Below are 72089 nucleotides of genomic sequence, written 5' to 3' on the forward strand. Positions count from 1 at the left end.
AATCATACGGCACATCTTGTAAAAGCAGGAGCTACTACAAATTACTGAGTGTGAAACGACTCATATCTCGGTCAATATAGAGGGACAGGGTGATACCTTTGGTTTGTTTGGCGTCCAAGAAGGGTGCGCACTCTCTTCATTCCCAATCACTTTTGTGACCGACAAGGTAGGGAGACGAAAGAGGAAGGTCTTTCAAGCACTGGTGTTCAAATGACTGCTGATGGAAATCCTGTCGACCTGGAATATGCATACTTGAGTAAACCAACGTCCTTGTGTCTGAGCTATACACCCATAGAACGTAGGGTCATACTCCTAGACGTGCAGTCACTTACAGTCTAAGGAGGATCACTCGGGTTTGTGAAGCGTACTGCGCATCTTGAAAGCTGTATAACTTCCGACTGTAGAGCAATAGATGAAGTCAATGCAAGAAAACCAAGGGTCGGTCACATTTGCTTATTTGAGACACCTACTGTGGCAAAGTAGTATAGATCTACAAGCATAGATCTATCAAGAGATGTGTATCAGCCCAAATTATGGGCTGATGATGGGGATGATAGTAATGGTGATGAATGGCGTTTTCGACCAAGACCAACTTGGCAGAAGGGGACACAGGACAGACTCCTATGTGTTGTTTAAGCACGAAAAAGAAACACGTATATTACCGAGAGAACCGGCACCGTAATGTAACTGGCACTATGTATAAACTCAGAAATCCCAGAAAAAATGGAGGGCAATCAGAGAGTGCGTGTGTGTGTGTGTGTATACGAGTTAAGGACAGACAGGGATACTTACATCTAGCCTGCAATCTGTTCAATGAAAAGTGCAATCTACTATCTGAGTAGTGTTGGACTATCCAGGATGTGAGTGTTGGCTAGTCAGATCCACACAAAGGTTTATTTTCCAGCGACTGGTAGATGAGTGATAACGTGAAAGCGCAGTGAAACTCACTACTGTTTAGCTGATGACAGCTAAAAACTGATAGAACTGCATTTTACAGCAGACGGGTTTGATAAGTAGTTAAGTCATAAAGAATGAGATACCTTAAGAAAGCACATTCAAGGCGACCTTGGAGCTCAAATAATGGACAAGGATTCAAGCGCGCAACATCCGACGGTTTCCACCAGCACTTAGCCGGTCTACTAAACATTGCACAGGTCTTATCCCAGTAAGCGAATCGCACAAGCCATCATGCCACCAACTCGCTTCTATGCTCTATGTGACACGACCAGCCACTGATCGACAGGCTCATTAATTTATGAACACGTATTGGTCGGGCCCGCTAGGTTAAGAGTGGTTTATTGCAGAGTTCCCAGTGACTTTAAAAGTGGTTCTGATCCTCTCGTTCAGATGATGGCTTCTACCAGCAACAGTGTTGGTGTAACAAAACATGTAGTGCTGTACGATCCCCGTTGATCGCGTAATCATAGAATAGGTTATAGATACGTGTGACGCTTGAACACGCACTATAGTACAAGCTATATTGAATTTGGCTCCAACTTGAAAGCGCAGATAACGGAGATCATTTTGCTCCAGATTTGTCATGTAAAAGAAACTATAGAAATGACTGACAGTGACCCAAGTGTTACTCAGCATCTGAACAATACTCTGACTTAAGTTTTGCTCCTGATACAGGTTCCCAGTGGTGTTTGTTCGTCGCCTTAACAGGATATGAATCCCAATTATCCTAAATGAGGGCTGGCTGTGTTACGAGAACTTCAGAGTTCAATCTGAACCCAGCAGAACAGTCAGATGTGATGAAGGTGTCTGACTCACACAAAGCCTATTACGTAGACCCAGCAAGTGTCCTGCTTTTGTTGAAAGAATTGCATTTACCATGCAGACAGCGACACTGGCTTTTTATAGCGACCGGAAATTTTGAAAGGAGAAACTTCCACTACAAATATCTTTCGTAGTGCAAAGAAACACTGATATCATTGAAAGAGGGTCACTGGTTTTGTATCTTTTTTGAACTAGCTTGTACGATGCAATCCTGTGCCCGCCCAATGAAATCACGTGGGTATGGAGGACAGTGAAGACAAACAAGCAGATCTAAAACTTTGGCAATAAAGATTGGTATTAAGTTTAATGATAATAATAAAACAGTGTCAATGAAAGTGAACGAATAGATGAAGTAGGTAAACAGGAAGCTTTCCAGATCATGTTAGGTCACATATACGGTCTCCACAGAGGAGAATGCGTCTGGGTTATACAAGGGTGGTGGTGCCCATTTTCGTCGGTGCGATAACCAGTGCCCGGTACTGTGGCCCAGCAGGAAGGATAGGTAAGAGTGGGTACGTTTGAGGATGGAATGGGTTGTTCCATTGTGAAGTGAAATCGGGCGAACTGTTCGTAGGCAACGTTCGGATTTGGCAAGGGATGTATGATCGGCCCGTTAAACTGATCTGGAACACGGTTTACCCTCTCACTGTTATCTAGTTTGCCGAGAGGCCTCCTTGTTGTGCAGGCTGTTCCTGCTGGTCGATTGAATGCAGACTCATGAAAGGACTTCCCTGGAAGTAAATTGAACGTGGAATGCGAAGTCTGATGAGGGTCCTGGTAGTGCAAAGAAGGTAAGTTGTACGTGTGGTAATGATGCTGTCCAATGGGTAGATCCTGAGGTTTGATAGAAGCGCAACTTGGTTTCTGAAAGTCTGAGCAATTCACTTCGGCTTGCTGATTGAATTCCATTTGAGATGTAGGCCCAACTGGATTGTATCCTTGCGTAGATTCGGTGGTACGTCTGGTTTTGTTCAGTTCCCGCTTCAGATACGAAACAACCAACTCCAGAATATCGGCTTTCTCAAGCTTACGATGATGTTTAGGCTGTATTCAATTGAGAACGCAACAGATGGGCGGAATTAAATCAACCTGCAGTCAGAATTGATTTGGCTAAAACAGCTTACTACTCTTACTCTGTATGCTCAAACAAAGCTAAAGTAGGATGCCACAAGAGAGGCTACCTCTTTCGAGAGTCAAGAACTGAATTCCTCCTAGTTTAGGAACTATTGCGTTTGCAATCTTGTACTTATTATAGGATAAACCATAGGACAGAACAAAAACGCAATTCTTTGGCGGTCTCTCTGAAGAAGAGTCCTGCTGTGCCTATCTGACGAGCACCATGCGAATTAGTTGACCTGTCCTGTCTAATAACTGATCCTCGATGTTGTCCTACAGCATCAGCAAATAAAGTGTGGTTGACTTCACGACAGTATTAGAGGTGCTAGTTTTTCACAGCTCTTTTCGATGTAGTAGGCTGTTCGAAAGATATAAACTGGCTTTTTGAACCTCGCGCTTATCTGTACCGTCTCAGGAGAGGTCAACTTTACGGATGGATCGATTTTGGCTAATTCCATGAAGGAGACCACCACACAACTAGGGACATGAATAATTTTTGGCGCATCTTTCGGTCACAGCATCTTTCGTCCAACTGTCCAATGTGCAACTGGGTAGTACTGTGTATGCACTGGACGTCCCACACAGGTGAACACATAGTTGTTAAGTTCTACCTTGGGAATAAGTCCTAAACGAAATCCAGTCAGTAGCGGGCACAGAAAAAAATGAAATTTTGTCAAAGAACACGAAGAAAACAGCTTTGATTAACTGTTGAATAAACCATCTGACCAACGCTGAATGGTCCGACTACTTACCGGACCAGTCACCCACCCTCGCTGTAGCTCCGTTTGGTTACGAAGGGCTCAACGGGATAAGGCCTTACGTCTGAGACTAATCCCGTCGACCTACGGAGGCCAAGGCCAGTAAGGAAGGCTTTGTGTGGTATCCGACCCTGTCTTCACTTTTTACAGCACTAGGTAGGTAATTACGGATGTTTGTCTCACTGAACCAATTTATTCAGTCCAGGAGAAGTCAGTGGCCCAACAACCGCTGGAGTGTTTGAAGCAACCTGCAAATTTTTACACGAAAAGTAAGCTTGGCGATTGTAGGTCCTTTTGGAAATAAGATCAACGTCTGCAAAATCGGTTCTTTCTACAAAAACAACTTTCGCTTCCCCAAGGTTCCCCCTCAGAAGGGAGCACTTCCCACAAGCTATCGCTTATACTGAGCCTTCTTAAGCCGTTTCCTCTGGTGTCGAAAACTGCGATGTGAGTGTGAGACTGTCTGTTGTCGGGCTGCAGGGCAAAAACAGGTGAGAAACATGGATGCTTCAGAGAAGCGGACGGTTTTGTATGATCCTGGGAGAATTCGCTGTCGGGAAGGACTACCGTTAGTCTCGCTCTGCTCAATCTGAAGAGTTCCACTTAGAAAGAACGAGAACCACCGAATCGACGACAGAGCTCGCCAGTTGTACGTTTGAACTGGTACAGGTGTGCGGTTTAGCGAAGTGTACTTTACGTGACAAAACAGGGAAATAGTCCCAAAGCGGTCAATAAATATGGCTTCAAGAATGAGTCTCAAGAGCAAAGCGACATTCGAACGGTTCGTATCGATTCTGCGTGCATGCATGGTCTAACCTTCAAGCGGCTCGCCATTCGTAGTTTTCTTACTTCGTGAGACTAATGAAACTCACCAACTTACTGATTAGGCTACTGGAATTCGTTAAATAGGAGGGCTTCTCCAGGTTCATTAAATATTTTACATTTTGTAAACATTGTGTTGCATATTTATTATAGGTGCAATTGGTGCGCTCGCAGCTTGATTTCTGCATGGAATTTAACAAACTTCAACCAAACCTATCGTTTGTGACCAACTAAAGTGACTCAGGATCCAGCTGACCGACATAAAAAGAAAATACCCAGAAAATGCCGCTCATAAGTTTGACGAAAACTCTCCGACAGTTCTCGACTGTTTGTCGTTCAATCAAGAGACTATAGTTCAGTCATACATATACCACGTGTTAAAATATATTTGAGTGGTATGTAACATGTCCAAAAGGGCAGAGCAGGGAAGCCAGTCAACAAACGACCTCGTGATGAAGATGCTAGGACTGAAGGAGCAGTTGCGTAATATTCTTAGCGTGAGTTAACCACTTTGTTGCTTAGCCGCTAGCTGCCGGACGTCAAGTGTCCATCCAGAGTACTAGCTGGAAGGTGCGGGTTTAAAATTCGCGGGAGTTTCACGATATACACACAGCCGATGATTCACAAAGAGGATAAAACAACTTCACAGTGCTACTCGGCTTTTCAGCATAGATTGTTTGAAAACGCATTTAAATAACGTTCAAAAAATAGTTAGTAGTGTTAGTTAATGTTCAAGGCAATGAATAGGACTTTGATGAGATTTTTACCGATGGATGAGCCCCAATTGTAACCTGTGCTACTGAGACATACAAGTGTTCAGCGCGTGAAAAGCTGGAATCTCAAGGGTGAAAACGCTGGTGGCAAAATTTAAAGAAAACAGTGTCGCTTTTGGATAACGTCAGTTAATCAGGAAAATCCTGTTTTGCCGAACCAATAAAAGTGGCTGAGGGACCTAGGGTATGTCTGGAAAGTCCGTGGGTTCCGTTTGCACATTTACGCTGATCCACACTATTAGTTAACTGAAGGTGAAATCTGAAATTTATATCTGCCGCCTGCCTCTAATTAATGCAGTACGGCCTATTATAACAACTAACGAATCCGTCAATCAGATTTCCTTAATAAATGACTTAACACCGTTAGAATACTGGTATAATTTAACAGATAACTTACATTTTTATGTAGCAGCCTCAATATTAATGTCCGTACAGTGCTTAACAGGGCATTAATACGGTCTCGACGTTTTCGCTCAGTCATCTGCTTGGCCGTTTTACGATCACTTTTACCTTCCCGTTTCTCAGGAGCCCCGGTAGTTCCTCGTTCGGTTTTACAGCGTCTGGGCGTTGCCTGTCCGTCACTTGCAGTTGCTGATGAGAACATCCCCGTCTGCCGTTCCTCCGCGCCAACCAAATTTGATACCTCTTGTCTGCTGTCATCATCGTCACCATCAGAATCCAGTAATGAAAACGACTCCCTGTCAGAGAGTGAATCTAAATAGCTCTGGGTTTCTGCGGCTTCACTCATTGCTACGTGTGGTGAAGATCATCCACTAGGGAATTTTATACGCTCATGACGCACGCGTTTCCCCTGATTGTCCATGTACGTCGCAGGTGTACAGACGCGTACGTGCGTCACTCCTGATTGGTTGTTGTCCTCGCCTTAGCCGCGTGACTGCAAACTGCGTGGGCTGACTGCGCATTCCCTGTCAAATGGCGTGAGACAATGGCACTTCCCCAAAGCGGGTGGTGGAGAGAGTCTGTATTCGCATCCAATAGCGGAGCACACTGATGACGTGCCTACCCTGACTTACCTTTAGAAATCACCCATTGACGTTTGTTGTTTTGGCCGAATCAGGAGAAAGCGCTTACGACCAAAAGTGCCAGGTCTGTTTCTGGCCTGCCTTACAGGCAGTGGGATGAGCTCTAGACTGGGGTTTCAAAGCCGACGATATTAGTATCTGAGATGCTAATAAGAAGGAGTTTATTCAGGCCCTCTGATTAAGGTTTTCTAATACCGACAATCGTGTTGAACACCCTCGTTTATTGACTACCGGCTAAACTATAGGCCTCTAAATATTTCCAGCCGAGGCTTGGTCCATGACTTGATGTACCGGTTGAAATGTGAAGCAAACTCTATGGTGAAATCCCTCCACAGTGGCTATCGCTCCACAGTGCTCGTTTTTCGCCGTCCTTCAAAAGTACTCACCATGAGCTCTCATCTTTTTGATAGTAACATTTCACGCAAATCGGTCTCCACTCGACCACACATAGTGATCTATGGAAGATAGGCGACAGTTTACACCGAAGCGCTCAGTTTTATCTATAACCGATTGATCCGAACCCTCTCTCCAGATTGGCCCTTTTCGACTGGTCCTTCAATGGTCACTCCATCAAAATAATAGGTTTAGTATTCAAAATTTGAGTATCGGAGGGCACACACGCACATCGCTCACCCCCCTCGATGCTCGAAAAATGCGCATCATTTTCAAATTGGAGTTTGCAAAATCTTGATAGGCCTTTGCCAGTATGAAAGCAGAGAAAAGAAAACACTCGCTCTCTTCATGAAAAAAATGAAAACTGACGGTAGGACAATTCAGCAGATATGGGAACATCGCGGAAGATATCTGTAAGTAGTTATAACGATGTACTACCTAAAGCTGGACTTCACAAATAAAAGTTATTTTGCGTGCGTCTTCACAACCGCCAATCGTAACTGACTTAGTTAATCGGGTTTAGGTCTGTATTCCGGCAAGTTCTCACGTACTTCTTTGAAAACGGCTTTTCTTATTTTAGTTCCACTCAAACTTCGAACAAACGCCAGACCTTTCATAGCCATCCTGAATTCCAAAATAACCTTGACGATGAACAAATGCAGTTGGGCAAGTAACATCCATAATCCGTCCGTCAAGCGAGAGAACGACTGCCGTTACAAGGCTTGAAACATACCCAATATTTGTGACACTGTTTTCGCTAGTACCTGTTGTTTTCCGCACAGTGATACTTGTAGAAAAGTTCATATTTTTGGGGGGAAATCAGCTGGATCAGCTCCTGCAGTGCATTGCTCAATGAAACTGCTTACAGTAACAGAATATCTGCGTTCGACCACTGCCAAACTATTTTACAAAGTAGCCGAGTATTTTTCGGTTTTCGTTTTGCTTATTTGCTTTCAAGCTTAAGAAAGACATCCCCGATATCTCCGGCACCGGAGCCAGAGTTCTTCGTCAATGAGGTGCGGCAAAGTAAATGTTCCACTTGACTCTGTGGCCATAACTAATAAAAGTAACCTTGGAAGAAGATAAAATAAACACGATTTGATACAAAAAAAACTAACTGAGGTATCCGCTGCAAGTGTCCAACATAGTATCCAGAAACCCAAACCTCGTTTTTGTTTATTTGGTCTTTTAGCCCATGCGTACTTCTACCGTTTAAACATGTATACATAAACAAGCATATTAATACTGGTTGGAATAAAATGGGAAGTTCTGCCAACATCAGCATGATCCATTTCGCTCAAAGTCAACACTTCATCCTTCTTTGGGTAAGTTCGTTTAAAGTCGTTTGAAAATTACCGACGTTTTGACTGTACCACAAAAAACATTAGTACAGTTAAAATTGCCCATGTAAGCGGTGGAGGTAGAATTTTTCTGTTCTTCATTTGGCTTGGTAAACTTTTAAGTGACTCCAAAGCATAGAACATGGATAATGTGTTAAATTTGAACATCGTGTACTGCATTCCAGTGCGATATTTTCTTTGTGCCAAATACGGTTGCTGAGGTGACACACTCTGCAAATAACACGAGATCCAAAAGCCGGAAATCCATTGGAGGCGAGTGAAATGCTCTCCGCACATGGCATATCGGGTGCATTTGGTAGTTGCTGCCGAAATTTGGCTCAGAAATGTTTTGTTTCCGGATGAACATCGTGTCACTTCCCTGTCGGTTTGATTGCCACCGTGAAGTTGTTTGCGCCGGGGCAGCTGGAGAGATGCGCTACCCGCATACTCTTCCTTGTGTGCTAAACTGTTTGGACGCGTTGCTAAGCTTTCGCATTCTATCTTCCACAACCGCGGCAAAACGGCAACGCTACTTGGATTCTGATTAGTTGCCTGAACTTAGGTATCACCATTCAAAACTGGAGCAAACGTCACGCTCCCCGAGTTATCTAGCAATTTATGCGGGGTCTGAAATACCAGTTGTGTTTTTCCTCTCCATAGGAAATAATATTCATAAAAGATAAAAACTAGTGAGTTGTGTACGTCCAAATCAAGGCGTTTTACTTCAGTACACAGGATTTTATGATCATGGGAGAACTGCTATGGGGAAAATTGTATCCACAAGACAAACAGCTACCAAGAACCAGTACCGTCGGTCAATCTCCCACTGTAGTTTTAAACTACTGGATCTGTGCAGTGGAACCGCAAACCGTTCTTCCTAAAACGGAATACGTTTGGCAGATATACAGCTCTTTTTCATTTTAACATGACACATGAATCCCAGTTCAAACGACCTTCAAACCCCTATCCGCCCAAATGGGTCTACTTAACCGTGGGCGCGACAGTGATAAGTACCATTCATTTGACGGATTGTGTCCCACCAGAATCGTACCATAAAGTGGATAAAAGGAGCTTGTTTGTGTATTTGTTTAGCTTTATAAGGAGAAGTTGTGTAAAAGTGCAGCAGCTCTCTGAAAGAGGACAGCCGTTCCAAGTACTCAGCTTGGCGGCATTCATAGGTAGCGGAAGCTGTCTTGTTCCAGTCAATATTTCTCCCATACAATCGGCTGAATCAGTTTTCCCTCATGACACACCATTTCTCTCTAGATTTGATTCTCTGGAAACTTCTAATCCATCCTTCTCACGTACAAGACATTATACACAAGATTCGAATGTCAGAACCTGGTGATGAAGGGTTACAGAGGACTGTACTGCTGAATATCATTCACCATCTAGGGCAACAGGGATATAGTGATATTGTGTTTGGAAGAGTGCCAATCTTATTTTCAAACCAAGCTGATTCTCTCTCAGTAATTCTACGACGATGAAATGGGCTACTGCGGGGGAGGGGTGGGCCACTAACACAAAGAAGGCCTGGATCAGTCGAACCTCAAACCAGGTTTGACTGAGCATGCACACAAAGTGAGCTGGAGTACTGCCTAGAAGTAACGCGTTTCATAAAATGTTGCCGAGAACTCTCCAACAAGAACGCCATAAAATAGAGACTCAGCCGGTTTCAGGTGAGTCTAGCGTGAAAACAAAATTGTATGCGTACACCTCACATTGCAAGATTGAAAATGGGCTATCGATCGTTTTCCGATGCAAGTGAGGAGATGGTGAGGTTTCAGATTTGTGGATATTGAGTCAAAAGACCTGGAAAACATGTATAGGTGGAATAAGCTGAATTTCGAAAAAATAGTAATTTCAACCAAGGGCACCTTGGTAGAACCGATTCAGTGCCTGATGAGCGCATCGATTCATCACTGAGTCTTGAATGCTCCTAGTGAACTTTAAGACGTCCCGTGGTATCTGTGCATCATATTTGCCACCAGTCCGATTATTTCTCCGACCCATTGTGTAGTTCACAGAGAGAATTGCTCCCGCAAAGAACAGAAGGAAACTTGCAGCCCGGTCTATGAATTTCCGGCAGCCCACAGACGTGAAGAATCGTCTTATCGGAGTAGTCGGTGTGGTCTGACGATAACCACCAGACAGATCAAAGTCAGCAGAACTGATTGTAGTCGAGTTTTGAAGAACCTTGATTTCTTAGCATAAAAGGCATATAGCCAACCGACTCCCCCTTATTGAAGTGGAGTCTGATGACTGCGCTCAGTGCGATCAATTTAAGTCTGAACAAGTAAAACCCCATTACTCAGACTCCAGCATTGAAACCTGTTTGCCAATATACTTGCCCAATGCGACCATGTAGAAAGCACTGATCCAGCCCAATGTATTATGAAGTTTGGTGTAGCTGGAGGCATTGTGCAGTCAATGAAAACAATAGAGATTATCGTGAGAAATACCCATTTGCACACAAATCTCGTTTTCTTGGAAGACTCAGCTGAATCCCAACCTAATCTCTCGTTTATGATATTGCTCAACTGATTGCGCAGTGTAGAAGCAGCGTCATTTTGCTACGATATTCTCCAGGTGAACTACTCATAAGGGATCTGTAAACTCCTCGACAGCCCGCGATTGGTTTTGTTTTTCTTCGGACTCATCAGATAGGCGCATCCCCGAATTTCCGTCAGACCTACATTCTGCTTCACCTGAATGTGCTGCACACATGTTGTTTCATGTTTCAGATACCTGTTCACAGCCGTGTGCGTAGCGTTCATTCAGGAAAACTAAAATGATCGTTTTCTCCAAATCCCTCGACTGGACTTTGAAACCAAATACCAGTCACTATGCGAAACTTTGAAATGTGATGACCAACGAAGAAATGCTGCACTGCAGCGGAAGTTTTTCGTATTGTTATGGCCACTGTTTGAGAGTAAACAGTATGGTATAATTGTGTTGGTTGCTAAAACATATTCCTGCTTCGTGTCACTAACAACGACCCAGAGGATTTTGTATGTATCATCCGGAATGCTGACGCATTTTTATCGAAGACAAGAGCACACAGTATGTTGCCTGTAAGGCCGGCTTCACATTTTGACCAGTGGGAATAGGAAAGGCTTTGCTGGTAGAAATCATCCTGATATCAATTTTACACGATACTGTCTAAACCAGCACTCATAATACGGGAACACTATGTTCCAGAGAGATTTACGAATTAAACAAAGTGATTTCGCATAGTCTATGGGCAATCAGGTTAGCATCTTTCTCCATCCTAAAACCTAAGAACTCAAATGAGAAAAATTGCTATCGATTCACGTGACACTTGAATGTGGTTTCGTGGTGGTGAAAAACTTCTGAAGGTCACAAAGCCCAACAACTGTCGGACGATCAATGGACGAACGGACCTTTGAGACCGCATAACGTGACGGCGATCAAAATATCACATGGCCTAACTCAATACTCCATAATTGACGTCATTTTTATTCAACACTGTGGGAACAAACTTTGTACGAGGGTAATACTTTTCACTAGAGCTACCGAGTTCATCTTGCGTGAATTTACACTGTGAATCCTGATTGATACCTTCGTTCTTTTTTTCGTGAAACTATCATTTATCACATCCATAGAGGAGAATGTCGGTACCTCAGGTAGCGTAGATGGTCGTTGGCTTGTTCGCTGAGCGGTGGGTCAGTGGTTGTGCCACTAACCCACCGCTACGCACAACTACGCACTGATGATGTCACCTCGATTGGTGATGAAACGTTTGCAACCAAATTGCCCAGCTCAGCAAACAAGCCAACGACCATTTATCACATCTATTTGAATGGAGGTTGTGTCTAAGACATGTCTATTCTATTTTGATCCCCCAGCATTATGGTCAAACTAACTTCAGGTTTATCAAAACTACAGCAAGCCTACCAGTAGGTGTTTTCAGTCGCATCCAAGCCCACTCTCAACCGGAGTTAAACTGTTTATGTGGCGTCTTGTCGCTCTTGATGTCGGCCTCTTGCCTGTTTTAAGTTGGCCTGGGTGTACCCTTCTGGCCATGTGGTTCACCCACTGAATCCGCTCGACAATCGACATGCTCATGCATGTGAGTGAACTGTGTTGCTGGGCCAGTAGTTTCATCGATCACTTGCTTGTCTGTATGTGAGCCCTGCTGATCCACTACCACTTACGTGCGTCACAGGAGTTAGTCTCTGAGTCTGATAAGCTCACACTTGGAGGTGAACATTTTAATGCCGGATTAGATGGTACCCCAGCAAATTAGGCTATCGTCGTCACCGAAAAAAATCTACTGGGCATAAAACGCTATCGTTCTGACCAATCATTTACATCTGTGGCTTAGATTCAACATCACATAGCCAGCACAATGACAGGTGAACAATGGCAGTTGGTCTTAGCGACTAACAGAAGAGGTAATAAACAGAGGAAAAACAAAAAACTGTACACCGCTAAAGTGAGCGAGTTTTAACCTGATACAACAAAAACACAAATGGTTCTGGCATCTGAAGAGACGTGTATTTGTGCAAAAGTTGAAGCAGAGCTAACGGATGTTAAGCAAGGGAAAAACAACGGTTGAAGAAGCCTGCCACACCGAAGCATAATGAATGCCTAACGGGGGAGTGGAAGAGTACTAAAAGAAAAGAAGCCTGCCACACCGAAGCATAATGAACCCCTAACGGGGAAGTGGAAGAGTACTAAAAGAAAGTTCAGAAAATATAAGCTTTGATGACCGCATGTAACTAAACTGCCAGTCGGCTGAACCCAAGCTGTCGTTCTTCAACCAATGGGAGTAGATCCGGTGCATTGCGTTACCTTCGCATCAAGTCGTGGCTACAATTTTACCAAAGATACAATAATTATTAGATTGGTTGTCATGGCGAAATATGTCCAGGGATCGTAAGAGGGTTACCGAGAAGTTTGAACAGAAGAACGCAGGTAGTACTTGAGGAATTGGTGTATCGTAAATATTTGTCTAAATTGCGACTGACAGACAGCCTGTGTGGAATCTATTTTGTATTGTGGTAGGCTTCGTATCTTCTGCATTTGGCCTTGAACTGAAGGGATCATTTTTGAATTTCTGATAGTGTGATATTGTTCATCACGGTTCATTAGATTGGATGTTCATTACGGATTTCGATTTGATGTTCTGACAGGGATCGAGGCGTTTCTGATGGAAATTTTCAATGGCCGAGGTTTATACAGGCATTGTACCCATCAGTGTACATCACTCTATTCTTAGTAAGGATCCCATTTCCAGGTAAACCTCGCCCAGTGAATTCGGTCTAGTGTCATTCAAAGGGAAGTCCTCGAATACAGACCGTATTCAAAGTTCTGTTTCGCCCAACTGCTAGAGTTATCCCACACTACCAATGATCCAGTCTGCAACAGATCAAAGCTTGAGTGAACTTGGTGCTGCCACGTTACTCATTTCGAAACTTCCATGAAACTCTCATCAATTTCGAAGATTTCCCACAAAGACTTATTTTCCAAGTGTAAACGAAGGTATGAAGATGGACTGGTTAAGTAACTTGGGCTGTTCTGAACTACTTACGAATACTCTCGAATGACATAGGGTCAGTGGAAATGCGCATTCTGTTTGAACACCCCCTCTACATTCGCTCCAGGTGAAGTGGCTCAGGTCTAATACGAGAAATATTCAACGGCCTAACTGCTCGTTTGTTTTATCTAAGTCTAATAGGCGCGACCAACAGCACTCACTTAAAGAAACCTACCCACAAGGCTGTTAGAAGCTCTACGGCAGCCAAGTATCGGTTTCGTCCTTTTTAGGGCTTCCTGTAAACGGAAGGTTCGGGTGAGTGATTCAGATCAGTCTCATGCTAAAACCAAATAGGTGTGCAAATGACTGAAGTTCCCGAACGACCATTACTATTTACGGAAATTTCATGTTGGCTCATGTAGAATATATATCACCATAGTTTCTTCACTACCACAGGTACAATAAGGCCCGAGGCCTGCATTACAGTTGATAAAAGAGGCAGATATCTTCTTTCATAAAGGAAACTACTCACAAGGTTGCTGAAAACTCTTCGACAGCCCAGGACAGGTTTCGGCCTTCTTTGGGCTCATCATGTAGGCGTCAACCTTATGTTCTAACTGAACCCAAATTGGACTGTTTTCGAGAATTACATTCATTTGCAAATCAATTTGGTTTTCACGAGAGACTGTAGCTACCCTTTCGCCACACGCATGATTGTACGGGTCACCGCCACTCGCTGGATCACGAGATGTATTTTTTTCCTTGCACTCACAAATCACGCTACAATCGTGACTAACTTGACTACACAGCTCACAGTCAAGCCCTTCATCCCAAGACCTCGTTTTTTTCCCTGATAGTACAAACCACGATACACATGCGATATCGACTGTCCACCGTCTGATACGGTAGCAAAAAGTCATGTGCTGACACCTACGCACACGCAAACGTCCTACAAATAGGATGCCAGCACAGCAACACGACACAACTCAACAGAACTTCGCACGTCGCCCAGCTCGGAGCAGAGCCGCTCGGGATTTTTACGGCGTTTCACGTGTGGCTGTTACAATAGCGAAGAAGACACGAAACCTGCATCCGGATTTACAACAGGATTTATCAAACTGTACCTGCAAAACGATAGGTCCCTTGTTTGCATATATATCTGTTGTAATAATTTTACTCAACAAGCGGACATTGTTAGTGCTCCCCGTTTTCTCGTTCGTATAACTAGTTTTCGGGTTCCGTTAGAGCATTAGCAAGACTTAGCTGAATCTCTCGTTTATGATATTCTACAACTGAATGTGCTGCACCCGGGCCGCCTCAAGTTTCAGTTGAAAACCAAATTGACTTGCAAATGAGTGTATTTCTCGAAGGCAGACATCTTGTTCAGGAATATTGTGGGGATGTTCTAGGCCACAGTATAATTATTTCATATGGGTATTTACAGCAACGTCTTTTGTCTACTTAAGAGGCGCCACAAAAAGAGGACACTCATATACTACGCATTCACGATACTGTATTGATAATCTTTGTGAAATGCAATTTATTCCAATATTGTTACTCACTGCACTTGAGAGGCAGAGTTAGAGCGGTCGTGAGCATATCTAATGTGGCGTACGAAAATACACTCTGTATGTCATCTGCGATAGGTGCTGCAAGACTATCTACCAACCCTTGAGTTTAGTAAAGGATAATGCGTTTGGAGAATATCCTGATGATGTTTTTTGTGTGAACTCTCCAGCTGCATGTGAATACTTGATTGACCACAACTCACTAATTCATAGCGAAAAGTAGGTTTCTCGATTTTACACCAAAACAAGCGATAAAAGGAACACGCCCGTTGACAGACACTATAAATCTGTGAGAACAACGGATGGGTCAGGTCGTTTCTAATTTCGTGGATCTAAACCTCGCTACGGTTCACAGGACCAATGGAATACAAATATTTCTGATAGACCTAATGGTAAAATCCTGTTCACACGTAGTTTGGGGGGAGAGAATATATCTTCAGTAGTGATACTACTGAATTTCCGAGCAGAGCGATAATGAACTGAAACAAGTAGGCTTCCAAGGTGTAATACAATTCCTTCATCTCCAGAGTAGGAAGAGAGAAGAACCGAATCTGTCAGTGCTTGGCTGAAAAAAAACCAATGGACAATTCTCATGGGACCATGCTATTTGACAGATTTCGCTATTTGTCCTCCGTGTAGCGAACTGAAGCGGCTCCGCCGTACCACAACACGATTTGCAAGTTGTTTTTTTTTGAAATAACTAAACACCTAGTATTCAGTCAGTCGACATTTAACTATTCATCCCATTCATTCTCAAACACTATCGATCATGATCCCTGTGTCTGCCCATTCAAAACTCCTTTCGATTAGTACCTGTGGGACGCGATTCTAAAAATTTGACCACTTACTAGAGTAATGCTGAGGAGTGAAAACGAAACCTGGTCCTGACCGCTTCACGTACCCTGTGCAGCTTCTTTGTTAGCCTGCTCTGGACTGTGTTGATAGGGCTTACACAGGTTGGATGCCAAATTAACGTTGAAAGGTGGGTGCATGTGTGACCAAGGCTGCTATGCTCAAACGGGCTGCTGACTTCAGCATCCCTGGTTGTCGCGTTCAAACACGAACATCAGGTGACAGCGCTGACTGACAAAACTAAATGGTACTCGCACGTGTCCACACAAGCATCATGTTCTAACAACACCAGGTTGACCTCAATTTCGTACGTGCCTTCCGTTTGGATGACCAAGGGTGATCGGAGTGACCTGGGCGGTAAACCGGCCGTTCTGCTCACCGTATGCCCTGGACTTTGGACGTTCTACCCTGCGTGTGTAAACACACAAGTTTGCTAAAATATTCAGTTTTTTCGGTCGCGTCCGGTCAAGTTCCCTGGGTAATATTTTCATGACGTTGTGTTGGTAGCCGTTGAAGACTAGTGCAGTTCGGTTGCTTTATCAAGGAAATGGGCAGTACGGGCTAGGATGATATAGGCGAAGGTGCGATAGCATCTAAATGCCCGTGAGTCTGGTGCACCCAGAATATTTGCTGGAGAAGCCATTTGTATGAGGATGTAGCAACGTCCTACAATGAGACAAAAACGTTGTCTTAGTAAAGAGTTTCCCCAAATTAACCTGTTCACTCCCAGCACAGTAAACGACATACTTTCATATCAGCCTAAATATTGTCACCGGTGGTGAGTGAGATCGTTCCAAGATACCGCAACGCTTTACACAGTCAGTACGTACGAAATTAATGAAATCTAAATAGAAAGCTATGGTTGACTACATATCAAGTCAACACACACTACACTAATCGTTTGTAATAGGTAGACAAGCCACCATTGCTTTGTCCTCAGAGTAGTAAACTGTTTTTGCCGATATGATGCACAATAGGATCATCTACCATTTCGTACGGGCTTTCACGTTTGCATGCACTGTCAATATCATCGGGCCCTGTGTGGCCCTCCAGTGAACGGTGATGTGACATGATACCAACTGCCCGGTGCATGAGTCCGTTCCTCCTAGTTAACCGCGATATGTGGTCGTAAAAACAGTTGTTCCAACGGGTTGGTGCTGGGTGTGTCCGTGTGACACAGTGTGGAAAAGAGGTGAAAGCAGTCGTGACGAGGTGTTGTTATATATGATAGGTCGAGATACGTAGTTGTTGTGGTCCACAGTCTCCTTAATGCCTTCTTGTTACCGTGATCCCCGGTCTGGATAGCCGATTGACAGCCTGGTGCGCTTGGCCAAACCAGAAAAAGTGAATGAACGTGCGAACCGGCTGATCCATTGATCACTGTCGAGTACAAGCGGGTCGAAAAAGTAATACTAAGAATGCAACTCATCTGTCAAAGGCGAGTAAAGAACAACCAATGAAATCTGTCTCAACGAAAATGGTTATTCCATTGGCTGTTATGTAGTCCCGTACGTTCGGAGCTGGTTCTAGTAAGAGATATGGTCATGGAAGATAGGCTGATAGGCGAAGGCTTGGAAAAAAGACTTTCCGTTCTGAGCCATATTTTATGGGAAGAAAAAAAGTTCAACAATTAAGATGATGAGGAATTCAATGAATACCGGCGTTTTGCTCACATGGTTGTTCGAAGGGCCACGCATTTCACTCTACTGGCACCTGTAACAACTAAATGCGGTATCTTTCAGTGAATCGCAATGCCAGAACCTTCAAGTAGGTAAAACAAATTCGCATCTGGGTCCCTATTAAGTGCAGAGATCAGGTTCGAACCACGAAACTTTCGATCAATAAATTCGCGCTCTAACCACTTAGACGATCTCGTCTCCTGTAAAACAAAAAATAAGTCATGTAATTATACAGACCTAGTAGTGGTGATGGCCACATTTGGGTTTGTACTTATCACCTCAGCATCCCGCATTAAACGGGAATCTGATACCTTGTCGGAGAATAACTGAATAACAGTCAGAATGAAATTCAGCGGTCAAAGACCAACCATCGGTTCGTTGTAGATGATTCCGGGATTCTTAAAATTTTCATTTATATCACTCTCACCTGAATACTTGCCACCTCGTTTTGGTGGAATCATCCTGAGGCGCTCCCTTCATGATGTGGACTTACCAGAATAAGTGCGCCGAGGCGCGGGAGGACTTTTCAAGCACGAATAATGTGATTGTAAAAGCCAACGCAAGATAAGTGTCACGTGCGCCTATCACCTGACTAGCGCTAGTGGCTGTATGAATCGCGTTTGTATACAAATTTCAGGCTAGGGGAAATGTATGACAGTGACCTCTCGAATGGCCACAATCTTCGTCCTGACGGATTTCGGGAAGTTCACAGGTTCTTGGCAGAATGGTGTAAAACAGAGTGAAAGGGAACTGGTAATGGAGTACCACTATCTTTTCAAGAAGCTATTTGGATTATATTCGGACACGTGTTTAGACATTTGTCCCACCATTCGACCAATATGGCTGGTTCTACATGAGTAGAACGGGTAGCTAGACGTTTTTGTAACGTGAAGGGGTAGTCTACCTTTCAATTCCTGTCTGACTAGTTGGCCCCTTTTTATAGGACATAAATAAGCGGGGATACATGAATACCTTTTAAAAATGTCACTATCTTCTTAGTAGTAATTCACTAGTTGGATCATCTGCGACATACTGAAGCCGGAGATCCGGTTTTCCAAATGCATGGTGCATCATAAGCTTTGGAAGCTAAAATTTCACGTGCCTTTCTGGAAACTTACTTGGGCAGCCTTTTCTCGAAACGAATCTGTAAGGGGTTCCAGATTTTTTAATCGTTTACTGGAAAAAAGCAAACTCTCAAGAGATTCAAACAGAAGACTAAATCGTTTGGAAACGGAAATCAAAATTAACATTTACGTTATCATCCCAGCAAATAATCATTCGACCAGGAAGAGTACAGCACTGCAACGCGCTTACAATTTCACACCTGGGACAAACTCGTATGCCGCTCTTTTCGTTATCTTAGTTTCTTGTGACAGATTCATTTTCTTGCAATGTAGACAATAAGCAGAGACGTTATCCACCCACCTGTGAACAGGCGTCTACCTGATGAGCCCCAAGAAGGGTGAAACCGGTCGTGGGCTGTCGAAGAGTTTTCAGCAACCTTGTGAGTATTTTCCTTTATGAAAATATACTGCGATATCTCGAATATCGTGCCAACTGGATCATGAGGTGGCCTGTGTGCAACACATTTAGTTGTAAAATATCATAAACGAGAGATTCAGTTAAGTCTCTTGTGAAAACCAAATTGATTTGCAAACGAGTGTATTTCTTGTTAGTTAATCCGCCTTTGTAATGTCGACGACAGTGCAGTGTGTGCCTTATGACTACGCTTATAATTCGTCACCCACCCACCCACCAGTGAAATATATTAATTAAAGCTGGTCAATAAATGCCAAAGTTTCTTTAGATGTTATACTGAAATCTGAAGTTTTGGTACGGTACAAGGCGATCTTTCCCGTACCTGATGTGGTAAGGTGTTTCGAGGCTTGTATCAGCGTTTACAGCACAGTCCTTTAGTTTCTGGTGTGGAGGTCCAAAGGAGACACGAGTCCAATGATCTGGTAAAAGTTCAGTCCAGAAGTAGAATTAAGAAAGTCGGTTTTGGATGCAAGCCACCAGGCCGCATGAAGTAGCTTGTTACCTTGATATGGAGAACACTGGACGTCATTGTATGTCTCTTAAGTGGAATATTGGCGTGGACTGTAAGCTACACTGCGTTGAATATATTTGTCATTTCGGAAAGTCAAAAACAATTAAGAAAATGTGCATACATCTAATGACAGCAGTTATTTCACTCTAATTGGTGCTTAGAAGTAAAGCCATACACAAACAAGGAAGCGAGTAGGTTGAGTAGCCATTCTCGTAGTGACTGAACTAATTTACTCTTTCACGGGAAGTTGATCTTTCAGAATCTTCTCAGAGAGTACGACAGTCTAATGATACTCTTCTTGGGGAAACTCTACTTATAAGGTTGACGAAAATTGCTGGACGGGCACCTCAAAAGTAGTGTGCGTCTTATTCAGTACTCTGATTATCTTTTCACGTGAAACAAGGGGCTGTTTTTTGCACAGCATTTTCATTTAAAGATTCAGGTAAGAGTCAGTTGGACTTGACGGTAACACCTTCCTACGGTGCGAGTGTTTATCCGCATTAACGCTACTACTGTTCACGCGAGGGAAATAAATTTCCGAGAGTTTCGTTTTGCTGGCCAGATAGCCATAACCCAATGAACGTAAAAAAAAAAGTCAGCAGGACCCAGCCGAAAGCATGTCATGCGGATATTGCCTCGAAGGTTGGGTCACTGGTAAAAGCCAAATTAAGTTGAAGTTTGATGCTCAACTGGATATATGATCGGCAGAAACTCGGTGAATACGTCTACCGGACAATTCACACGAGGAGTGCAGCCGGTGGTGGGCCGTCCAAGAGATTTACCACCGCCATAGATAGGGATATGACCAGAATGGCTATTTACACTAACAGAACGAAGACTCTCTATCCGATTCAAAGAAGGCAAAATCAACAGTCACTGTTCACAGACGACGACGGTTGATAAAAATGGTGAACAGATATTGTAAAACTCAAGGTTGCATCAGGCGAAGTTGTTCAAAAACGATCACAACAGAGATCGGTGTCTCCACAAGCGAGATGATATCCCAAAACAGGATTTTATAAAGCCGGTTCACAATAGAATCACTGGAGAGAACGGGAAGGTGAGAATTTTGAGTACGTTTTGGTGGGTGAAATTAGAGCGTATATAAATTCATTTCTTCCGCTCATATGCGTTTTCATCTAAGTTACAGACAGCCTCACAGGTTAGTAAGCGATATAGTCAAAACAATCTGGGCGAATAATTCAGTGGTTCTGAAGGGCAGATTGGAGACCATGAGAAATGAAATTCATGAAATTCACCGTGATACTAGCAGTTGGTCAGACGTGCTGTTCGTGAATGAGGAAGCAGCGATTTTTTCTAGTCTGCGGCATGTGCAGTCGGCTATTTTCACTTTGTTGATAGTGTGCAGAGATTTGGGATTTCTGTGGAGATTTCGTCCTGTAAGTGAAGCCAATCAATGGTGAAAAGCCGAGAAGCAGTGCACAACTGTTTCATCCTTATTGGGAATCATCAGCAATGCCCATCTCACGAAACTCCGAAGAGTCTCGAACCCGCGACCTTCTGGCTAGTAGTTTGAACACTAAACCGTTCGGCCACGGGCGGTTGATCAGCAGTGTGATTAACTCGCATTTAGACAGGATATAACGCCGCTCATCCTTCAATCATGGGACCCACGTCACGCGGGCATACGTGTGGACTAGTTCCAACAACCTCTAAGTAGCTTAGTGGAAGAATAAACTTCACACGATGAGTGGAACTTCCATCTGAGAAGTCGTTGCTCAAGGAGCCAGTCTAACTCCCAAAACCCACTGATATGACCCGACATTTTGCACCTTATACTCAGTGTACACCCTACTGTAAGTAAGGTAACCTTAGAAAAGTTTTGCAGACTTCCAATTTATCGTGGATATGATATTTATTCGAGGCCTGTCTTCCAAAGCAGTGGATACTGATTTGTTATGTATAAGTAAGTAATGTTAGGCTATGATGAACAGCTTATTCGGAAACAGCGAGCATACGGGTTGTCCTCCATTCATTTGCTTGTATGCTGATATATATGACATTTCAACGTTAATTTCGTTTAGAAAGCTCCCCGACCACCCTGGCGCGAATATCTTGGTAGCTCCACAGACCCGGGTTTTAATCTTAGAAGAGTACGCGACATGTGTCGTTGGTCGAAGCAGAATATGCACTCCACAACCGTCCAGCGTCTGAACAAAACGTGTAAGACATCACCACTCGGATGGTTGGATCGGCCAATGCTCCGGGAACTAGTCTGGTGCTTCGGAAACACCTGGCAGGCAGCAGTGAAAGCGCTTTATGATATTTCAATAAGCTAAAGCTACATAAAACATTCTAACCAAAAATCTTCGTTCCCACGCTGTATTCCTGTTTATTCTCATTATTCTGACTGATGCATCCAGGAAGAGCACCTCTCTGTGTACAATCCAATTCGAAAGTCTGGTGGCATTCGGTCCACCTAAGCATGGAAAACGAGACTCAGTACTTCTAAGGTCTTACTCGTATCTCAGTTGCCTGGGAAGGGAGAAGTAGCAAGACATTCAGGAGTATCTGTTACACCAGAGTCTCCTTAATTGATTGCTGTACCATTCTATGCAATGTCCTTTAGTGCGTTGAACCCGAAGGACCTTGAAAGTCCACGATGTTATAAAAGTGGCTCGATACCTTCAGAATAGTTTACATTGCCACCCCAAGCGATTCCGATTCAAAGAGTTAAGCTTCAAGTGGACCATTGGTGATCCAATGTCTCAAAATGCTTTTAAAAATGTGCTCATTTTCAATGATCTGCTGGCCTGCGCCCAAAAGAATGAAAAAGCTTAAGGTACCTATTAATCAAATGGGAGTTTTGCTGGGGTTTGATGTTTTGGCTATGCTTTCTTCTAATTTTTTTTATCTTCCCCTCACGTCAAAATTGTTGGGAAAGGATGACCTGACCTGATAGAAATTTGAGGGCTGTGACTCTTTGTTTGAGAGTTTCCTGATGAAATAAACAAAAAACGTTGACCCGAAAATATAGAACCCAGTAAGGGGAGTGTAAAGGGGTGGTTTGAAATACTCAGTTGGGTGCACCCAACCCGAGGGATAGAGACGTTTCCATCGAAAGATAACATTACTTGATCACAATGCTTGAGGTTAGGTACAGGTCACACCTGTCATCCAGAACGAAACGAAACAACGGCGAATTTATCATCTGCATGGGGGTAGTGTGCACCCACGTGACCCACTAACTACAGTGCTTGAAGCAAAGTCGGAACCATGTATGAACGTCCGATTCACCCAACTGGCCCATTATCAGCCTGGACTATCAAAATTTTTCAAGGATGTTATCATAGGCTCCCAAGTTCAGGAGGTACTAAGAATAGGCAAGGGCAGGCTCAGGCAAGTGAACTCTGTGTCTAAAATCACTTTTCTACTTAAAACACCATTTTTCGTCATCATAATGGACACCTTCAGCGTCCGATTATTTCCTCAAAACTTCAAGCTGAGGGTTAGTAAATGGATGTTCGCAAATGAACATGTTGCGGCGAAGGTCGTCGTACAGACTGTGACAGTTTGGATAATATATGTCACTGGAAGAATCTGGAGGATTTAAGTGACTATTGGCGATGCTATGCACGTGTACACAGCAATAAAATCAAGTTCTGATAAGTCTCAATTAGGATTTCATCAACCTCTCTCTTTCATATTCAACAACAGACTGGTTTATGCAGCTAATAGGGTCAGAAATTGCTTCATCACATTCTCTTCTAAGGGCTCATGTATTTCCTAAGACACCGGAGCATTAGGCTTCTACCTGGCCGTTTCGATCTGAAGGTCAGAAATTCATAGTACAGTATAGCATAGTGTAGTACAGTATTGGGGTCGGGCGAAAGAATGCATAGGTGAAACCTGTACATATTCAGTGAGTGAATTATCGCCTTGCTCCGGCTAGGCAGAACAGGTAATCAATTTCTAAGCTGTTCGTTCCACAAAGGATCCACCTTTTCGCATTACTCGGCCTTACTTAGTTGGATACACGTGCTGTAAGGATGCAACCTGCATTCCTGTGTGTGACGACGGCTAGCGTCCTTTATGCCGTGGACTTTTTCGTGGTGCTGAATACGAAACCAGGTCCTAACTGTAGACCTTACACTTTTGAGTTAAATTTGGCATTGGATGTTTTCCTCCATGACATACTGCATTAGGTAAAACTTTCCGGAAATTCCCTGGGTAAACACCACTTTCTTCTAAAAAATTATGAAGAGTTCGTATTCAACAGTAACCTCTATATATCCTCTGACTAACAGTTTACCTGAATGTCTCTCCGTCAAAACTGTATTCACTGTCGCATAACTGTTACAAAAATTGCTGATGGAAGTTATCCGACAAGGCGATCCCTCCAGGTTCTCTATGTCCACGTTTCTTCATCGACCTATTCACTCATTCGTGAAGGTCAGTTGAAGGCAGGATATCCATGACTTTCGCATCCCGACCCTTGTATCCTAAAGCTGTCTTCAGTCCATACTACAACGATTATCTCTGAATAACCGTCAACTTTTATTTCGAATTGCTTCAACAATGATAGTCAAAGTACGAAAAATCCAAAATATATTTTTTCGGGGAACATGTCCAAACTCCTGGCTAATCCACGTTTTGTCCACCGGATGTCCTGGTCCGCCCGTCCCAATATCCAAGTTTTACCAATTCAGGCATTTAGTGGGGCTTGTCCCATTGACACATTGTCAACCAGCCATTTGACCTCTTCAGGTGATGTGCCTGATATTTTTTTCAATTTCGCAATAGTTTAAAGCTTCCGTGGTTATGAAAGTCAGCTTTACTCTTTTCCTGTGTTTCTCCAGATGGTAGTTGACAGTAGTTTAAATGAAGTTCACTCGTACCGCTTCCGCTCAACTTCGACTGTGACAAACTAGCGTCTAGCATTCCATTTCGTTGGCTGTATCGGCACTGTGTTGAGGGATACCTGAATACACGTCGCATAAGATGAAAGTAACACGATCTTGTTTGTTGTCGCCCGTGCGTTCTAGCTGTGCGTGAAGTGGAATGCGCATCAGCTACAAGAAGTAAAATTGACTTTTGGAATTCAGAGCCATCACTGATGCAGCTAGTTGACCACATTCTTGAAGTTGCGATAAGTAACTGCTTAACTCAGTGCCGCTTAACCCGTCAGAGATTTTGTAATGGAATGTGCGTATCTGTGAATGTCCCATCTCAGATGTTACAAGCGACAACAACAAATTATAAAGCTGCAAATTAAATATAGCATATATTTCACTGTTATGTTTTTAGTACCCTTGGAGCGGAAAGGACGACGTTTACCAAGCTCCACTCAAGTGATACAGAATGATAAACACCGGTCAGAGCCAAGTTGTGAACTATGTGTAAAGTAGTGACAGACATGCGAAGACAGACCTTTACGTTCCAAATGATTTTGCGTAGATTTTACAATGGATTTTCAGTAGCGCGACTTCTGGGCCACTTCCATCTTCCGTCACAAGAATCTGTCATTGGGAAAGAGACAGAGAGCAAAGAAACCATGTGATAAATGCAAGGAAACTCTCCTCTTTGATCGGCATACCGGATACATTTACGCTCTTGCGTCTTCCTATTGGCCATGAACTAAAACAGATTGTCTTTCGGAATGGATACTGCAACTCTTCTACTTTGTATCCCAGGGTTTTACTAAAGTGGGAGTTCCTTATCAAACTGTTTTTCAAGCTCGGTAAGCCGATCAATCACAGCCTGACCAACGACCGATAAACACACTCTAACTTCTAATGTTTGGAAAATTGTAAAGCTGAGGCCAGCTAAAACTGACACGTCCTGGACACTTTTTTATCCGAAAACACTTCTCCAACCCAAGCAACACACCGTTCCTGATCACGTCCGATTCCTGGTCCAACCAACTGGTGGGTTGTTCAGGTTGACTGTTGGCGATTTGTTTAGCTTTATTTGAAAAGCTATTGAGCGTAGGGCCAAATCAGTGTGTCAGAGATGCGGACACGCAACTAAGCCGAGGAAAAAGGAGCAAACGGATGCTGTTTGTCGCAGGTTAATCGACCGGTCGTGTCAAATGAGCCACTTTGAAAACGGGTAACTGCTTGTCACCAGTGGACCGAACACATTTATGCTCCATACGTGTACGGACTTTGGAGTTCGTAACCCAACCCTAACATCAACAAATGGTGACTACTGTACAGGCCAGTTGAATGACTCGTGGTTGCCGACTGGATGCTCCCACAAGCGTTTTGATTCTGCAGACTGTAAGATCAAGATTAACGGCTTTGAATTTGTCTTTAACACCAAATAGCAATGCTTTAAATTCACCGAGGATCACTGAGACCAGTGTACCGATGTATACACCGTCCTTCCCTCACACAGCGTTGCCAAGTTGTCACCTGCGGTAGCCGTTCGAGAGGTGTTTCAGAGATGTCAACATTGTTTTTTGCATTTCCCCCAAACGTTGTGCTCTATACAGATTTCCATATGAAACTTCAGTTACTACGGTTTGGGCTCGGTAAAAGGCACTGCCACTAAAATGTTAAAGATAAGCGTTCACAAAAACAGGTGGCGTAACATTTGTTTGCATGTCTACCGAGAATCGCTTTCACCACATGACCCATCCATGATTCACTGTGACCGTCAAAATGTTTGTCGGGCGTTCAAGTCTAGAAAAAATTGCCGGGAAACATTGAAGTACTTCTGTTCACCTTGGATGGCAGTTAATACTTCGGAAAAAGTCTGGTGGGTTCCGATACACGACCGTCTTTTAGCTGAATACGTTTGGAGAATAAAGTATTTCATTTTGCCTTGTGCACTTTATGGCATGGCACATCCCCTGTTTTAGAAGTGCGTAGCTTCTTAAAGGGTAAATTTCGGGGAAGAGATTTTTCTAACATCACTGACGAAGTGAGTTAAGGAGTCATCCAATGATGGACTATTGCAGTGTGATATGTCTGTGTGGTTAAGAGTAAAAAGTAAACATGTAGCCCAAGTGGTAGTTCACACCTCATCAGTCAGAAGCCTCTGGCTCAAGGGTAGCAAATAGCTTACCTTGCAAAGGTATCGAAACCCTCCCCTCGGATTCTTTCAGCCGTTTCTACACTCCAGTATCTATGGTTGGGTTTCCGACAGTTTCAAATAATTTGCGACTCTGCGGTTGACCTCAAGAGTGAGGTAATTGAAACTAGCAGTGTTTTGATGACGCTGGTTCGTTTCTCACGCTTTTCTCACGCTTATCAGGCACGCATTGCGCACCTATGTTATTTGTCATTTGGAAGACATAAATCATACCGGTTGATTCAAGCATACTTTGATCCTTTCAACTTGTCTGTAGATATGGAAAAAGTGAATAGTGTACGGAATTCAAATTTGCCCTGTGCGGTTCCTCAATTGCCTGATGCTAAAAAACAGGTGAAGTGAATGAAATCTCATCACACTCTGTCATAAACTAAACTGTGCCATATTAATTCTTTGGAGCCACAATCGGCCAAAAGTGAATGTTAAGCTATCCTCAAACGAACACGGGCAAGACATTTAGCCGTAGCCGATAAAACTGCAAAAGTCACTGCCTTTGAACAGCATTTTGATAAAAAAATATCCACCCCATTTGTAATTCAAGCTGAGTTCACCCGCATACCCTTGTGGCTCTTATGTACTCTAACGCTAGCAAAACGTGAGACCAGCGATTCCTATAAATGTTGAAGCAAACAGAATAATTTGCACTGTAATACCAAAATAAGAGGACATAAATGAAGTCTTATCAGTTGTGAAAAATTGACAGTTCTAAATACGGAAACTGACCTTCATCCTCCGTGGTTCCACAACCACAAGCCTCCGAGCTGGTCTTATTAGAAGCTGACACAGTACGCAGGGTAACAGTGTGAAACTTGCAGGGATTCAGCCCATAGACAGAAAACGACTGAACTTTCCCAGAGGCAACTGGATAATCGTTTCCACCGATCCACACAGAATACGACTGGGGAAAGTGGGGTTCCCCCGTCATCGGAAGATCCCAGGTAAGGTTTAGTCCCCTGATCAGTGACTGAACTCGAAGGTTGTAAGGCTTTGGGGGAGGCAGAGCTGCGAATATAAGTTGAGTGTAATTGAGGACAAACATGAGGTAACAATGAAAGTTAATTGGCTTGAACAATAAAGCACGAAGCGGTCTGTGAACAACAGACGAAATAATATTTTCAGTTTTAAGCTTCGGTCAAGAAACGAAGCTTACCTTTTGTGATTGATTAGTTCAACTAATACACCACACACTGGTGTGGACTCCAGCTCAAGATTATATAACTTAACGGATATTACGTGAATGGAGGCAGGAAGAGCTACTTTGGTCCAAGTCCAACAGCCGAAATGGTAGCGTCACACAGCGGGACGTAGACATAAAATTATTCACACTCAAGTGTCGAACAGGTTCTTCCTGATCTGAGAACCTAACCGAATTCCGTTAGCATTCCACTCGATAACGGTGTGACTCGGCTGGTGCGTTGTGTCCAAATGAGGAGCGACCGCATGTGAGCTGAACATCAAACACACCCTTCTCCCGGTTCTTTAAATTTGAAGGAATAATCAACAGCATCATTAGTATATCAGGAAAAGCAGGATTTTTCATAACTTTTACATCCTTGCCTAGGCAAGGAAAGGTATTTTTGCAAGGTGTTAAAACAGGAACTTGCTCCGGTCAGCATAAACAGCACTCATCTGGTCTACTGACTCAATCGTGTGTTTAAAACAAAAAACAAGGAGATGATAGCCTAATTGATATTCGAGGGACAACATCACACAAGATTTCCAACTGGTCTCTCAATACGACTTATGTGGTGGAAACATCCGGAAATAAGTTGTTTTAAATCGTTTTTTAATTTTCCAAATAGAACTATTCTGATTTATTATAAACTAACAGGAATATTAGAAACAAACGAATTAAAAAACCAAACGGTTCGTGTCCAGTTAGAGTGAACTGAAGGATTAATGTTTTATCAGTGGGATTTGACAGCCAGGGCATAACTGATGTAAAATGGGACCGGGATTATTTTGGATGATTACTAAATTTGGACAAAAAGAAAATGTCTCGATGTTTTTCAAAGGATTCATTCACACGATGGCTATCTCTCGCAAGGACCTCTTTTGCATTTGAAACATTATTTTGTCGATACAGTGAGAGACCCTTTTCTGAAGATCATCATTAGATGGCGGTGTGGTGAATATTCGTTTGGTAAGAAAAACACAGTATTGAACCGTTCAAAAGAGCACAGTGCACCCACGGAATCTCCATGCTTCTATACAGTTTGACCTTTCTTTTTGAGTTGCTGAGAGGGCGTGTGCAGTTCTGAGTGACATTTTTAAGTGGACGTAGCTTCTTGGTCGACACTGTTCAGTATCCGGCTACAAAGAAGTTGGCAGCAGATCACTGGTAACTTCAGCTATTCTAAGAGGCACTTAATCTGTACTGTCTCTGGGGGCGAGCTCAGGATAAACTGTGAGACATATTCATATGTTTTCCAACTTCACCAAACCAACTGAAGTCAATAATCACCTAGTAATCCCTGATCTTCTAACTTAGGATGGATGTTCTGAGGCTCGTCATGGTGAGTTTTCATAGTTTTCCGTTTTGTTTCAATTTCTTGAACGAGTTGTACAAAACGTGTAACGTACGTAACCTGTGGATCCTGGCAGTCTGTAAATCAGACAGTCGCCTGACTAGCTTAGTTTTTCTGCGCTAGGTAGCGCTAGGAGACGGCGCTATACCGTAGGTGAATAACTTTTTTAAGCCGGACTAGTGATAATGCAAGGAAATGTTCATTCAGATCCTATTGTCCCAACTGTCACTTTGGGAGTTCGAACGCATGAATAGGCAGGTATCCGAAATTCGTTCCTTCATTCATATACCACTGCTGCACTGCCCAAAATGGACCTAAAATTCACTTTCCCTAAAATTTCGCTAGACCGTAAGTACTGTTTCGTTTAGCGCCCATGGAGACGCATGACACTTCTGTGAACACCATTACGGATGCTTAACTCTTGTATCTATAGCACAACAAAAATAAATGGGTGAATTACCGCAGACGCAAAATCATCAAGTAAGTTAACGATGAAATGCCTGTCCCCATATAGGGACCACAATATGCATTCCTTTAGCGACGACGGCACCAAGTTCGTTTTTCCTGATCGTACGTTCATGTCAAAACTTTCTATTTTGTCTACACCGATAACAACTGCAGTAAAAACGGGAACAGAGAGACGCGTCGTTTCCCCGCCATTTTGAATCGGAGTGTATATGGCATTCGAATTACAAATGGTACATTAAAATGCTCACAGGAATAGGAATTACTGTACACATCACAGTTTCAGAACAACCTTGTTCGCACTCTTGAAGCTTTAAATTCAAGTCCAACAATATGCATGACGGAAAGGCAAACACCCTAATTCTTAGAGATTTTGTGCCTTGAGGAAGGTAATTCTGACTGAACATAAATTGATTAATGATTATCGCTTCAGAACTAGAAAGAATTACAGATAAAAACGCGTCTAGATATTCACTGGTCTCAGTGGGCGAATTAGCCCAAGAAACAAGTGTTGGTGCAAGGCTCTTTTTTCACCTAAGGGTACCCCGTCTTATATCCTAAATACCCAGTAAACTTGGTGGTTGATCGGATGGCAGTTGATCTGTTCGCCGAGCTTGACAACTGGCTTGCAAACGTTTCGTCCCCAGTCGAGGAGACATCGTCAGTGCGCAGTTGACTGTGAACAGATCAACTGCCATCTGATCAACCACCAGTAAACACACCCGAGCTACCCATATTTCGACAAATTGACCCAGTAAACTTCAATGAGGCTGAGACCGATAAGGGAATATTTCGACTAGTTTTATTATTCAACAAAAAACTGACTAGACCATTTCTTCACGGAATAGTGCTAATATTTTAAACCAGCCTACCTGGTTGTGTTTGCTTTGAACGCAATTCGGATAGCTCGCCGCTGACACTGCTCAAGTGGGCACGAACCCCATACGAGTAGACGGCACTTGGTTTGAGATTCTCCACAACATGTGGTCCTTCAGAATTAAAAAGCATAAATCGTTCCTTCCCGTGTTTTGTCGTTTGATGCACAGTGTAGTAGACGTTGCAGTGCTTGTTTAAATGTTTTGGTCGTTTCCATTGAATTATCTGTTCTGTTCCACCCGTCAAATTGATTACAGTAATATCTCGCACTTGTTTGATACCTGTCAAACACAAAATAGGGTACTGCTGATTCCTGCTAGGATAGCAACTAAACGAAAGTTCACAACTGTCTGGTTTGCCGTTTAGTTAATTTAAAACGCCAGGAAAATGCAAGACGAATATAGCTCATAATCGTTATAACACAGTTCTGTGCATTCCCCCCCCCCCGCCCCAAGGAAAACTGACGAGAGACAGTGGCAATATAACTAGGTCAGGCTTCGGAAACTTTCCGCACTAAATAATTCGCCAACTTCTACGTCGGGGGTGGGGGATTGTCAGTCAACTGAAGGAAGGGGTCTCTGATGAATAGCATCCACTTCGTCGTCAGTGACATTTTGAAAATTCCCATTATTGTGGTTTTTACTTGCAATGATGTAATGCAGTAACTCCAAACAACGAAGGAATTCCTCTGGGGGAAGATTTGTAGCACATGAACGTTCACATCTTCATGTCACTACACACTAACGCAACACTGATCTACTGCGTACTAATGACGTCAAGCGAACTGGTGACCGTACGCCTGCAACCAAACTACTAAGCTCAGCGGCCTTCTATACAAACCAAATTAGCAGTGTTTCCCTCAATGCCAGCGAGCTAACTGTGTTTACTTTCAAGAGCTTATGGATCTAGTTGAGAAGCAGGGCTTTCCAACGCAATTCAGCATGTACAAATGTGATGTCACGTCATCGTCTTCGAAAAATTGTGGTGACAATCGGTAAATTTATTGCTGGCAACGTTTTCGCTTTTGACACAAAAGCTTCGTCAGGCCAAGTGACTAGGTTCCGAGGTTGGTCGAGATTCAAGGCGGAAGGAGAATCAATTAGCTAAGTCAAGCTAAATCTCTGTTGGGTGTCGGCCGAGGGATTTTTGTGTGTTAGACTGGTTGAACAAGTGTTGGGTCGGTGGGGAAACCTACGTGTGTTTGGATCCAGCCTAGGGTCTAGTTCTTCTGATTCGGTTCATTTGATGGTCCCTCTTGAACGTCGTTTGAACCTTCTGTCCGCCTGTGTGGATGAGCTAGTGCTAAGGTAGTTGTGTATGAGGGATGCTGTGACCTTTGGTCGGGTTGGGATCTGCACTTCCACCCCCACCCCCCGGCTTTTGCTAATGATTCTACGTGGATTGACAACCACACAGTCACGTGTCAACTCGGCTTATCTAAGACCGCTTTCGAAATCGATAACTACTCAGTCAGTTTCAAGTATTTTCCACCTGATGTCACGCCATCTTTGTCGGGAATCTTAAGCACTGTCCTGAAAACGGTATTATTTAGTAAGGAGGTATTTACAACCAGGACACAGAAATTGTTAGAGCCTCCGTGGTTGATTGCAAGACCTATTTTGCCAAAGTGTGAAGTTGTTCCCCATTAACTATGGCCGTACTCAAAATCATGAAGTTGCACTCATGATCAACTGCTTCATTCATATATTGTTACAGTGTGCGAAGTTGTGTCACCGGTTTGCCAGTAACATACAACCTATTCTGTAAATACTCCTTCCAAACGAGTGACTTTGGTCACTGCGGATGTGCCTGTTTCCTACATACACTTACTCGTAAAAGCAGGAAATCCATTTGTTGTGAAGGTGTTTGTTGGCAAAAGTTTACACTCTTACGCATTCCGGACGTTAATTGGCCATAAAGGCATAATAAGTTAACTCTGATAAGCGGATCCATAATTTCCGCAATGACCTTCACCTCCTATCAGATGCTGGGGCGAGGCTTGGCACCTGACCATAGACTACTTGCATGCTTCATCAGTAGTATATGCCGTTACATCCCTATGTACGTACATGAGTTCACCAAGTCACAGTTACCATCATCATACTCCGGCTTGTTTGTACATGTTGTATCCTCATGTAACGTTTGGAGTCCAGTTGGCACGGGCAGAGCATAACCTAGGCCGTGTCAGGATTTTGGCCCAGGACTTCTAGCATACAAGATACGCGATTTAAAACGACACTATCAGGGCGCCCTGGATATTCCTGAAGAGGCAACCTCCATGAGGATTCATCAGACAGAGCGAAGCAATTATCTTAAGCGCTTGGTACAACGGGCCACACTTTCTGTTCATTTTAGCGATGTCGCGGGGCAACCTACTTTATCTTCACGATCCGTCAACAGCAGCCCATGTGCCAACTACGCCCAGACTGGTAAAAGAGGTTTTCTTGACTGCTGATTTGTTCGCCGAGCTCGGCAGTTGGATGCACCCAACTACCAATTAGGTGAACAAACCAACAATTAAGCACTACAGCCCGGTCATCTGTATTCGGCAACCTCACCAATTACGTTTTTATTTTTTGGGATAGTCTTTAGGTACGGTGATAAATCGGTACACCAATCTGTTTGGGCTGTCTAGAACAAGATGTAATAATCTGCATGGGTCTTTCCAAATATCCTCAAAGCGCTTGTTAGTCCCACTGGTGTCATGACCACCACCACTAATGATAACATGGCAAGCTATCTGGGGATGGAGTGACGAACCTTCTGTGTTGTGTCCACATATTTCGGAACATCAATCTCCCGGTAAGTTATAGTTTTGTACTTGGTAAGCACCTTTGAGCATCCACACTCACTGACACCGCCAATTCCACCGAAATCACCTTGGACACATAAATGCACTCTGAGTGATTGGCCGTATTGAACTGTGCAACAGCTACTAACCTCGAAATTTGATTTGACAATCGGAGCAAAGGAATATCCGTCACTGGGATGGAGACTCATCCTTCGGGAGGTGGGATGCCTAATTTATCTAAGAACTAGATCTATGTCATTTTTCATACTGTCCGAATCTACCCAGGTCGGTCTGAAAAATAGTTTCCGATAGGGTAAGTATTCTGACTTATCAGTCGTTCTGCGTCTGCCGATGAACACAACGGTTTTCACAGTGTTTAACAATGGCCGGCATCATCTCGTTGTTTCAGAACCTTCGATCTGTGGTTGTACGTACTTTGCCAAATGCTCACTCCCTTGTCATGTGTAGAAGTACTTTGGGCATTCCTCGACATTTGCGGTGCAGCAAACAGCAAATTTCTTCCCGTTATTCTATGGGCGCCTTAATGCGGACATTGAAAGCCAACTTATATGTATCTCAGGTGCTGGATTTGATTCTACGATATCAGCACCATCACTCCAGATCAGTGGTTAAGCGAACTGCGTCGATATGCTTATAGCTGTGGACTTCCGAAGCCGAAACGTTGACTTGACAACGAAGTTAACCGGGGAGCTCAAAAACATAGGTGAGCAGTCTAGATTCGTCAAGTGACTTCCAGCCAACTTATATCTGCATTTATCTTACTGGATACTTCGTTAGTGCAAAAAGAGGGTGATCTCCTGTCCACAGGGAGTGTTGTCGTGAATGCGCGCAAAATTAAGCAACTCGGACACTGCACATAGCGATTGTCGGCAACAGCATCATAGGATTGTCTGCTTGTCAGACGTGTACTCTCGCTCCCAACATTTTTTGCTCACTTTGCAATAAATCATCGAATTTTTAGAACTCACATTAGTCTACCCCCAAACTTCTTGTCTTGGCGTTCTGAACAACAACAATAATATCAGCTGGAAGAGTTGTATTGTCCAGCGAACTAGTGGCAGTAAAGGACCGAATGCCAGTTGGTAATCAAACAGATGTTGCTTCCCACTAGACGTCGGTGTAGAACACGCGACCGCTTCGACAGTTAGTTTAGCACTATCCGTAGCATAAAACTAACTTTGCAGTAGAAAATAGCCAAATTCGCAAGCTGAAGAACCGCAAGACCCCAATCAGCCAATCTCCATGACTCTGCCGTTCAGTGTGCTTACAAGCAGGCGAACAAATTGTATGCAAATCACATACACCAGTCAGAAACGGCATAGGATCTGAGTTTCAAAGTGACCGGACAAAGTGCGCTCGACTTTGAACTCGGACCGATTCGTCGTGCTCACGGTGCTGGAGGACACCATTTCGTTCTCTTGGACGGAATTCTCAACAAAAAACAGCGAGTCGTTCATTTTTTGTGTATTTTGAAGTTAGTATCACAGCAGAATCATCATAACCGTACGAACAACTTTTTTTGCTGCAAACCCCTAACGGCTGCCGATGAACGCATGGCTTATTAGGTCAGTCGGAAGTAGGGAAAACGGGAAGTCACCAACCGAGATGCAGTGCCACATATGCTGATGACCGCCTTCTTAGCAGAATAACCAGGCTTCCGGTGAACGTCGATATAACAAGTAGCACAACATATTCGTCTGCCGATGACGCAATACCCATCGGACGCGAAAAAAGACCAGACCTGGAAGGGACGATGACGAGAAAGTGGGAAATACTTGCGACAAATTAGAACGCCAAAGCCTGAAAGGATTGATGTGGTATTCGGTGGCTCTTGGCGGACAGTAACACTGTGCGTGTTACGGTTGCAACAACAATGAGGCTGCGCCTTAGTTCAATATAATTAAAGATGAGATACGACCGCCAACGGAACGATAGATCCAGAAAAAATGTGCTGAAGGGTCGATTCGTTGGCAACGTAGAAAACACGGACCATGTGCCCTGCCTCTGAAATTCTCGATGAAGTGAAATTCAAAGGCCCAACCCACTACCGGCATAGTGTAACCATACTACAATATCACGCAGGAATCCTCAATTTGAGGCCGGGTTTTCTGCACATTAATTGTGCGGAGACAATTTAGAAATTTGAAAGGTTTTCTGGGTGGGTGCTCAAACCACAGAGTCTTTTTCCACCCATGTAAAACTGGCCCGGCTAGGTAGCATCAAGGTAGCGCGGATTGTACAGATTGATTTGGGAACACTTGCAAGTCGGGTCTTTTCACGTTAAGCAGGAATGATGAAGTCAAGGGGATTCAAATCGTATATGAACCGTTGCGCGCTGACACTGAAGCGTCAGTGGCCTTGGAAGCACGTGCGCGTCAGTATGGTCACCTGACCTTGGTTACGTTGTCTCGTTCGCTGTTCTTGGACGTGGCGTAAGTTGTGACCTGGGCATGTTCAAAGGTGTGAGCTCAAGTCATGTTCATACGTGCTACGAACTACGCATAGGCGATAGGCTACGGTTCCAACCTGAAACCTGTTACAATCGGGAACATAATAGTTTCCTGATGGCGCTTGTCAGGGGAATTGCGTGGTGCAAACGGACGGGCACGGGCGTGTTATTACCTGTTGGTTTGTGCCGCGCATCAAGTTAGGGTTTGGGCCAGGCGTGTCTGGTCATCAGAATGTCACCCTGTAAAGTCGATTGTTCATTGTCAGTCAATTTAGAGTGACCCACACAAAGTAGTTTGAATGGTGAATACGTACATTGACACCGGAGGGACCTTCGAACGTTCTTTTGCAACAGCAGAAACAGCAGAAACATCTAAAAGGTGAACAGTGATAACATGCGAATCGTGATGCACACTAATCACCCAGGAAATTCTAACCTTCCTTATCCGGTTCTGTTATGTCAGTTTGTCCTTGCATTGCTGTTTCATGCTACCGTCTTAGTAGTTCTAAACGGGAATGAATTTTTCTTGTGTTTAGCCTCTTACGAGCACAGTAACAAAAAGAATATAGAATGCACTGTACAAAAGGTAGTTTTCCCTTGTCTCCCTACTGCAGCAAACTGACAGAGCATCGCCATCATAGCAAGGCAAGATAGACCAAAAGTGGCCTTAGACAACCTAGAGTCCGAAGTGAATCGACTTCCGTTCATTATTGAGAAACTGTCTGTACTCCGGTTGTTCGTAATCTTCCTGTGAGCGATCATCACCTTGAGGTTTCTGTCGCATCCCAGTTTCCCAAATCATTTGATTGGTTTTCACACAAACTTCGTATCGCCTTCCCTGTCTCTCGGGGGATGCAACTTTCGTATATTCAAACATTTAAAAGCCCTTTCGACGTTATCTATCCGTAACAGCGGTCAAGTGCAAGGTGGCAGATAACAGGAACAAGGTTCATCACTCACTAAGTGATCCAAGCATTTGTCAATTCAGTCATTTAGCTACTTCACTGTCCCCCTGCCTGAGCTACATAGCTAATTAAGATATCAAGGCATCTCCATTTTACGGCCAGTTGTTGGAGACGTAGTTCAGGGATGTGACGGATTTCCTTTTCAATGCGGTCGACGTTTATCTTCATAAATATGTTTTTCAAAATTGGCTTCCAAAAATAACCCTTAGGATACAACCGTTCACTGATCCAATACGCAGTTGACTCCCTTTTGTCATCTGACTGGGGCGGACCGTTGTACATACGGAACTTCTTCAGTTAAACGTACAGAAAAGTGAAGATCCACTGGTTAAACCCTAGGAGACAGGGTTACGAAGTGGACTATTTTGATAACTCTCCTACTTAAGTTAACACAGCCATATAAGGTGCGTAAAATACAGGTAGAAGACTGATTAATCGCTTGGGTTCATCAGACTATCACTGTCAGAGATTCTCGTAAGGCAGTTAGATGGCATTAGGCAGACAACAGTCAAAGAGTAAAGCTCAACGATGTAACGAAGCATTCCATTCACGTGTTCGTGAAATAAGAGGTTATGACAAGTCACTGAGGCTAACTTTTTTCCAACACTAGGTTAGTTCGAACTAAATATCTCGGTTGGTAGCTCAGTTCATACTCGTCCTGAGTGATGCGTCAACATTAGATTATTGAAGTAGCATTTTGAATGCCACAACCATACGGTAAATTGGTACTGTTAAGTAATCGCACACAAAGAATGATTAGGGTATTGAGACAAGATAGTTAGTTCTTCCACACAAGCTGTTTCAACAGTTATTTCGGTGATTGACGAAGCAGGGGACCATCCCGCATCTTTGGGGAAACAGTACTCATGTACCGGTGGTATTGAATATCCCACCACTGCGCCTGGATAACGTGACTTGTATACGTTACTTCTCTGGATTAGTTTGAATTGGATGTGGTCCCGTAACAAAGAAGACTCGCTTTGGAAATAATGAAAGCGTTCCAATTAATCAGGGTTAGGGAAAATGGACCGGCACCGATGGAAAGGACGCCGTATATATTCTTGTTTAATCAGGTGAATATGATAGAAAAGTCCCATTCATAACTACCTGAAAAGCTGGTGCTACGTAGTACAGTACAGTTTACTTAAATATATACGTGTATATATGCATATGTAATACAGTAATACATTTCAAATTTCCATCCAGAACCACATTTCTTATATATAACATGTGCTGTGCGGCGCAGAAATCAAAATGGGTTTGCAGCAGGTATTCAGACACTCAAAACGGTTCTTTCAAGCAACAACTAATGGATACACTATGGAAGATTATGCTTACGTTTTGGCAGTGGTGCAAGACAATCCTTGCCCAGCACAGCGTCCACTGAGTTTTCTGACTGTGCTACCAACGTCACACAGTAGATTCGGCATGATACTAACTTCCGAAAATTTGCCTGCCTCGTGGAATTTGACACAACCTTCACTCGCCACCGGTTTTCGCTTTGCACGGAGACTCGATACCTGAAGAATCGGGGGCCAGGAGCCGGAAGCCATCTCGCTCGTAAACTGTTTTGTCCTTGTTTGACTCTAAAGTATCCATGTTTTTCTGTTTGGGAACAGACAAAGTTTCGCCTCAAAGTGAGTTGGGAAAATGATTCTAGGAAAACTTCAGTAGGCCTAGATTACCCCTGATAATAATCACGTCTGTTATACCTCTAAAGAAGCGTTCAACTAACCCGGCAAATGGCTGTAACTATGGCAAATATTCAGAATGCAGAATATGACGAATCGGAAGACAAACATCCCGGTGAACTTTCTGAAAAGGCAGGCACTTTAAATAGTAAACAGTGTGTGGTATAACCGAACGAAGCTAGTACATCATTTTAACCAATCAGCTTCTACTGACCGTACCGCAATACATCATTGCATCTCATCAGCCAGAAGAATGTTGCATACCGAATGTCGCCCCATCACTCCAAAAGCATTCCGAATGCTGACTAACTAGACCACTGACGAGGAACACATATCAGTATGTGATCCGATGAAGCTGCCCAGTACATAGCATACCTGTACTGGGTGCCTTGACAAAATACATCCATAAAACTTAAAAACTCAATCCAGATATTCCTTCTGTACAGATCCGGTTATCAAAGCTTGTGGTTATACGAGTGAAAAACCAATAGGTCATTCAGTCAGAAACTCGATTAATCAGCTTGATTGCAAGGGTAATCGATTGCTTATAAGAGAATTTCTAATAGAAAAAAATTTCGAATGAATACATCACCAAAACCATGGATGCTAAACGTTTGTAACCAGCTAGCTTAAAGTCGATCAAGCGGACGCAGGGTGACTACTGTGGTGCTTAGGCCCTGGTCCACGCTCCGCTTCAATGCGTGCCCACACATTAATCAGATGAAGGTCTTGCAAGCAAAGGATCGGTGATTCATGGGGCACCAGTACGTGAGTGCCGGAGGCACCGGGATACCCATAGCAAAATGGGCGACTGGTGTCTCCTCTTTGAATCGGTACTTACGAAGCGGTGACTGCATGCGACTGCAACGCATTCTGAGAACCCACTAAGTTATGCAATCACTCCAACGAAATCCTTCAGGTAGAATTCTGATGCCAGGATAAGACTCGACAGAACAAGAGAAACCTGACAATAGGCACAGCACGGTCTAACCACATTTGCCGTTTTTTCTAGAGAGAAGAATATGTAGCTACCCATGTGCTAGCAGGTAGGTAAGATTTTATCTATTTTCATCGTACATCCTGGTTGCTAAGTACAAGTAACGGTGGTACTACTGATTGGGGGCATGCGAGTAGTATGTTCCCTCGTAAATCCGCTTCGCGTCTCTTGAAAAGTGAGATCTATTTAGGAATTTGTGGAGTCGCTTTGTAGCATTTGCTTGCAATTGAGCAAAAGTCAATAAATATCCTGGAAAGTTCAGGAAGACGCGTTCAAGGAGAAGGTGGATACTCAGTTTTACAAACAAGGTGCAAATGAGAGTTTTGCTCGCCTGTCCGAAAGTCCGTAACCACGGACCACGTTAGCCGTTTTCTCTAGACAGAAAAATATGCAGCTACCCATGTGCTAGCAAGCAAATAAGACCATCATGATCTGGCCTATTCTCATCATACAACACCCATTTGCTAGGTACAAGATTTATGTGGAGTGAAACACATTGTAGCCCTTCTGTTGCTCAGAGAATCACAATTATCGTGTAGAATTTGCCGAAGACAAGCTGAAGAGTTGCAGCGCTTAATGTAAAACAAACTGCATGTCCATTGAATTTTGTTCCCGTGTATTTTTTGCAGTCACAACGGGTGTCTAAGAGTCCCCATTGATAGAAGGAACCTCCTGATAAAATAAACATTGGGAATGTGCGTTATATATCTAATTTAAAGTTTACCAGTCAGTGCAGTAGCTGGGTTGGAGACTCACGTGCTGTCACAGTAGAAATACCATTGGTCCAAGGAAAGCTCCAGTTGTGGCTTATATTCTACCTTGTTCATATCACAAATGATTGTACATGCAAATCAATTTGGTTTTCACGAGAGACTCAACTGAATCTCTCGTTTATGATATTCTACAACTAAATGTGTAGCACACAGGCCACCTCATGATCCAGTTGGCACGATATTCGAGATATCGCAGTAAACTACTCGCAAGGTTGCTGAAAACTCTTCGACAGCCCACGACCGGTTTCGCCCTTCTTGGGGCTCATCAGGTAGGCGCAGACCCCGAGTTTCCGTCAACCTTATGATCTACTTGATCTACCTATTTTGCACGGCTGTCCATTAGCGTAGTTTGATGTAACAGATAAATCAGGGAACAGGTCACTATGTACAGAGCTATTGCTGGTTTATTAAGATTTCTTTGCGGTTTTACAGGTGAGTGCCAAAATAAGCTGCAAGTCGCTGCCCTGGGCAGTTTAATCTGGGTGGCTTGAACGGGATACCATTAAACCAACGACAGAAGTTTCTGGAGCTATTCGATGGAAACTGATGAGGATGATCATGCTTTGTTTCAACACTTAGTCAAACGGGATGAACGGCGAAAAGAGAAAGACAAAATGATGAAATGAAACAAAGAGGTCAAAATGACTTGGGCTGGAAGTTTCTTGATTACCACTTTCACCAGGACTCCAGGCGGCGCGGAAATTTTAGTCCCACGATCATTTCTCAAGAAAAGAACCCTCGAGATTCAGAGGGATAATCTTTCGCAAAGAAGGAAAATCTGATTTCGTCTATCATAAACCCGGATTTCTGGGCAACTGTCGGGTAAAACGACTGATGTCAATCGCAGTGCTGATGCACTAGTTTGGTTTGGTTTATTTCGGTTGTCTGCTCTTATGCTCTCTGTGTTCTTGTAACACGCTTAATAAGGACGATCTTGTTTTTCCCTCGACTTACAGTCTGCTTTTTTTGGAGGGGGGGGGGCAAGCATTTCAACTTCGAAAACCATATGTTTACTGAACAAACCTGCTTCGTTCCCAGGTATACACCTTAATTTCAGGTAAAACCCCTTAATAATCCATATAATCTTCGTATTGTATTCATACAGAGATCACTGTGCGCGGACCACTCAAAACCCCGGAATAACCGTCACATTCGGAACCCGTCTGAGAAAAACAGGCATTCCTAGTGTGATCGAGAACAAACACATGCTACTTTGAAGGGTAAAATTTAGCGTTCGCTAACCATACATCTTGACGGAAGTGCATGACTATCTTGTAACTTTTTATGCTAACATTGTGCGGGTGTATATGTTCACAACACGTGTAGTTCAGCATTACCATGTTCGAAGTCGGGCTTGGGCTCTTAAAGCAACTACGTCTGCTCTGAATGTTTTAGGGATCTACCGCTACGGGAATGCAACTGAATGGAACGCGTCACCGACCTCCTTCAAGTTCACCGTGTACATGTGACAAAGGAACACACATCATTTTACCCAGTCCGACTAGAATAACTGATGAAAAGTCAATTTTATCATAAATATATGTTTTTCATAAAGGGGATGGGAGGAGACTATACCAACTTGGGGATAATTCCACACTCAAACACACCTGTAAACGGATGCCATCTTGGCGCCTTCCTAGTAGAAAAGCGCATATCACAAGTCATGTCCCCCTCCCCTTAATCCGACACCGGTCACCCGTGTTTGTCAGGCACATCTGGAAACTGTCCACATGCGGTGGGTTTTTCCGACACGCGTGCGCAGCTTAATTCTCAACCGACCTCACCTTTGTCGCCAGCATCGCCGCCGTTGTCACCGTCCTTGTCATCTCACCCACCAAGCCTTTTGAGAGAGAGGCACGTACCCGCTCATGAGATGAAAAACAGTGCGATCACAATAGGTAGCCATGTCGGGAAGACTAATCAAGATTGTCTTATAAATGAATCGCTGTGTGTGCATTACTCAGGAGCTGTTTTGCACAGAGCTGTGTTATTTATAGCCAGCCTCACCACAGTGCCACCACCTTAGAGAGATCCTGTAAAACTGGGCGATAGCCTGATAATGACGGTTCCTGCAAAACTTTGAAAACCCCGTAACCCTTGCCGCCACCAAGGGTTAGTTCAGTCTTCAGCACTATCTCTAGTGAAGCAGTCACGGGCGTATGGCTTAGTGGGTTAGCCAATTCTTTTTCCGTTTGTCACGTGCAGCAATCGTATCTTTGGACTAGTCCCTTGAACAGACAGGCGGATGATGAGAACTCACGCACGAACTTGACACAATTTATGATGCCTTTACGTCAATTCGTACTCAGCATGTTTTGTTCTCAATCGATGATGTCCAACAGAGTGTCATTCAGAGGCAGTGTGGTCACTGTGTGGCCGACTAGTTGCCAAAACAGTGGACCTCTACAGTGAGTGTTGCACGCTGAGTCGTTGCCTGTGTTCCTGTAAGCATTGGATTACAAGTCTGTGGGCCGAAACGGACCAAAGCACATCGTGATGCGATTTAGCGCCAGTTTCACGCGATCATCAAACACGATTGTGTTTGTTTGGCGTGCTGAGCAACCTTACTGTGTTCGGGTGGCGTCAGCCGGAATATCGACACCGATAGTGTTGACACATCGTGATGCGATTTAGCGCCAGTTTCGCGCGATCACCAAACACGTTTGTTTGTGTTTGGCGTGCTGAGCAATCTTACTGTGTTCGGGTGGCATCAGCCGGAATTTCGACACCGATAATGTTGAAGTCTCAAACGGGAAAGGTATTTAAGTCGCTGTCAAAGATTACACATCTCTAATGTTGTTTGGTGGCTTCATCAAAGGATGTCGAAATGAAACTACAAAACTCCTAAAGATTACTTGATTTAGAAGTAACAGTAAAACAGGTGGCCTAGAAGAAAGTTTTTGTCTCAGTTGGTCAAACAGCGAAAGTAATCAAGCGTTGCTAAACTCTGATAGCGACGACCGTCTAAAGTGTTCTAAAACTCCTAAAGATTACTTGATTTAGAAAGTAACAGTAAAACAGGTGACCTAGAAGAAAGTTTTTGTCTCACTTGGTCAAACAGCGAAACTAATCAAACCTTGCTAAACTCGGATAGCGACGACCGTCTAAAGTGCTCTAAAAAGGCGCAAACCGTTGCGACCCTCCAAAAGGCATCTTTGACACCTTCTGTAGNCTATAGCAGGAATGGGGAGGTGTCAGTAAACTTTCCATCCGTGCATTGAGAAAAAAATGCAGCGGAGTGACTGACGAACATGTTGAGGCGAACCAGCCGAGAAAAACCACCGAGTGGTCTAAAAATTTTGCCGCAGCTATTTTTCACTTTTTTGTTAGTCAATAAAATATTCTCTTAAAGTCACAAGCTGATTTATAACTGAATTTGTGGTTCGGTAAACAAAAGTCATCCAATCCGATTGACTGTTGATGAAGTTACGATGAAAAACATGGGTTGTCCTACAGTTTTGGTCTAGGAATGTAAGACGACGGTTGGTTGCTACAGCACACCCTACGAGGAACAAAGACAGCTGCGAGCTTCCTCCAAATCACACTACTTGGTAACAACGATGGAGCACAAAAGGGGGGTATTTTCAGCCGTTCAAACACTTCCTTCGTGGGGGGAAACGTTTATGTACGATATTACCTCCAATAATGGCAATCACACTTTTGGCCATTGAGCTGACATTAATATCAACAGGATCCATGGATGGACAGTGCAGTCTTATCCTTAGACAGACTGCTCTGACTCCCGCGCTCAGATGTTATTGTCATCTTCCCACATCTCTAGGATGCCCGTAACCGAACTTATTGAATAACACGGAATGAAAATGATGTCATTGGACTCTCTGTAGTTATGGCTTTAGAAACAAGCAAATTTGGCGTATTTAAGAGGAATCATCATCTAGTGTGGATCATATGCACGACAAAACTGTCGTATCAAAGATGTGACTGCTACAGGGACAGCCTTAGATCTGAGGGTATAGTTAACCTATTTTGCCAGCTAATTTTTCGGTGAGATCAAGCTTATCAAACAATAATGGATGAACCATCCAAAAAGCCAAACGTCACCAAACGGTCACGGGACTAGAACAATGCACTTCCTTTTGCTTACCACGGTCATTCAAAGCGAATAAAGTTACAAAACTGTGGTCTTTATTTTTGCAGACGAATAAATCAAATCGCCACGCCAGTAGCCCATAATTCATCTCTCACCTGTAACAAGTAAACGAGGACTTCCAAGATCACCAATTCGTATCTAAGACTAAGAAACATTTCTGATCACAAGTGGTGAAATGCGACCATTGATAAATAAGTTTGAGTTCTCTGTTCCGGCAGCACTGTGAGAAACTAAAGTGGATTTCACACACCAGTCAGCTGATGAAAGACCATCAATACGATGCCCGCCGAACCATATAGATCGCCAGTCAGCACATGACTGCTAACGCCGTATGCACTCGAATACATTCACTAGTCTATTTTTCACATCATGCGAATCAACCCAAGCTTGTGGACCATCGTATTCTGGCCTCAGTTGATTTCCGGCTTGGGATTGTTGGAATATCGCATCCAAAATGGCTACGTGGCTGAAGTCGGAGAGTTCCCGAGTATTGTTCTGTTGACCGGAGACACGCACAGATGTACGGGCACTCTGGTTGCACCGGATAAAATACTGACGGCTGGGCATTGTGCCTGCGGAGATCCAATGACACGGGTAGGTTACTGAGGGGAATTTCGGTTTCGATGATCGCCTTGACCACCTCAGAGAAAGGGACGTTTTTGTTCTCTAATGGGATAAGCTCTCCAGGAGGATAACGCACAAGGTCTATTACTAGCCTGTGATGAGACTGTAAACACCGTGGGAGTCTTCATAAGGATTCATAGGTCTTCCCTGGGTGTATCGTCCGATTCAAACATACTTGAACACACAGAATAACTCTACTCTTAAGCACAAGTCGCGGCTGCTACTGACTCAAACCGTTTGAGTTCCTCAATGGCTGGGATAGCACGTATTATTTAGGCTATGGTCTCTTACTTGTTACCTCAGTCTTTGAAACACAGTTGTCGGAATCTCCGTCCAGATCCTGTCTCGTCTAAACTGAAACTTCACCCAAAAATCACCCCCAAAATAGTTTAACGGCCATATTTTCTATATTTTTCACTACAAGATTTACGAGTCCAGAAGCTCAATCCTAGATGAACTTCAGTCTTACAACAGACAATTATACCAAAATTCACCAGTAGTGAAATGTTATCTACTTTTATACTGTCTCCAAACATGATCGCCAATGTTTTCTCTGCACAGCGAGTGTTAACTGTATGTAGGCTGTTCGCAATGAAGTGTTAAGTAAACCACAACAAGGTAGATTAGAGCAGAGTATAGTAGCAACTAAGAGTGATAGTATCTGTCACGCAAATAATCGTTTTTTTTTCATTCTAAACCCGCGGTGATAATAATTTACCGATGAGTTTGCGATGATGTAGCAAGGCGAAATGAAAGCTGCGGTTCTCAAACTGACGGTCATAGGATTAGCACGTCTTTTTGGCTAGGATCCAAGAGATCCCACTTGCGCGTGACTGAAAACCCCAAAGTACAAAACACATGCTGGATTCCACTTGTCTACATATCTCCAGACCGCAAAATAACGTTCGTCTGTCCCCCTATACTAGGTCAGGTTTGCGGCGGATGCTGGGACAATCCTCCTGACGGTGTCCTACTTCTCCACGGTGTCTAGATGTGTCCGTTCACTGCTGTGCGAAATTGTGAGTACAATAATCCCTATCGTCTTGCCTAAGAACTCCTTGTATTTTTTCCATCGTTCGCTGATGGGTTCTGCCTTCAGAGTCTCAGTCTAAATTTTCCCAGACAGTTCAACAAAATTTCAAGCAGTCAAGATGTTATCCGTCTGACTACAGTTGTCCTGAATTGCAACCCGAGGTTTGAAATGCAACCAGCGGATCACGTGGGTCACAGTCTTTATTTGGGTGTAAAATTTCTTCACAGAGAGTGAGAGAGAGAGATGGGTGTGGTCCCTCTAGGAATGACTGCCATGAACTCTCCCCAGAATTGGCCTCTCTCCAAGGGACTTCTATGGGGGATAAGTAAAGAAGTGCTGTTCCAAAGTGAAGTTTCTGCTACATAAGTTTCTAAGAGTTCCCATGATGCAGATCACACCAAACTGCGACCAAACTTGTATGGTACCATAGGATCCGGCTTGAACCAATGTCTTAGGAGTAGCATCTGCAAACTTTACAGTGAAACTGTCATAACTGTTGTTCTGATAAGAAGTATCCTCCGGGAAATAGGAATTACAATTCACAGTCGATGCACTATGATAGCCATGCCACAACTGGTCAGGCTTCTGTTGTGCACCGTGAGCCAGAAGATACCTACCAAATGTTGGATTTACTGACAATCGGTTCCAAGATCTGAATTCAAGAGTACAGTCTTCACAACTTGCCTGGTAGCTGTCCCAGAGGTGCGAATTCGACCGTCCCCGAGTCCAAGCTGTATTCTCTAAATGTCCTTAAATAAGCTGCATCTGAATGAGAGTATCGTCCATTCGTTTTACCTGGCCCTTTTCAATGCGACACTTGTGCATCAAGGCGCACTGCTTCCAGTTGATCTTAGCTCGTTCAAGAACTTAAGTGTTCGGAATTCATTCTGGCCGCTGCACTCAATTCATCCTTCTCAGACACCGTAAATTAAATTTGTTGGGGATTCGAATGTGCCACCGGTACAGTATTGATTTTTCGGTCATACCGTGGTGAAGACAGCGCGATAGCTCAGCACCCCACCAGCTTGATATCCAGGTGTGTTCCAAATGCTTTCATATAGTGGACCGAAAGAAATGCTTAATTTGGCAACTACAGCATGCATTTCACTAGCGATTATCAAGTCTGCGGCCAATACGCTGTCGGAGGATAAGAAATTTTCCAAACGCCCTATACTGTGGCCATGAAAACGAGTGCATGATACCTGTCGTTCCCCCACCCCCCCCCATCCAGAGAAAAGGCTGATAGAAACAAGTACTTTGGAAGCACTTATCTCTCTACCAAAACTAGTTGCCGTCAAAATATATGCTCTGGGCGGTAGCTGCTATTTCCCCCTCGGATTTGCAGCAAAAATCACAATCACATCCTTGCCTATGCAGCCTTGTTTTGACCATGAAACGTTTTCGCTTGAAAATGCAATCCTCTAGACAGAACCGAATCTGTGGCCTTTCTTCGGGATAACAAAATGCTTCTGTATGCAGACTGAGAAAAGTTAAAGCCCGAATGTAGACTAGATTCATCCCCATACTGGTTTCGAACTCAGTAGAGGTGGTTCAACACGCATCTGCTCGGATAGTCATACCAAAATGCAGGAATGTGCAAATGTCAACAGTTCCTTCAGGTCAGTAGAGCTTTTTGAGTACGAATCACAATGATCCACACATTCTAAGACTTTCACGACGTCTGTGAACAAAGCACATGCCGTTTGGTTCCATTCGCGATAATTTTGCTCATGATTGACGCGCTGCAGAATTAGAGTCAGTGTTGCTCCGTCCGCCTCGAAATCCATCTTGCAACGCATCCAATATATCAGCGTCGAGGCGGTCGAGCAAGATGTGTGCCAAGAGTTTACTCGCAGCTCAGAGGAAAGTGATTCTTTGATAATTTTCCGCTTTCGTCGGTTGCTCTGTTCTTTCCATCAGGGTTACGACTGATTCGTCCTTGAATCTTCGTGGGTGCTTTCGGTCTGTCAGATTGGGTGGAAATTTTTCTAGTTTAATGTTCACCTACTCAAGTTGAACAGTTTTGGCGGATAATACGTCTTCTCCGGTAGAGTTCCAATTACGTAGTCTAGCGATCGCCCTTTGAAGTACAGCCTTCGTAGACTGGCTAGAATAGTCCATTTTCACTAGAGTAATTGTGTAAGACAGTGTGAATCTGGGTTGGAGAGTTTATTGAGAAGCATGCCTTCCAAGAAGTCGATGTGTCCTCAGACCCATTGTGCTTTTGGCCGGTCTGGGTTTAATGGATTCACTTTCTGTTCGCAGATCTATTTCAATGCTCCCAAGAATTTCTTGTGATCATTTGGCTACTTTTAGCCCTCTCAATTCTGCGTAAGTTGTTCCAAAGTTTTGTCCTATCCTCGCCAATCTGGGTCGTCTTATTCTGCTCTTTGGATACACCCAGGTCACGACGGTCGCTTTTCCAGCACTGAAACGTACAAGTGATGCCGAGTTGTATAGTGACATGCACCATCAGTAGACACCGACCTTTTGGATTAACTGTTCGAATTCCAAAGGGGTCCATCACCTCGTTTCTATGTCGATCTGTCACAACCCACTATGTTGTTGAGGCTAACCATGAGAAATGGGCACCCAGTTGACCGAACGAATGTGATGACAGCTGTCTATTGCCGGCGGAATTTTTCATGCTCGCCTTCTGGGTGCGATATCCAAGGGGGGGGATACAAAATGATAAAAGTTGGGGAAACACATGTGGTCCAAATAAAGAGGTTGGCGAAAAACAACAAAAAACATCGTTCCATAGACGTTCCATATTTTTGGTGGGATGAAGAGATTTGGGAAATTTCAATGGAGACTTCGTCCTGTGAGTGAGACCAATCTACGCTGAACCACCCTACAGATGAACGGCACCGGTGAAAATCTCCAAGTTTTATGCTACTAATGAACTAATAGTAGCTCTGAGCCGTCAGTCGAGCAGTCAGGCAAAATGCAAACACTTGATGTGGATTCCGTGATAAAAGGAGGAATGACGCCACATCTTGTCTAAGCGCGAGGGAATCACAGTGCCGGTCGTGGTCGAACGGGTTCAGCCACTAGCCGATAGGCTGCCGGTTCGAATCCCTATGAGTTTCTAGAGATGCGTACTATTGGTGATTCCAGGAAGAAACAACTATACAGTATATCTCCATATACTGGCTTCACTTACAGGACGAAGCTTAAAATGAAAGTACACCAGCGAGTCTGTATCACATGGGAACCATTATTGCTTTTGCAGTTTGCATAAGTACTGCAGAATTCCACAAATAGTTCACAATAATCAAATAGTCAAACAAAAACCAAATTAGTTTGCAAATGAGTGTATATTCGCTAATTTCGTGCAATTTGGTTTCAAGTAGAACATAAGGTTGACGGAAATCCGGGGACTGCGCCTACCTGACGAGCCCCAAAAAGGGCGAAAACGGTCAGCAACCTTATGAGTAATACATTACAAAAATTTCGATTAGGTTTGCACAAACATGAGCCACTAACTGTCTCAAGAGTGACAGTCGTATTTCATGACCCCTCAGGGATCACTAAGAAGTCGGCCTGCATGGACAGAAACCCGCACTAGCTCCGTTGCTGAATTGAGCCGTTGGGAGCGAGTTTATCCGACTCAAATACACTGTGCAGCCAAGCGGATGTGACAGAAAATTAGTGCCCAGTTTGTCGCACTAGGTGACGAGGAAGCCAATAGAACAGGCTAGACGCATACCGGAAACAACGAATTCAATTTCCATAAAATTATTGGAAAATAATAAAACGGAGAGTGAAGCATTGATTATGTGGATTTCAACAAATAACTGGTCATGAATGACTAGCTTAGAGCTATGATGTGCGATATATATATGAATGTATGTATGCATGAATATAATGTATATATATACTACACATATATATGCCGTTCTTTGCAGGCCTACGCCAATATTACCGACCTTGATCAACGTAACAGCGATACTGTACAACTCCGCTCGATAGTGGATGCATCCTATCCCGAGTCTTACACCTCCGCATGCAAAAAGTTGTCAGACGGGGAGGATGAAGATCCGATAGGGTTGGGTGGGGCAACAGACATTGCGATTCTGTGCACAGATAGACCGTTCCATTTGAAGCGTGGTTTCATTGAACTAAGCCGTCTCATGTTACATCCAACGGAAGAGGAACGTGAAAAATTGCTTCACGGTCTAGTCACTCCAAACTCATTGGTTCTTGGATTCGGTCGGGATCCCTCAACTGAAACAACAGGTTTACTTCGATTTGGTAGGTTCTGTTGATTAATTTCAACCAACTTACTTCCGAATTTCAGGTTTTGTCGACATTACTCCGTGTCCGCGGGATATACAAATCAACACCACAGGTGCTCTCTGCGCCAATGAGAACACCAACTCCCAAACTCCGGAGGTTGGTGATAGCGGTGGTCCCGTGGTCGATCAGAGTGGACATGTGATCGGAGTGACGTCGATTTCCGGATATGGATGGGTTGTGTTTTCCAGTGTGATGACCAACTTGGATTTTATTCGAAATCATTTGGTGTGACAGCTGGACACTAGTAACAATGTATGTCCACTTCTGCATCAGACATAGTGATCCATAACAGTCTAAGGAGCCTGATCACGTGGACTTTAAATGACCTTTTTCTCCTCAGTGAGATGTTTCGAATTCCTAATAAAACCAAATCCGGTATATTCATGTATCAGTATGTACGCAAACAAGTGGCTACGAATCCTCATCTGTTCTTTTTTCCTGTAGCTGAGGAAAAACTTTCCTGTGCATTTAGTCAAAATGAGGCTTCAGACAGTCTTCGTACTGAGCAGAGTTGGTTGGTGAACATTGCCAATGAGAAATATGCCCAGGTCGGCTTTCGATCCAATTTTAAACTCAATCAAGAAGGAGACTGAGAGGCTTATTCTAACGTGAGTTCTGTACGATAACTGACAGACTCCCCGCCAATGCTAGTAATAGAGTAGATTGGTTAAACGTCTCAAATTCGTATTTAGATGACCATTAGCCGGAGACTCGTGATCAAGCATTTAAAATCGGCCCCTGTCATTCACGCTGCCGGGGATGTCCACAACAGTGCCCATACTATGTAGCCGTCATGAGTTTCGAGCAGTAGTCAGTCAAACGGATGCAGATTTGCAAGACTTCAGGATGCTAACCTGCAGAGTTGTGACAGCAATTATATGCCCCCCTAATGAGTCAGCGGACTCTAGGAAGACATTTGTCCGGAATATTTCACATCGGGTATAATGTTCTCTGTTCTCTCTCTCTCTCTCGGATGTTTATTCGTCAGGTTCAAAAGTATACGTAAAAATTGAACAAAATGGACAAAATGGGGAGTAAACTTAGAACTGTTTTAAACCGATAATCATTACCAGTGTTTGGGACCGAAAAGGCTAATGTAAATTTGGTGAGTCACGTGAAGCTGACAGGTGACCATCTCGCAAACCGAGCCCTAGATTCTGAATAAAATGTCTTTGTATGCAAAGCCCGGGTATGGAAATACAAATAGGAATAACTGTTACAAGAGAAATAAGCAGAATTCTTAAACATTTTGGTATCCCAGTTGGTAATCCACAAAATGGTCCAAAAGCAGTTGAAACGTAAATCATGTTTTGGGTGTCCATCAACAACGGATCTATTTACTTTGCATCGTTTTCTGTTCCGCATTACATAAGAAACAAGTTCCAAAACAGGCTTTGGCAATTGCCTTGTTCAAAACATCAGTCTGAACAAGGCAGTGAGAACTAACATGTTCTGGGATGAACTCACCGTGCTTAATAGTTGGTTGGGCTGTCTTGTTCGTTTGGTTTTCCGTACTACAAGTGTAACTGTTGCCACAGGAGCAGACAAATGAGTTGGTCGGACTAAAGAACTTATCCCTGGAAGGCAGACTTAAAGTGATTTGTATCTTGCTTTGCCTATAGCCTCTTTGAGAGGTTTTAGTCTGAGGTGCATACTTGGAGATGCTTCTGGGTAGGCACTTTTTAAAAATATATTTTTAAAATAATTCCACGTTCTCGTCACAGTTTTGACGAGCAGATTCCTACCGCTGCATCACGGGGGCAGTCCACATAATAACGTCTGAACATGAGAAGGAAACTGTGCGAAAATTTGCTGGTTTCGGATGTGCGCATTGTCTTACGCTCGAAAAAAGGTAGCTGGTTTTCAAGTTCCTTTTCTTGTGAAAAATGTATGCCTGGATAGGTCCCGCTGAAAACATCCAGAAGTGGGGTTGAATCAACAGAATTATCACACAGTATGTAAGTTTCTGCCAAAATGATAAAACCGTTCTGGTGTGCTAGCTAGTATCGTTCTTTCCTATTGGGTCATGAATACATCTTCTGGCGTTCGACCAAGTGGATAACTCATGATCAGTGCATCTATTTGTCTGTGAAAGAGTCCACTAGGCGGGAACTCATCTTTCATTGTGCAACTTAAAATCAGTTTCATTGGCTCCACCGCAGGCACAAAACGACTGAAATCTTTTCACTTCGAACGACATCGACCGTTCTAGACTGACGTGACTAAGTTATGTGACGTATCAGAGACGACTCAAGGTATCCGCAGTTCACATGACACATTTTAGTTTGTCCCCCACATTGAAGATATGAGAATCTCAAACCATCCTTAGATACTTTATTGGTGTTCACGAAAGGTTCGCCTTTAAAGAACATTTCTACCAAAGACCGCATTCAAAGAGAAGTGTTTTGACACAAATGTTTTTGGTGAATGAACATCTGATCAATTTCGCAGCTAAATCCAACAGTACCAAAGACAAAATAAAAAAACCTAAACTTGTTTACACTTCCATTCAAAAGTTATCACTCAACAACTGGTGTCTGCTCAAAAATAGCACCTGGACTGCAGTACACTTATCTGGCGGTCAAATACATCATCATCATCATCATCATCATCATCATCATCATCAACATCATCATCGACAGTACGAAGTCAGTGTTCAACATCGATGCTTCAATGCCATACAGTGGTCGAATTATATCTCTTGTTTCTGACTCCGGCATTTTTTTTCAGAAAAAGAGCACATAGGCCTGGTAAACGATGCGTTCTATACGTTAGTTAGCAGCTCACCTGAAGCTGCAGGAACAAATGAACATACAGAATACGGTGGTGCCTTTCGATGAGTACTTCCAGATCTCAGTGAAAAAACATTTCAGGGGATGTTACACAGTGTAAACAGATAGCCACTTTCGTCAACTGCCAGAAGCCTGATTTAGGCGGGTCATATATCGAATCCTAGTAGTTCGTTTGACAGTCTGCCGTGTAAACTAAACTGGGTTTTCTCACAATCAAAACACTTGTTCAAATGCCGGCAGCTACGCCGGTGTCCAAGCTCACCTCACCATGGCCCTGACCAGGTGACTTTGAACGTGTCCTTGAAGTGTTCAGCTACCAAGGCTATATCCATACTTAGCTTTCAATTACCTATCGTATTCAGTTTTGAGGTGATGGCACGAAGTGTTTCTCACCAGCCCATTCCTCTTCTGCTTCAGAGAAAAATTTATATTACTAGCCGCAGCTCAAGTAGTTCAAAGATTGAGTACAACAGGAGGATCATAGAAGCAGCCGTCCTGGTGAGGGGGGGGGGCTGTTCTCAATGGTGTACGGTAACCCACGGAGCTGAAGATGGCTCAGTGGTTAAGGTCCCAGCCTAAGGATCAGAAAGTCCGTGGAAGCAAGGCATCGAAAGGGCTCTACAGTTGAACGATGGTAACCATGGCATTATACCAAAGCAGGGTTTTAGGAGTCGATTGCGTACGCATTACTTGATACCGCTCGGGTTTCGGTAAAACGTGTATTTCAAGCTGTATTAAAGCCCTTGCGTACAATCCATTGTCGCAAAAACCATTAAGGGAGTCCGCAAGTGTGTATACAGTTCAGATTTACACTTCATAAATGCAAGCCCTGGTCGCAGTTTTTGAGTTATCTCGGTGTTTTCATTGCTAATCTCCTTTTACGTAGTGTGTATGTCACCATGTTGTATTGTTTTGTACTAGCTTCTATTTGGTATATTGTAACGAATACGATTTTAAGCTGTCTAGAAGCAAACACTGCTCACAACGACGCTGAATACTCTTCGACAGCTCACGACCGGTTTCACCCTTTTGAAGCTCCACAGGCAAGTGCACTCCCCGAGTTTCCGTCGACCTTATGGGCTGTCGAAAAGTAGTATTACGTCTAGACAGTGTGCTGAGATACTTCGAATATCGTACCAACCAAAACATGGGACGACCTTGTGCGACCCGCTCCGTTAAAGATAACTATTATAAAGAAGAGGCTCAGGTGGGTTTAACTGAGCCTTCTTCCAAAACTGAATTAATGCCCATATGCAAGCATTTAGTGGATTTTGGGTCTTCTTTATGTAGGTCTCAATAATCTTCCTCAGCACCCTGGAATTTCCGGTGTCTTCAGCGTAGAGGTGAATTTTGAAACTTTTGTCGGACTGTTGTATGCACGCTATGGAAGTATCAGCAGACAGTGAATCTCAGAAAGTAGGTGTTTACGACAATTTCTGCGGTTGGAAAAGCGAAAGGAAGCTCATGAGCCGGAGCCCAGTAAGCAAGGTATTACGTCACTAATGTATACATATAAATCAATCTAAATGGCAGGCACTGTATTCTAGGGGACAGACTCATATGATCGCTAACTAGGGAACGCTGACAATATGCGTGTATTTTAGGTACGCCTTATGAAATGTGCGGGCCACGGATCATCCTTCACGTATACTATGGGTCTCGAACGTCCAGCTATCCTTACTTGAGTTGGCAAATGTGGGCCACCAGTTGAGTCCACATATGACTCCAGAAGTTCCCTTCCTGTTCGCCCTCCCTTCTTAAGGCCTTGAATCTGCAACCGTTACAGGGCGTTCAGTTGGCTTCACCGGCGCTTGAGTGTCAGCCATATCAAATATGTTTACAGGTACCAATCGAGATAGAATGTTGCGACAGGCCATTCCGAAAAAAGATGCCAGACCAGTATGAAGTTCGTTTTCTATCAGTTTACATTTAAGCCCTATTCTGTGAAGAGCTCAAACTGTATTTAGTTTCCCTAAGTGATTTCGTAATCAAGGTAGCTGTAGACAAATCCAGCAAACAAAGGTATACTTTCCACCATCAAGCGCAGGTCAAGGACCAGCATAAGGCAACTCCCCTTACTATGAAGTGGGTTCTCAGAGTGCGAAAATATTCCCCCTTGTAGAGCCCCTTTGAAGAGGCTACTTCCTTATGCGACGAACTTTTATTCTCAAGAACCAACAAAACTAAATAATAAAAATGGGAAATTCTCCATAGTTCTACTAAGCGAGGAGCAACCAGCAGTAAAACCTCCGTCTAACGATCTGCCGGACAGAGGTGCGACTGTACATGTATACTCATATTGTTAGGCACCAGTGTGAACACATTCGCCCGTTCAGGGTTGGTAATTTATGTGTGCCCAGCTTGACCCAAAGGAGTAGTGGCTACACACTCGTCTAGACATCTTGGGTCCGAATCCCGGCATAGCCAAGCATATGCACTGCTACGAAGCTCTAATAACAGTAAAATTGGAGCTCAATGCTTCCGTCTTTGGTAGAGACTTAACGGAAAAACCGCTCAAGATCAGGAAGACTTCAAAAAAGAGAGAAGTGAATTCAAATTTTGCGAATCCCGCAACCACATGCAGATGATGCTTTAAGCTGACATGAATGTCCACATGAGGTGTCTGTAATGAAAAGCGATGGTGTCGGACATAGACGGTTGGACACCAATAAGTTCGCCGGTTTCAGAAAGTTCGACATAAGGTCTTACGTTCGCAACCCAAATAACCGACTGAAATGTTGTCATCAATTACCCTCTCTTGTGGCTGTCTCACTGAATTTTTATTCATTATTTTGCCTTGGTGGGTAAATAAGTTTCTATAACCCTATGAAATTTTACTGAGCAGATTCATCATTACCCTGTGAAGATGAAACAGGTGGAGTTATCTGTAACCAATCTTTTTAAGACTAAAAGACGTCAGACTCAGACCAATCGTCCTTCAAGGCGCATCGTTTCCCGTTGGAAACGAAAAGATATGAAATCCGTGTCACTAAAAAAACTGTCAGCTGAGTGATGAATTTTTCGAGAAGCATATTCCACTGCGTTGGCTACCCGACAGATTACAGACGAGTTGTTGGCGTCAGTTCGCCTTATCCGATCACACTAAGAAAATTTTCGCTTCGAAACCCCATGTAATCAATTCGCATCTCACGCTGCTGCGGCTGAGTATGATCATTCCTAGTTACACGACCGTAATCAGTTCTTCTGCCCTAATTTCATGCTCAACAAAGCCCATAAGGTTCTATAGCGAAGTCGATATTTTGCCTCCATTAGCTCCTAAGAACGACAACGTCGTCTTTTTGAGTGGATTCAGCCTACTTGTCAACCGAGGTTGATCCCTGTGGGCGTGATTTATCAGACGCCATGGTATGGAGAATCTAAACGCAAATGTTGAAAAACCTCTCTGACTGTTAGCTAATTATTCAGTTGCCATCAATAACATTACTTTCACTGAAGCGAAATACATCAGCAGATGGACATATCCTAGCAGTGACCAACTGCACCTGCTCAAATGAGTTGTCGTTCGACAGAAAGATGGTCCAGAGTTGTGGGCCACACAAGCGGTGCGATGAGAAAGCTATGGAATTGGTGGTCATCCAATACGTATAGAGCTAAAAATTCAACCTAAAAATCCACACTATGCCGACTCCATTGACGGACGCAAGTAGACTGGTGATGAGCGTCCAGAAGATTTGAAAACCAAATTGAGAGGGCGGCATCAGCTGGCCTCTGTACTCACAGGGTTCAGTCGATTCAACCTACTGACAGAAGTGTGGCACAACTTCAAGCGTTAAATGTTAGAACCTATATCAAGCTAGATCCTATCGACCAACTTCACCTGGAAGATGACAGGATTTCCATCAGAATTCGAAGATGTTACAATCGCGCCGCTACACGATGATAAGTGAACTCAGGCTTCACCTGACAGTTACAAGACCAAGTGCTTTCCGCTGTGTGCAGGCAAGCCCTTTGAACGAGTTTCGTTCAACGGCTTAAATACAAAAACTACGGAGCACCTATCCAGAGAGAAAATGTGGATTCTTAGCCTATTGCTGTATAATGAACCTGACATTTTCTTACGAGGAGGGTGAATGGACAGAACTGCTTCAGTCTTATGCCCAGCTAACAGATTTCCCAAATTCAGTAGAATTAGACCATTCATTGGAACCAGTCATACCATGGTTGACTGGAAGGATTTCCAGATCTTATCACTACTGTCCACGGCTTAGTGCGAAACCGAATGCTGTACAGCTCAACAAAAGTCTCTTTCTAAACAACTTTTATGAGGGCAATTTCAACCACTGGTGAATTTAGCAGATTGAGCCTTACCTTCTGGTAGGGAAGTTTTAATGGGGAATCCCGTGATGTATCATAAAGATATGGAAACTACAGTAATGTGTTAAAGATTCCAGCTGAATTGATTGAGCTCTGTTGGTGCCGGTTAAATTCATTCGACAGCAATCAAGAATCTCCAACAGTAATTTCAGACCTAACCATCTCGCTGCTTTCGCAATTACTTGTACTTTTGATACCAAAGAACAAGCCAACGACCACCAGCTACGCTACCTGAGCTACCAACAATTTCCTCTATAGAATACCAAAGCTTTATTGGGACCGGCAACTGAAGATCCTTCGAAAAGTAACATAAATAACAGAAATTCAACACGGAAAACGTCACCTAGAAACTGCGCGACTCTACTTCTTTTTGCTACTATGATACCATTCGTCAACACTATCTTGAACCATCTGTTCAAAAGTCAGACAGATTTGGTACAAATTCCATTGTACAGTCGGCACTTTCACTCTTTCGTATTTAACACCAAAATGTATAGTTAAATGTTATACAAAGGTTGATCATTGTGCATGGGAATCGTAAGGATGACTGATTTGCTCAATAGAGATATCCTAGGCTGACCCAACGTTTTGCCAGAGAAGCTAGTACGCAGAATACTTTTAACACTGAAGCTTACCACCCGTTTTACAAGTCAACTGAACTCGAGTACAGCGTAGATATGTGAAAAAATTTTAGCCGATCTGGTTAAGACATTGAAAATAATCGAGCTTTTGCGCTTCACATGACAACAGCGAATTACGATGTTCAGTGTTGAACTGTGTTTGATTCACCGGTGAAGTATGCAAAATACCTCGCAATGGTTTCAGTCCTTGTTTAAAAATATGTTTCGACTTATTCAGCAAAATTCCAGCTTGGTGCCAAAAGGATGCGTAACATGTTATACTTAGCCAGTGGCAACCAAAAAACAGTAAATGACGCTTGTCAAATGCTATATTTGAAACCAGAACACCATCTGCTTTTCAATGTGTCATGTATGCCGGGTGTTTCATGGTCAATTTCTTCGGAAATCATCATCGCCGTTGTCCGTCGTCATCTCCGTACTGTTGTCTGTTGGGGCAGGAGGGCAGTTCAAATCGTTGCAGTTGGGGTCGTTGGGGTTCCTCACAGTACACCACACCGCACAGGCGGACTCTCCGCGTTCTGTAAATAAAATTGATCTTTAGCCTCAAGCATCTGATTGAAACAAATTTACTACTTCATTATTTGTTAAAGTTGCGCGATTTGCAACGATAAACTAGGGAAGAAGGACTATCCCTGAATAGCCTGAAAATGGCAGTCCCCCTGCTGTTCCAAAGCCACACTGTTTTTTCTTTACACAGCACTGCTCAAAGGGTTGATGGGAACCGACAACCCGCTACGGGTTTTGCCCTTCTTGGGGCCATGATGTAGGCGTCATCACCAGTTTACACGTGTTAGTGGGCGATTCAGCTTAGTGTCAGTTCCGTTGCATGTTGACATTAGGTTCACTCGCAAATGAGCACACAGGTGCAACTACATTTGACCAACTGCGATGACTAGATACGTTGACTTCCGAATGTAAAATTGACGTAAATTTCAATTTAGAACTACACGTGATGTAACCCGATACAAAAACTTATATTTTACATTAAGTAAACAAAGATAGCAGCTATTTTTCGGTTATTCAATCTTTATTTGTTCGCCACTGATCTGTTCGTCGAGCTTGGCAGCTTGGTTACAAGTGCCTCCTCGAAATCTGAAGGAACACGGCCAGTATGCACTGCGGATGTCTACACAAGTTTTGTGGAAACGTATGCAAACCATTTTCTAGATTTGGAAGTCAAACCAACCATTAATGGACCCATCTAACAAAGTCAAACAACAGTTGATTCTTCTATAAAAGAGGTTTCTGAAGCCGTGACCAATCAAACGCTTTTTATACATCCATGAGTGATGACAAATCATTGTTGCTTGTTTGGGAGTTGGGCCACGATTGACCCCCTCGCATTTTTGGCGTTCTAATGATTCACTAATGTCATGCTCCGCTACCCTCTCGTTTCTACACAATGTTTTGATGATACACTGTAATGTTCAACTAATCGATGACCCTCTTGTTTTTTCTCTCGACTTGTCACAGCCCATGGAAAGGGTACTGATATCACAGTCCCGATCAAATCCGTCCTTTTTTACGATTCTCATCACATGCGCAGTATTATCAAAGTGAATCAGGCCAGTTAAGCTGTCTGGAAGTAGGGTATTTCCAGTCAGGAGAGATAGACCCGAAGCCAGTAGAATGGAGCACATACCAATTACTCAACTATTACTAGTTCTCCTCTTTAAGCTGTACAATTTTACTGTCATCCAACCTGAATATTGGTCTACTCATGATCTGACATCCCTTGGTAGTACATACACAATGCTTTGAGCAAAACTGATGAATCGTGATGACACCCTTGGGTTTGACTCTCAGGAGGACAAAAACAATAAAAGGGACTTCACACCGAGAGGCAACTAGTTTGGATAAGCTTACCTGGAATAGCGAGAAGCAGCAGCACTGGCAATAACATTATCAGAAACCGATTCATCTGGATTACTTGATGTTAGATAAGTTAAAACAGGCAGCCATGTTTTTATACTGCACCGAGGTAGTTCATTGCACCACAATCAAGTCAAAAATTGCATTTACAAATTGATTGGTTCAGAAAACATTTGTCGTCCAGCAACTCGACTGTCAGCAAATCTGTCTAAAATTACACGTGTAATCTAATCTCTGTGGAGGTGTATACTCTTGGAAGCAAACCAAGGGATAATGTGCAAAGTGGCCATCGTCCCTAGTCTGAACACCAATATACACGTGCTGCGCACTGATGGCTTATCGCAAATGCAACGAAGAAACAAAAACCGAGAAAATTCAGAGGGCCTTGGGAGAAATGGGTAGAACAAATACACGTTTATCTCTAAATATAACTGAAATAAGGTTTTAGAACCATGCTTGAGCAGGATAACATCAGCTGAAGAGCCTCATTGTAGTTCTTACTGAAAAGAGTCCGAAAGGACTTTGAACACAACACAGCACACAGACGACAAACGGATGCTAGGTAAGAGGTCAGGTTAGGAGGTCACAGTGTGCTCACTCCTGCGGTTGTTTTAGTGACCCGTACTGGATAGTTCCTAGTCACGTAAGTGGACTCGTTTTAGAAGCCTCGAGGGTTCCGTATCTTTGACCGGATGTACACAGGTCTTGTTTTTTCTGACTATTATGCAGTTTGTCCTTTATGAACCTTCTATCATCAAGAAGTTTGCGTGGAAAACATGCTTCCTTGAGGGATCATGGAAACGAATGCATCGCACACTTGAGGACTAAAAAGTCCCACTCAACTTACATTGAATTTCCAAATCCAGCTTCGGGTGGGCGAAACAACTCCATTAGAGTCTTTGACTTTTTTTCTGAAAACAGGAATCCACTTCCGATTTCATCACGCAGGTAGACGGGAACCGCTCTGCAAATCCGAGAATACCATCTGAAGCTTCCGAATATCTTTCTAATCGTTTTACATTGCCCTTTTTTCTGATGGGACAAGTGGACTGATCATCAATGAAAATCCGGAAGTGTACTCATCATCTGAGATATAAAAATAACGTTGTGCAGTATTCAACTATCCCATGTTCAGGTGAATCCCATCGTGCGCGCTGAAAGAGGCAGCCGTAAACCGACACACATCAGCCCCTTACCGAGATAACTGGTTTCTGTTACCCTGGCTGAGAACCACGCGTCACATCGTCTGCCCTATGGAGTTGGAGTCTAAATGTTTCAAGATTGTGTAACTCTATCCAGTCCAGCTTTGTCTATGACACTCCGTACGTGCGCTCCTTCTTGGCTTTTTCAGAACTGAGGTTCATAGAATCAGCCTAGAATTACGATAAATCTCACAGCTGTCAGCCTGACTGACTCTACACAGATTAGTATCACACATTGAACCTGAGTTTAAAGGACTTCCAGAAAGCTTCAAATTCCGACCCCAACCAATCAGAATCACTCAAAAAAGGTAGAAATTCCAATCAGGATAGCGTCACCAAGAGAAACGATTTGCCGGGTGGGACACCGAGACTTGTCACAACACACAAGCTAAACTACAGGTCAGGCAAATTCCACTTAAGAACGGACCAGGAAGCGTTTACCAATCAGTTTCATAAGGTGTTTCAACTGGTTCTAATCATGAACGATGAAAGTCTTGGATTGCATTTCTGACTCCCCTCAGCCACCACCTTGATGGGAAACATGCAATCGAATTGCAGAAGTGTACTGGTAGACCACTGGATCAAGACTGGAATGGTTGTTTTGCTTGAGGGTCCACAGGTTTGGTGGGGACCTCAAATACACAGCTAAACTATATAAGCTAGAACAATGCAAAACAAATTGTAAGCCACGCCAAGCGGAGTGATAAATGCGATCAGGGGAATGCTACTAAGTTCTGGCCTCGAGACAGGAAATAACCTACGTGAGGAATGAATCGAACCAATGAAGGCTAGTTTGGTAGTTCTCTCCTGCGTAGCATCACAAAGCAGGCTCCTCTGATGCAGTCTGGTCAGGGGTCTATTGATGAATAGAAGCTCTCCGTTTTTAATGTCCAGCGTCATTCCGAAGGGAACACAGTAGGATCACAGTGTCATAAACGAGAGATTCAGTTGGAATTCGGTTGAGTCTCCTGTTAGGACCAAATTAATTTGCAAATGAATATATTACGTAAAACTGGAGCTTGGGAAGGATAGCTCATATGAGACACAAAGGTCTAATGTTAAGTGCCATCTGATTAAGCTAACCATTTCCTTTCAATGACCAATAATTTCACTTCATCAATGAGTTAGACTTTAGGTGTGTATGAAACAAAGTTTTTACTGTTGCCAGTAATACCATCAGCGATTTATGGTGTCCTTGAATAATGGGTTGATAGAGCATTTCCCAAGTAGTCACCATTCACATCCGTCTAAGATCAGTGACAAGTGCAAAACCTGCATCTTTGAGAGTTAATTTGGTATGATAGATGGCATTTGCGGGCGACTGTGGAGGAAAACTGACCTCCTCATGATTTCATGTCTTATTCGTATACAGACTCTGGTTGAGTCATTCATAGTTGGTGCGGAAGATACAGGAATTCGCGAAAGCCGAATACCAGCCCAAGTTTACGGAATGTTTACAAACAAGGCAGGGTCCTTGGATGGGTCTCGAACACGTACATCCTTGCGTACCGAGTAAGTGTCCTTCCAAATGAGCAACCGTGGACAATGCTTGCACACGTCCACTTTAGTTCCGCATTTCTTTGCCACAATTCTTCCTAATATATCCTCAGTGCCATTGGTAAACTTCGGTTGCGGATTGCACAACGCGTCAAGAGTTGGTAACGCCCCTGCTCCAGAAGTCGACGTATTTAAGATTTTTTAGATCTCCATCTCTTGTACGCCCGTTTGACACCAGTAAGTATAGGGTACCGGAACATCGACAACTGATTCATTGCAAAACTCAACAATGACTTAGCAACGGCGTTGAAGGATGTAGGCTATCTGTCTATTGGGGGGAAACAATGGGGAAATTATTTCCAAATGCGTGGCGAGGGATAGCATCAGAAATAGCTCAGTTTGCAGAGTAACCTCCAGTAACCATAGTATCACGAGTTCGAGTCCGGTATAAGAGCTTTTCCTTTACATTATGTTATCTCCGGTCCACCAGCAAGGTGCATTAAAATTGATTGCTCCATATGAGCTCATCATAAGAATGTCAATAAAAGGTACGGCATTTCTACATAACTTCTGTCATAGCTTTGTACGCCTGGAGAAGCCACTCAAGCTTCGAAGTATTGCTGTGTTTTCAATTCTCACACAGGAAGAGATGTTTCTTTGGTCTGAGTAATGTACACAATCAAAGACTGTACAACTGAAGCATTCTGGCCTGCCATGCAAATGATCAGATACTAGTGGCCAAGTGGTGACAGTGTTAAGCTGCTCGAATACCACCAGAAATCTACCGACTGCATACCATCGACTATTCCCAACAAAGATGAAACAACACTGAGTAAATTAACTTCATTTTTTGTGTTGTCTGTTTGCAAATGGGTTTGTTCAACCCATCTTTATACTATATATATACACTTGCATTTCAGGTACGTAAGTTTTATTGCGTTGAGGTTAAAAGTGGATCATATGGAGGTATTTTACAACGCTCGGCGTTTGTCTAGATATTACTGTAGTAATAGTATATGGTTTATTTTTCAGGAGCCCGTAAAGTATGCTTTTAATCTTGTAGGGAATTTCGCTTGCCGGTAGGAAAAACTTCGCAAACCAGACTTTCGACTAGCCTTTTGTGTTGTGGGTGTATGAATCTTATCCTGATCAGCCCATCTTATCTAAGGATGAAGAAGGTAAGCTGTTCAGTGCATCAGATGAATCAATCGGTACCTTAAAAGCCTGATTTTTCGACATTCTCCCCGACAGTAAGTAGCAGCCCTGCCATCACAGAGATAGTTAATGCCGACATCGCTGAGATGTGAGCAAAACTCCAAATTGGAAACGAGCTTCATTGAAGCTGAAGCCTACGGTTAGAAACCGTCACAGGAACCATGCTGTTTAACAAAATTGTAAAATAGGGACCTCTGGCTTGTAGACCTAAAAGGGTGTATTTGTAGCTTCCAATTCAAGGCGAATCTATGTTAGGTCAGGATGAGTTGTCTTTGGGATTGTCGCGTGCTGATGCTTTTCAGTACAGATGATTGACGCTCTTAAAGCTAGTGGTAAGCCATGAGTTGGTATGGTTTAAGTAAACTTATCGGAACACGTACTACCTACCCACGCACTTTCATAAAATGCGTTGTTTTACATTGTAAACATTTTTGGTGAACAGCTTGAGGTAGATAATGAATGACATGGCAAAACTGATGTATCCAGGAGCGCATTCTCGACTGCAGACGATTTATTTTTTTACCTCTACATGACCCCACTTCAAAGTGGATGGATATCATACAGGACACGTGACGCAACCGGTCCTGCATAAGACAGCGGTGCGATTTCTCGGCTGTCATGTGCAAGTTGAGTTGCTTCAACTGGAGACCTAAGAATATCGGGTTAGAGGATGCCTCAGGGTCATTGCTTCGATGGTACTGTCGTGCCCAAAAGATTCTCGAAATTTTAATTCAATCTAATTTCCGAGCAATTTTATATTGCGCGTATTTCCTACAGACTTCAGTGTCAAGCCAAAATGCTTTCTCGCATCTTGACTCCTCAGCCATGTAGCGCTGAAGCACTTGAGTGAAAAAGCTGCACATGAATTGCCCAGGATACTGATGATGGCCACTATCAATTTACACATTGTCCATCGTTTTGCTGCCTGCATTTCAAACCATCTAGGGGTTTTAATTATGCACGTAACTTGAGACACATTGGCTGAGAACTGAGTTGATGGATAAATAGTGCTTTTTCGACCAGGCCACACGTGGCCGCGGTGCACCGAGTTGCCCTGGTGTAATATAAATGTACAACTGCTCGCTTTCCATCAAGAAGTCGCTGTTCGTCCAAATGAATCGATCTCTGACACTTATGCTTTCACTTCTGCTATTCTTTTCCATCCCTGGTAAGCTGCTCCGTGTTCTGTCGATTCAAAAATGCACATCTTGTTTTTTCGTTGTTCGGATTGGTTACCCGTGGACATAATATTCAAAACTGACCGTTCTAATTCGAACAGTCAATGAGTGTAGTTCGCTAAGTTCATGCAATTCAGGTTCTAGTAGAACATAAAGTTGACAGAAGCTCGGGGACTGCGCCTACCTGATGAGCCCCAAGAACAGTGAAACCGATCGTGGGCTGTCGAATAATTTTCAACAACCTTATGGGTAGTGTAGTATGTCTATAAATTTACCGTCACATTTCCGTCAGAGATTGTATCCATAATGCCATGTTCATGACGCAAATAGATTACTGAAAGGTTAATAGGTGGATTTGCTGACAACGAAAAAGTGCAGCTGAATGAAAAGGAGTGGCAACTGCCGATTAATTTGACCTACTTTCTTCCTGTAGGACGAGTACCTACAGTCCGGTTTCAGTTTTATTCCTGTTGAATGGTACTGCTCCACGTCCACAGACTGATTTGTCTGGTTCTCCGAGATGGTGATGCAGCAGACGGATCTAGCCTTCATCAATAAAACTTATAGTCAGAAAATCCGGTCTAGAGGTTGCAACGACTCTTAAGGCATACAGGGGCATAATTTATAGGACTGATACAACCCTTAGCCATAATTAGGGTTTATTGGGTAGATCTGATTCTCGAGATTTCACAAGTCACTTCCCACCTAAACATCAAATTGTGTGTAACTGAACTTGTGCACTCGTTTGCAAATTAACACTGCAAATGAGTTTACAGATAATCTACCAGTTGATGACATTGAACCTGTAGTACAGTGTACCGTCGCACAGGGGTCCTAGCTTACAAATGACAGACAGGATGCAGAAACATGATGCTGGTGAGTTTTTGGAACACAAAACCACAAACAGACCAAAATGGTCTATCTAAGTAGTGAACCAACATTGCCACAAATCACTACCGGATTGGAAATGCTTGTTTTGTTTCGCTTTATTCTATTTAGATTCGTTATCTTATTGATCCATCATTCAAAATCGATTGTATCATCTGGGCCAGTTAACGTTTCATCATTCACACTCAAAGAATTGGGTTTTAATGTCATCTACAGCCCTGGCAGTTGAAGAAAAATAACAGGAGAGACTGGGATCGAAGGTGTTTCGGCAAGGGTGAAACAAAAAACGCTTCTTTCTCCGCGTAACAAGTATATAATTCTCATTTCGCATTACATCCTGTACCACCCAGGGTACAATACATTCACAAATAAAATGGGTTAGACAGCGTCCAGCGTCCTATTAAGTCGTACTACCCGGTACATCTGTAAAAAACTTAAACCCTGCTGAAAAAAAAAGTGTGTCATCGTTGGGGTTGCATTCTGTTTGTTTTGCGTAACATTGGTTGCTCGCTGCAGGATCCATTTGAATTCGGACAAGCGGAGAAAATAGTGAGTTTTTCGGTGCAACAAGAAACTTGCTGATAACCAGGGAGTGAAGTTCACGCGAAAGGCACATAACCGATGAAACTTTCTATTTCCAAAGTCGTTTCCGGAACCAATCGAGTAGGTTTTGTTAACATGGTATGGTTAAGCTGCACCGAACTGCCAAAAAATGTACACAGGTCGCCAGCACCGGTTTTAGGCTCATACGTGGTCTCGACCCGATTTCCAATCATATGCCTTATTTGGCGTTTTCACTGGACATCTATTGCAACGCTAACGCCAGATTGGGTACACTCTTCGATGTGCTCCTCGGGTTTTGTGCGCGGGTCAAGTACACACATCGACCGGTCACTCTAGTCTAGGTTCCTGGGCTCCTTCTTATTGTGACACCAAACTGTACATCTCCATCTGAGATCCTATCATTTGTGCCCGCAGCAAAGTCGTGTTGACTGACTCTTCGATCAAAGTTACAAATGGCAATCGGATATATGGCTCCGCCGTTGAACTGAGTCGACAGGCGTTAAATACTCCGACTGATACCTGTCGTATCGAATGTCCGTTCCCAAACCTTTCATAATCGTTCACTTACATGACCACCTTGATATTGTTGGTAGTGTGAGGAGATAGATAGTTTACAAGTGAGGCTTCCTTCTGTAAGTGCAGCAGATCTATGTTGAAAAGCCGAGAAGCACTGCACTGCTGTTTCTCCCTTACCGGCATCACCATTGCGCATTCAGTTCTAGAGGTTGGAGTGTGGATATGGCACGCGGATGTCAGTCTATTGCGCCACGACTTTTCAATAGGACACAGACAGTTTAATCACGCATACACAGTATGGTAATACATGTCAGAATAGTATGCAACATTCCAATAGGGACAAAGCAGAGGAGCCAGTCAACATGTGATGTGAGTTACGTGATTGAGGGAGGAATGGCACTATATCGCCTCTGTGTGCGACTTTATCACACTGCTGATCAGCCATTCGTGGCCGAACTTCTAGCCGGGAGTTCGCGGGTTAGAAATTCCCGGGGGCGAGATGGACCAAGTGGTTAGAGCACGAATTTACTGACAGGAAGGTCCGTGGTTCGAACCTGACCTCTACCTCTTGACTTCCCTGTCTAGGCTTGAGCAACTTGGCAGTATCCCAGCCCTCGTGCCTCCTTCTTGTGACATGGCAGCTAGGCACCGAAAGGGTGCTACAGCTGGATGATTTATTTATCATAAAAATCCTCGGAAATTTCGTCTGAACTGCATTATTGATGATTCCCGATAAAGCTTAAAACAGCTGTAAAGTGCTTCTCGGCTTTTCATCCCAGACTGGCTTCAACTACAAAGTAAAATCTCCATTGAAATTTGTGAATTAGACGAAATGGCCTGTATCCATACCCTAACGCGTCACTGCGTGGATTAGAGTCCCGAAATCTGGCGAATTAAACAGAACGAAACCCATTGTATTGTATGGTAATCGCAAGTTGTTGTCGAACTCATTTTCAGTCTATTACTCATATTCAAACAAGTTGAATGATGTCTTTTTCACTTTTCGACCAGAATACTTCGTTTCTAAGGTAACTGATTTGTCTACATTTCAGACGGTGGACAGTCTGCCTGTGCGGTATGGTGCACTGCGACGAACCCTAATGACCCAAACTGTAACGATCTGAACTGTCCACCGGCCCCGACAGATAACAGCACGGAGACTCCGACGACGGGCGACGATGACGATTTTTGACGAGACTGACCGGCAGCAACCATCGACCAAAACATAGTAAAATGAGTTATAGCGAAACATGCGAATATAGCAATCAATCATCGATTGGGTGTTGTCTCTTACGTAAACCATCAACTAATTCGGTCCTGATGGGAAGAGAGAAACCAATGTTGGTAGTGAATCTTCGTACTTCCTACCTACTAATTACTTTTCACTAGCACCACATGCGAGGTCAGTCACATTCTCGGCTAATTCAGGTGGCAATAACGCCCGATAGGGGAACCTTCACAGTGAGCCAATCACTTTTCACGTTCCCTTCCTCCACCCCCGCACTCGTATTGTCAGAACCTGACACCTCCAGCCCCACGAGAACCTAGTCATAAAAAATATTGTGGGATTGAAGACACGCAACTGTGACTGTGATCAGCACGTGAATTCATGCCGAACTGAGTGAAACAGCATCCAACCGGTCCAGCACGGAACCGGTGATGATTATCTTAGATTGGAATACCCCATCTACAGTCCACTACTGGTGTTCAATAGCAGCACAAGAAGCTCCGTACCACATTGGTGTTCAAATGAGAGTAGTTGGCGAGTTCCGTTCAATTTAGGTTCAAGCAGAACATAAGGTTGACGGAAACTCGGGGGTTGCACCCGATTCATGAGCCCTTAGAAAGGCGAAGCCAGTCGTAGATGCCGAATGACTTTCAGCAAATTTATGAGAAAGTATCCACCTTTATTGATCTAATTCACTTGAGTGATTTTCGGGCCCTTGTGCTCCTCGATTAAAACGATAGCGAAATGTATCGCCTATCGATTTTTCAGTCCCGAGTAAACCGTTCGATGTGGTAAGGATATTCAGACAAGCGATAAGACTTGTCGTCCCACTAATAAACAGGCGTATGAGGATCCACGACCTATTCTAGTAACGACGGGGCAAATGGCGTTATAATATTATACATATTATAATAATATAACGGGGGCACCGTAATAGCAAACTGCATGACTGTTGCATGTTATCGACAGAGCTCGTCAGTTGGACAAAAGGTTGTCCCCGTGGGGAGACGTGTCTGATAGGGACTGTGGAGTAGAACATCCACGCTGTACGGTGAATGAAATAGCATAAGGGGGGGGGAGATAATATCACACTGGGCTCCGAAGTGAGAGCATGAAACAGAATACCTCAAGTCCAAACCCAACCCTAGCGGTTTTATCGTTCTCGTCTTGAATTTGGAAATGTAACTACACCTCAGTCTTCGCTCTTTCCTTGGCAGAATGGGACCGAAAAGATATCACAATCGAACAGACGAGAATCTCTTGTACGCATGATGATTAAGTGGTATCTGTTTTCTCACCTGCCTCACACCCAAGATTTCGGTTTATGGGGGCAGATGTGTTATTGTGACTACCACGTTGATCGGGACCACACGAAGTGCATAGACCGAATAGGTTCCCCACCACATGAGCTGGTCAGATTCTTGGTATGTATTCTTAAACCCTTCACTGGAAAATCTACTGCCGACATTAAGAATTCCTACGACTTTGCCAACAAAGTAGTGGGTGTATCCGTGCAACAAGAGGACATTCTTGTATGCTTCAAAGTCAGCTTGTCATATATATACGCCCCAAAAGGCAACTCTTTAGAATTAGCCAAGTAAGGGGCTACTGGCAGACAGCTTACGGTAGACAAAATAGCGGAAAACATAAAAGCGTAAAAAAATTCGTTCAGCTGTAGCACCCTTTCGATGCCTAACTACTATGCCACCCGAAGGTTGCACGAGGGGCTGGGATACTGTCACGTTGTCTAAGCCTAGACAAGGGAAGACGAGAGGAAGCGGATACAGTCAAGTTCGGGCACGCTGCCCTTCTTAGACTGCATAAGGTCGAGGAAAAACCAAAAACCGACAATGGGGCAATTTTGAACTACTCTTCTGTCCCTCCAAAGTCGGTAATCGCTAGTACTGCCTCATTAATGTTGAACCGAGTAAGGGCCTTGTGCACAGAAATTGATCGGACAGCAACCCAAATTGAACAAACTTTGGGGTAGTGGATATCCATGTGATTGACTAGGTAGCAGTTACGAAGGATTTCGGTACCGGTGGCCAAACCCAAAAGGTAATGGATTTGGACTGCTGTTATTCCATTTAAAGCAGGGATATCGGAGATCATTCGGATTCTACGTACGGCTTTCCAGAAGAACACTCTGCGCTCTACATTGGTGCAGTTGAAGGATCGCTTCGCGGCGAACAGAACCAGGGACTGTCCACAACCACATGGAAAAACTAACACCTGACAATGGCTATTCCTGGAACACTACTTTTTCCATCAGTATTCGGGAGAAAAGAGCTGATCCTGAATAATCGATCAAGATACCTGCGGTGTCAGATTCGTCTCGCATCGGTAATCCACCAGTGAAAGACAATACAAATAACTCAGAATCTATAATTTTTCTTTCTGCTCGTTTCAGTAATCTGCAGTCTAGATGTATAAGGCTAGAAATGAGGGAATCAGGTCTTGAAAAAAACGGGTTTATCATGTAATTACTTGATACTACTCAAAAAGCACGAGTATGATTCGGTGGGTCTATGACTAAATACGTAAGAAGACGGACAGAGAGCGAGAGAATCAATGGATTCCTGAGTAGCCATATCGTCTTGTCACTGGCGTGTTTTGCGTTCGGGATGCCAAATNTCATACATTGCTGTGCGGTCTGAGAAGTCTACTGAATGTCGGACGTCCTGTTAACCATTCACGATTGTAATGTAGGGAATAAAAGTCTTCCGTCTTTGTACCATCTGAAGGATGTTGTCTTGAAGAATCCCACCGAGTTGGATAAGCAAAACAGAAAGCACTCGGAGGAATTGAATTTGGGATTTCAAAAAGTGCTGTACATAGTTAGGGTCGTATATTAAATACGTATTTTCACAGTTCAGCATCTAGGGACGAAGTGCGATGTGCAGAACAATTCACTAGTGTCCGCCGATGACGCATGTAGCGAAGAAAGTCCGAGGCTTCTTTGTAGTCAGGATGAGTCTGGCTTACTTGAAACGAAGGATCGGTTAGAAAAGCATCGAATCGGTTGTCATCGACAAAATTGGTCTCTGTGGATTCTGAAGTTGTCCACTGGTGTCGCAAAAATAAAAAGAACGGGAGAAACAAATGGATGAATCGGGGGTGTGCAATCAATAAAATAAAGGTGAGATCATTTGACCTACGAACTCATTCAGGCCGAAGATTGACGGGGAAAACACCGTTTCATAAAGAAGGCAAAGTAAGCCCGAACCAACCAACCAAGGGAAAGAATAAAGGGCATCTGTCAATACCCGTCAATGGATGTATCGTTTCCCAGTTGCTCCTCTCGGACTACTCCTATGGGTAGAGCAGCTGTCTGAGGGAAGGGGCTAAGCAATGTCCACAATGATCTATGACAACACTTCTAGAGGTTCACTGAAAACCGGACAGTGATAGTAGTCCATCCAGTGGGAGCCTGGTAACTGTCTTCTGCAAACAGTGTGGCGAGGAGACAGCACTCAAAACAAGGAAGATGGTTGGTATACAACAAATTAGTGACCAGGTAAGGATCAGGTAAAGACGGGCGCATCAATCTGTACAGAGGTGTTGAACAGAAGATGGTCTTTACGAGCTTTGAAGCCTACACAACCACAGGTTGTAATGCTTCGTTTTAGCCATCAGTGCCAAAGTGAGTCAGAATCGCCAAAATGATTCTTAGAATGATAGGTTAGCTTCAGGAATCAAACACAACTTGCAAACTTGATACCATGTTAGAAGGTCGAGATTTTCACAGAGAAATGTTTGATATAGTTGCGTCAGTCACAGATCCCCCCTAACCAACGAAT

At 43.5% G+C, this 72089-nt stretch overlaps 4 protein-coding genes across 4 annotated transcripts in view; 1 reads left to right on the top strand and 3 right to left on the bottom strand.

Annotated features, from left to right (window-relative positions):
- Positions 1-2166: 2166 nt before the first annotated feature.
- Positions 2167-5996, bottom strand: T265_10806 (hypothetical protein; the record flags this gene model as incomplete). Its single annotated transcript, XM_009177280.1, has 2 exons — positions 2167-2823; positions 5646-5996. 2 exons carry the CDS (start codon positions 5994-5996, stop codon positions 2167-2169), a joined length of 1008 nt encoding a protein of 335 aa, XP_009175544.1.
- A 21462-nt stretch (positions 5997-27458) lies between these two features.
- T265_15254 (hypothetical protein) lies at positions 27459-29843 on the bottom strand (the record flags this gene model as incomplete). The annotated part of the gene is made up of 2 exons (XM_009177281.1): positions 27459-27633; positions 29724-29843. Coding segments are annotated over 2 exons (294 nt in total), but the record flags the coding sequence as incomplete, so codon positions are not given.
- A 14928-nt stretch (positions 29844-44771) lies between these two features.
- On the top strand, positions 44772-50592 carry T265_10807 (hypothetical protein; the record flags this gene model as incomplete). Its single annotated transcript, XM_009177282.1, has 3 exons — positions 44772-44996; positions 49971-50316; positions 50363-50592. The coding sequence occupies 3 exons, from the start codon at positions 44772-44774 to the stop codon at positions 50590-50592; spliced, it is 801 nt and encodes a 266-aa protein (XP_009175546.1).
- A 20495-nt stretch (positions 50593-71087) lies between these two features.
- The window catches only part of T265_15255 (hypothetical protein), a gene marked incomplete at both ends in the record, with an annotated part of 12973 nt that continues 11971 nt past the window's right edge, over positions 71088-72089 (bottom strand). The window contains one exon of the mRNA XM_009177283.1: positions 71088-71355. Coding sequence (XP_009175547.1) covers positions 71155-71355 — 201 coding nt within the window. The remainder of the gene's footprint in view (positions 71356-72089) is intronic.

Source organism: Opisthorchis viverrini (assembly GCF_000715545.1).
Source record: "Opisthorchis viverrini unplaced genomic scaffold opera_v5_409, whole genome shotgun sequence".
Taxonomy (NCBI): Eukaryota; Metazoa; Platyhelminthes; class Trematoda; order Opisthorchiida; family Opisthorchiidae; genus Opisthorchis; species Opisthorchis viverrini.